The sequence below is a fragment of the Palaemon carinicauda genome, unplaced genomic scaffold (assembly GCF_036898095.1).
Source record: "Palaemon carinicauda isolate YSFRI2023 unplaced genomic scaffold, ASM3689809v2 scaffold17, whole genome shotgun sequence".
Classification (NCBI taxonomy): Eukaryota; Metazoa; Arthropoda; class Malacostraca; order Decapoda; family Palaemonidae; genus Palaemon; species Palaemon carinicauda.
In genome coordinates this window covers 568,474-637,500 of record NW_027169258.1, presented here as the reverse complement: position 1 = coordinate 637,500, position 69,027 = coordinate 568,474, and the positions used below count along the sequence as shown (strand labels likewise).

The 69,027-nt window shown below is 27.7% G+C and overlaps 1 protein-coding gene across 1 annotated transcript; it reads right to left on the bottom strand.

The window, feature by feature from the left end:
* Window positions 1-16,692: 16,692 nt before the first annotated feature.
* Window positions 16,693-41,402, bottom strand: LOC137635766 (DNA polymerase delta catalytic subunit-like; the record flags this gene model as incomplete). Its single annotated transcript, XM_068368219.1, is given in 7 exon segments — window positions 16,693-16,782; window positions 25,787-26,472; window positions 31,614-32,241; window positions 32,243-32,488; window positions 32,490-32,888; window positions 32,890-34,259; window positions 41,357-41,402. Coding segments are annotated over 7 exon segments (3,465 nt in total), but the record flags the coding sequence as incomplete, so codon positions are not given.
* Window positions 41,403-69,027: the final 27,625 nt, after the last annotated feature.

Genomic DNA, 69,027 nt, shown 5'->3' with positions numbered 1-69,027 from the left:
TATATATATATATATATATATATATATATATATATATATATATATATATATATATATATATATATATATATATATATATATATATATATATATATATATATATATATATATATATATAACAAAAACAAGAGATACATATATATTATACGTGTACATATTGATCGGTCAATTCTCTTGAATTAAACATTTAGTTATAAAGACCATGTTTTTATTAAGAGAAGAGAAACGTCGATGTTTACTATCGGGTTTCAGATGAATATAAAATTACTAGCAATGATCAAATTTTTGTTTATATGGTGTAGAACATGTAACAACAACAGTACGCGGTAGAAAATTGGAAGATTGTGTCTATACAACGATGATAATCCCCTACCCCATTCAATTTTCTTGTACTAAAAAAAATTATTGACATTTAAAGATGGTTGTTATTGTGAATGCCACGATAATCATAGTGCACTTGCTAATTTTATAAATAATAATTCATATGGACACTTGATGTATTTTTATAATAAAATTGATATAATTTCTTTAAAAGATAACCAGAAATTGAATGTTGTATTTTTACAGGCCTTTATATTACTTAATAAATATGATCGATATTTTGAGACTATTCATAAAGCTTTTGTGTTAAGTAATTTTAAAAATATAAAAGAATTTTTTCCAAATTTTAATATTAATTTATGTAGAACTACAAATTTAAATAAAAATTACCACAGAAAAGATATATTTGAATATATTTAAAAAAAAAAAGGATTTGATGTTTGTATTGTACGAAGGGATACAATGAAAAAATGTTTTAAACTTATTTGTGAATTCATTAAAAAAAAGGGAAATAAAAGATGCACCAGACGATTTCTTGGACAAATTTAAAATATTTTTAAATATAGGAGTCTCATATAATTACTTGGATGCGCGGAAAAATGATAAACCAAATCAATATGAAGATAAATTATTTATAACACCAAACACGGTGCCATTATTTTCTTATGATATGCACGCAAATTTGTGCCTGGAAATATATGATAAATTTGGCGCCCTTTGCGGAAAAGCAGTTAATACATATATTTCAGATATGTTTCATGTATTACTTGATGGGCTTCCAAATGTTATTATGTTCAACGAAAAAGATCACTTAAGATTTGATAAAAGTATATCTAAGGTAGCAACCAATCATTTAAAGCGGAGACAATTAAATATCCATAATATGCCAAACATCGACCCCCAAAGGTATCCAGTATATATATTTTCAATGCTCGATTTATATTATTGTTAACATTATACTTTCCACGACGACAACATGGTTGAATTATCTAAAAAGTTAAGAAAAAAACAAAATTGGATAGAATATATTTTAAAGGACAAAAAGATTATTAGTGAAATATATGTAGTTATATCTAAACCAGAACTTTTAACAATTGAAACATATATAAATACGTTATTTAATATAGATGTAAAGTTTGATTATATTATTTCAAATCACCACAAATCTTCTAATTATTTAAATGATAAAGTCTTCAACACTAGAACGGCCACTGATGGTTAACCTCCTAGAACGACCAAGCGGTCAATATGACCGCACATAAATTTCCATTGCAGTTATGCTATTTTTTTTTTAATTTATAATTCCTAATTTATTTTTGGTAACTTATGATTATTCTACGATAACGGAGAACTGTTCATGAAATAAACAAGCTGTGTTTTATTTAAACCAATGCCATTTACGAGTACATTTATTTTTGTTCAATAGGGAAACTCAATATTAAGGAATGAAATAATAAAGATTACAATTGCTATAATAACTAAACAGGCTGCTGGTATTGAAAGAGTATGTGGAAAAAATGTTAACATGGATACAGAAAAATACAGGTAGGTTCTATGAACAATATTCACATAAACCCTATTACACATACATAGAAAATGCACACATACACACACACAAACATACATATATATATATATATATATATATATATATATATATATATATATATATATATATATATATATATATATATATATACATATATATGTATATATATATATATATATATATATATATATATATATATATATATATATATATATATATATATATATATATATATATATATATATATATATATATATATATATATATATATATATATATATATATATATATATATATATATATATATATATATATATATATATATATATATATATATATATATATATATATATATATATATCTATATATGTGTGTATATATATATGTATATATATATATATATATATATATATATATATATATATATATATATATATATATATATATATATATATATATATATATATATATATATATATATATATATATATATATGTATGTATAAAATGTGTGATTGTTTGTATGTATAGCGCTACAATCCTTACAATGTAGGATTTACTTGTTACATTTTAGACAATTCTGTCCCAAACTTCTAAAATCATAGCAAATTTGTCAGTTTACATTCGAATGGATCGTGATGATCGAATGTCAAATATTAGGAATTTCATAATTTCCTTGACATTGTCTCCTGGAAAAAGAGAGGCTCCCATTTTACTGACCAAAGGTTTTCAACAGATTGTTCTTTTGCAAGAACTCCTCTGGCATACATAATGCCTATAGTAGCATAAATCTATTCAAATGATATGTTCCAATTCTTACCATTCAGTTTCATTCTCGCTTCAGTTTCTGTACACTTTTGTATGTGTTTGATAATGAATTCATCTATCAATAATGTGTAAGTGCTCAGAACTTGTCGAGGAAAAACTTAAGGTTTGGCAAGGGATGTTGGTCCCGGTATTTCTCGTGTTACGTTATGGGCGGTAATTCTCCCGGCATTGACAAGATCCTGTTCTATAACATCCCACCGTGTTCCGTCCTTGCCAGTCGGAATAGTAGTAGGAGTTGTTTGCACATCTACAATATCTTCTTGTTTCAAAGAGCAACAGTACTTTACAACTGTTAATTTTCATTATCACTATCGTCATAATAATCATCATATTCAAATGAACTTTCTTGATTGGGGATATACTCGTTTTCTTCATCTTCAGATATAGGATCTCCTTCGGACTTAGATTCAGATAGTGTCGACAAATATGTCACAATTTCATCATTCAACAAAGAGCGTTTGTACGATTTGTTTATCATTTAGGACTTCAGGGGAAACTGACTGAAACAATAAAACGCCGCCAGACTTACAGGTGCCGGGAATACATGCTGTAAAACGTTTTGACTGGCGCACCACCATAATTACCATTGTATTGCTCCCTAGCGGTCAAAATGACCGTTCGGTCGTTCTAGGTATTACCTAATATATCTCAAAGGATTATAGCATATTTTAAATTAAACTTATTATCAATATATATCATGAAAAGTTAGGAAAAGTCAATGAGTATCAAGTTTGTTGGGGAAAGATTATAATAGCTCTATGCATCCGAAAATCAAAATGCAGTCAAAATGACCGCTAGGTCGTTCTAGTGTTAATATGTGTGAAAATGTTATTACAAAATATTTTCCATATTCTCAAAATTTTTTTCGAGATCAACAATTACGATTATATAAGTTTAAAGACTATAGGCCCGCATTGGTAAAGTCTTACTTTCCTTGATCCGTTGATGATATGTACAATTATCACAAACACATATATAATTATATGATGAGTTATGAAAATCTAGAATTTTTGGGCAGTAATCATAATCACAATAATGACACATTGGATTTATACAGTTGTAACCTGGCCCCCAGTGATAGGGGGATCAACAAATATATAACCCTTTACAGAAAGGAAGAGGATGATAGTAATAATGAAAATAAAGATAATCATTGAATAAAAAAAGAAACAACAACAAAAGGAAAAGGATCCATATCTAATCATACTCGAAACAAAAGGAATGAAATAGTCCCACATTACTGATTAATTTTTTTCATTTTATTTGTTGTCATCTCATGGTATATAAGTCAACCAATCTTTGTGTATCGTAGTTTTTTATTGGTTTCAAATGTTTCGCTTTACCGTCTACGCTTCTGAAGAGCATTGGTATTATGAAATGAAGTCAAACTATTTTGATAATCTTGTAATAAAATTTGTTTAAAATTTTCTTGGTTGATTTCCATTTCCTTGTGACAATTATTTTCTTTATAGACATCTAATTGTTTTATAATTATAACATTATTTTTCGCCAATGTTTTTAGATCATTGGAAATATTATTCATATTCACACTTAACCCATTAGTTCCATGGTCAAAAGGATTTGAATCACCTAAACATATATTTAAAATATTACTTTTTACTCTGAACAATTTATCATTTGATAATGGTTTTTCAATGGTTTTGTTTTGTAATTCCTTTTTTGTTATTTTTGTACATACATAGGCACAATTAGATATATTTTCGTCTTTATTTAACACGCAAATCTTATTATCATCGGTTAAGCAAATTCTTTCGGGGACGTGTTTTTTATCATACAAATCAAATAAATCTGTAAATATTGATTTTTTTTATAGAGGTTAAAAGCGTCTTTGGGCGAAGGGTATTATTTTTTGTTCTTAATTCTATGATATTAATATCATTATTTATCAGAAAATTATAAACTGAAATATTTTCAGTTTTTATTTCCATAGGAGCTAAAGAATTCATAAAATCTCCAATAATAATTCGAATGCAGTTATGTATAGCAAATAAATCTATTTTCCCTTTATTTATTTCTTGTTCTGATGGAATTATACAATAACAATCATCATTATAACAAACCTTTCCCTTTTTTATTAAAAATATCCAAATTGTATCGAATAGCTTGATGTTTTGTATAGCATTTTCCCAATATTTTATTACATTAGATTGAAGTAAAAATACATAAATTGGATCCATACAACTGCTAAGACATCGTATAGTAGGATTTCGATCTCGATGGTTCTCAATTTCATATACATTTGGAAAACTATATACGTTTTCTTTGATATATTTGAGAATTTCTGTTTCTCTGACCCGAAATAAAGTATTTCTGGAAGGAAGATAATCTACTACTTTTCTCTCCTGAATTTCTTTCTGAGATGGAATTTTTATGAGGTATATAGTATCCTCGTCATTCATTTTATTGAATTTTGTATATTTTCCCATTAACCATACAACATTAATATTTCCACACATAATATCCTCAAAATTATAAATGGTTTCCTCAGTGTTATAAATATTTTCATGAATATTATACTCTATAGTTTTTGCTTTATTGTGGTCATGAATATTTTGCATAACATTTGTTAGAAGTTTCAAGACTTCACTTATTATATCTTCATTCAACACTACGCTACCGTTGTCTATTTTATAACTTACATTCATACACGAATTATTTTCACTATTTTCATTTAAATTCTCCTTCAGTTCTGATGCCTTTATTTGTTCAATTCTGTTTTTTGATAAGAGCTTTGAAATAGTTTTTTCTTGTATTTTATAACAAGTTGGGCGTTAAATATAAAAATATGTTTCATTGTTGTGAGTATCGTTATATCCTCCAATTATCCAAAACTGGTCTTGATTTTTATTAAGTATAAAACTGTTGTAAGCATCATTTTTATTTGGCAATATCACCATTTTTTATTTAACCAATGAAAACATGACATCATTATTATTATTATTAATGATAAAAATGGAAAATTATATATATATATATATATATATATATATATATATATATATATATATATATATATATATATATATATATATATATACATATATATATATGTATATATATATATATATATATATATATATATATATATATATATATATATATATATATATATATATATATATATATATATATATATATATATATATATATATATATATATATATATAGCAACAGCAATATATAAAGGGGCCAACTCCCTTGTTTGAAAGTAAAATAGACCATGACCTAGGATACTCTCCTACAACTATTACTTGCCTTACCTGCCCATTTTAATAGAAATTAACAATGGATAAATTTATTACACACGAGGATAAGAAATATATGAGTTTACAGTTAACTGATGCGAGGGAAAATCGAGGAGATGGTTATTTTGCAGTAGATAATTATATAAAGGGAATGAAATTGACCAGAAAAAATTATAAGCCTAATTTATCCAGTCCACAGGATTTACAGTTGTTTCTGCTTTATGAAAATACTCCTCAAAACAAATTTCTAAATTTTCATATTTACATAAATAACATCATGTCTAACAGAGATACAGCCATTCAGATTAAAGAATATGCTGGAGTAAATTGTGGCGACTCGTTTATAACTAGAAAACAAACATCGTATATGCTTTCCAGAATAATTTCCGATGATAATCAGTTCCAAATTAAAATTTGTGAAAATTCTCAGCCCAGGGAAATAATTAATAAGGACGATCTAATAGAAAGAGCGAATCCTACCGCTATATTGGTGTTTAATATATCGGCTGGTAATTGTACAACTCTGCACGTAGAAGCACTAGAAGTTTTAACAGATTCTTGTTTTGATGAGGTGGACCGAGGAAATAGTATTATTGCTTCAAAAACTGAATTAGCTTTGGGTGGAAAGACTGGACAAAAATTTAAACGTGTAAATTATAAACAAGACGATGATACAAATACTTTGTACAAAATACATATCTATGCTACGAGCGACGACGATGCTTTTGAAAAACTTAGGTGCATAAGATCTGTGTAAAAAAGAACTTTTAAAATAAAAAAAAAAAATCGAATTATTTTAATCGTCCTTATGTTTTAGTGTGATTATTCATGTTTTTTTCCTTGTTATATATTAAGACATTTAACTATACCCAAAAGGTAAAACCTTTTCAATCTCTCTTTCAACTTTTATATTATTAGTAGTAGGGGGAATGAATACCAGTGGTGGAGGAATATCCGTCGTGTCTAATAATTTATTAATTGATATCAACAAAGATTGTATCGTATCAGGATTGATAAATTTTATTCTATCAGTATTATTTTGAGTTGTTGGCTGGGATGAGGACAAAAAACTTTTATCAAAATTTATAAAATCATCAATCATAATATCTTGTTGCTGTTGCGTTTCTGATGTTGAATTTGGATTTGAAGGAATTTCATCATTAATTTCATAATTTAACGTAGGAATTGAAGTAGCTATTCTATATTGAAAACCGTTATTTATATCTCTAGAATCTATTTTATTCATATAGGGATAACCATCATTTTGAATATATGGATGAAATATTGGAATGATATCTATTTCATCTACTTATGATAAAGAAGATGGTGGGGTTGATAACCCCAATTGATCCTCCATTTTTTAATTACACATGTTTTTTTTCGTTTGAAATAATTTTCATATATTGCTATTGTATTATCATTATTATTAATTCTCCTCTTATTTATAACAGAAATCTTTTCATCGTTTATCATTATATCTTTTTCCTTGAGTCCGTGAAAAACGGCGGTTTTGTGAATTTCTAGGCCGTCTTTGTATATTTCATCACAAATTAATAATTCATCATCAATAAGAGATGTATGATAGTGTTTTGGTAAAAATATTATGGCATCAGATACGGATGTTATATTTATATATTTAAGTATATTATAATATAATAACAGATAAGATATACGTTTATGTGGTAATTATATATTCGGGGTCTTCTTCTAAATTACAAGAAGTGATTATGAAATGAACTATATCTGTCACGGGTGAATACATATATGTCGATTTTTGTATATTTTGAGTTATTTTCAATTCGCCAACAAATAAGGAGTCATATATATATAACAAAGAATTTATTGTACAGTGGCACATAGCGTGTAAAAATAATGCAGCCATTCCAACTTGGAATTTATTATCATAATCATTATACAATGAAAGTTTGCGGAAATGAGCTATTTTAAAATTCACGGGAAGAGTAGAATCAAATCGAGAACGAAAAGACATCAATCTTAATCTTGATAATAAAGCTGAACACTGCTCTGAGAATTGAGGTTTATTGTTACCAAATATTAATATGGTCATTGCGAGTTTAAAGTTATTACCTGATTCATAATTTGATCGAATAAATAAACGAGAACTACCAGTTATTTGATTAATCAATTGGTATGTGACGATAAAATTCCAGCATGATTACCAAGAACAGATAATACTTGGTTTAAAAATGTAGTTTTTCCTGAATTAGTTCCTCCTAGAAAAAAATGAAGGTGTTTATTTTTTAAACTAACATCATGACAAATAGCCCACAATATCAATTTTAATACGTATATCAAGGACGATATATCATAACTAAATGTTTGTAATAATGGAGTACAAGTAAAAGTTAGACAACAATTACATTCTACAATATTCATAGAATCTGTGGGAATATCTTTAAGAAAACTGGATCCACTTGGGTGTATTTTTGATATACGCTCATAACAAATAGCTAAGGTCTCTATACGATATTGCAGTGTTTTTTTTTTTTTTTTTTTTCTTGTGGGGGAGTTTTCAGATAAATATCTATCATTTTTGAAATATCATGGTTTTCGTTTTCAGGTAATAGTTTTACAACATCCATCATGTCACTATAACTATTAGCTATTTGTTTCAAAATAAAATATTTGGTTAGTTTAATTAACTCTATAGTTTCTTTTTTTTTACAAAATTCGTTTGTTAAATATAAATGCAATTCTCTTTTAGACATATTTGCAAATTTTCTTTTTTTGGCCATTCAAATTTTTAATGAACATAAAATATTTCCCCCATCACCCAAAAAATTACCATGGACCATGCTTTGTTTAATTTGATCTTGAATTGAAAAACATTCGGTCTGTGAATGATTATCGATGGATTTTCTTTCATCGTGTAAAATTTTTAGCCTTTCGTAATTTTCAATTTTTTCTTCTTCTGATATACTACTTATGACATTCTGAACAATGGGGAAAAAATGATTATGTGAAAATTTACATTTGGGAATATGTTCCATTACGTTATTTAAATTATCATCTATGATGCTATGCTCTTTCTCCCCATTTCCATAGCTATTTGAATTATTCTTCGGATAATTACTGTAACTGATTGAAAAATTATTTTTTTCGTCATCTATATAGTACGTAGGTATTGGTTTTAAGAGAACCAAAGAATCGCTCCCACTTAAACTTAATCGAATGAAAATGTATCTGTCTTCGAAAAGTTTGAGAAATGTTGGTGGCAAGCTGTGTATTTTACTTCCATTCCAAAAAGCTTCAATTTTGCTTATAATTTGATTATTTATAGATCCAGTATTTTTATTAGTTGTACAATGATTACGATTAGAAAATATTATACTTTCTTCTTTCGTCAATAATTCTATATTCAATTTATTATTATTATTATTATTATTATTATTATTATTATTATTATTATTATTAATATTATTATTATTATTATTATTATTATTATTATTATTATTATTATTATTATTATTATTATTATTGTTCTTTTTCTTCTTCTTCAAGTTTTCATTATATTTTTTCTTTTTGGTGACGATAAAATTTGATATATGACTTCGTATGTTAGCGATATAATATATTTCTGGTATATGGAGCGGTATAGAAGCCACAGAAAGAGACGATATCGAACATTTTTTCCATCTAAATTCGTCCAAAATTACCAATTTATAACTATTTATATTATTATTAATAGTTCCAGTTTTGTTATTTTGTTTGCTTCGATCATTTTTATTTTTGTTGGTTATATTTTTGTTATTATCCTTAACCCCCCCCCCCCCCTTCATTAAAGCTACTGTTATTGCCAAGTAATATTATCGGCCGATAAATTGCTAATAATTCATATAATATAGACTCATTCTTGACTAATATTATCGCAGCAATAATAATGTTGGGTATAACGATATTTCTTGATGCTCCTTGGATTGTAAAAGTTTGTGGTATATTAAAATGTTTGATTATTTGAGAATCTATTTCATCATTGAAACTACCTTTGTGGTTGTCATCACTATCAAATTCGTTTTCATCATAAGTTTGTGTTTGAGATATATTATAATTTTTAATTACACTTATTGCCTCCTCGATTTCCATAATGTTTTCAATTATCAATAGATGTTTGATACATAAGATAACCCAAGATTTCATGGAGTCATCTAAATTTAATAAGTATGGAAATTTGATATATTTGTAATTTAAATGGTAATAAATTTGTAAAAATTCTTCAATGATAATTTTACTATTTTGAGGATTTTAAGTTATAATCATTTTAATCCATTCTAATAATAACAATGAATGTGATTTCAAATCATCAGATTGTTTTAATAATAAAAAGTATATTGACACGAGGAAATGTATTGTGTGTCTCAGTTTTTCCCGATCATATAATTGCAAAACGTGTTCTAAATTATAAGGAAAGAGTAAGTCGTTTTCGAAAAGTGTTGCGTTTATAAAATTATTATTATACGGTTTTGTTTTTATTGTAATTAGAAAATCTTCGTCGGTTTTGTATTCATATATTTGAAAATCATCACCAATAATGGCATTTAAAAAACATGTATTGTAAGAATCTTTTAATATACTATAATTTGGTATTTCTAACATGAATATATTCCAATGGGTTTCTTTTTGATGATTATCATAATATGTAATGTCTTTGTCATTACATATACAATTCAAAACTATTAGATAGTTTGATATATTTAAATTTGGTATATCTTGAAATTTCACTACATTAGTATTAGGAAATATGCTCTTATATATTTTAAATCAAATATTAGAATTTGTTCTATCGGCGAGATATCCAACGTGGGTATACAAATGCATACTTGAGCTTGAACAATTTGGTAAAAACCAAGAATTTAAATTTTCTTTATTGTTGTACCACCTAATAAGGTTAAATGTCTTTTTCCATGCATTATTTTTATTATAGACATTAGTACTTTCTTCTCTCTTCCAATCCGGAATGCCATTATCAATTTCACGTGCACTAGATATATTTTCATTTTCTATAAAACTTTGTATGATTTCTTCTTCGTGCTCTAAGGAAAAATTCAAGTTATCATTTTGAAAAAATAAATTTAAGGAACAAATTTTTGTATGCTTTGATATGGGCTTAAGAATATTAAACAAATCAAAAGCACTATCCAAATCAGCAATTAAAGGACTCTCAGATATAAAGGCCCCGTCCTTGTAGCAACTATAAGGCAAATATGTACAATCTATTTCATTTACATTTAAATTAGAATCTCCATATTTTGCTGATCCGAAGGCACTATAATTGGCTGTTGGATAAAAAAAACTATGGTTTTCTATGGCTGCGTGTAACATATTATAAAGACAAATTAAATCATGATATCTCATTATCAATGAAGGCATTTCAATATGAAATCCATTACTAAAACTTTTACCCTTTCCTAGTATATATATAGAAAAGATAATTATACCTAAGCCTTCGGTTATTAAATATAGAACTTCATAGATTAGATTATTTTCGTTATATTTTTTACATTTATGTCGAATATTATGTATGAAAAAATATTCCGGTGTTCTAGTTCTATTTTTACAATATGAAATATATTCTTCCAAATTTAATAGTGTATTACTTTCAAATTTGAATTCAGAGCCCTTTAAATCACAATCCAAACAAAAATTTTGTAAATTAAGATATTTTCTTTGAATCGAAATAGACCTGTATAAACCACGAGGAACAAAATGATGATCCCGTATAAATTCATGTATTTTATTTCTTAGGTTATTTATACCTAAACAATAAACACTTCCGCACATATTTTGATATATTCCAAAAAAATTTAACGGAATATATGTTTCATTGCATTTTTGTGTGTTTTTGTTTTGAATGATAATTCCGTTATACAATAAATCTGATGAAGTCATGGATTCATATTAAGAATTAGAATCATTAACTCTTGCTTTGCGTTCATTAATTTGAATATTTTGTTGTCGGTTTTGATTATTGTTATCGTTACCATATTGCGAAATTAAAGTCTGGGTATACTTGATAAAGGTAACAATAAAATAATATTCTGGGGTTTACTATATATGTATATATATATATATATATATATATATATATATATATATATATATATATATATATATATATATATATATATATATATATATATATATATATATATATATATATATATACATATATATATATATATATATATATATATATATATATATATATATATATATATATATATATATATATATATATATATATATATATATATATATATATATATATATATATATATATATATATATATATATATATATATATATATATATATATATATATATATATATATATATATATATATATATATATATATATATATATATATATATGTATATATCATTTATTCATTTTATTTAGTTTTTTTAATATATATAAGGGATTTACCTGGTGTCCTTTGGTAATCAATGACTATATATGCACTAAAAAAGAATATACTCAGATTCATAACTAACTGTATACTGTGTAAAATATGAAATACGATTTTATCTATATAATTGTCATAAGAAGCAGCAAAAAAATGAATTATTGTTACAAAAATCAAATATATTGATAATATCATACACATTCGTATAAATGCATAAACAAATTCCATTTTTAAAATTTATAATTTATGATTCCTATTTTTTCATGGCTATAAATAACTATATATATTTATTTACTTAGTAATAGTTTATTTTGATTTAAGATTATGAAATCTTTGTATTTTGGCGATAATGACGAAGAAAGTATATGTTTGATAAATGTAAATAACGTAATAATAAATGATGACGAGGAAAATAATCTTTGTTTGAAAACAAGACTAAAAAAAATACTAAATTTTATACAAAATTCTTATTTTGATTTTATTTGTATCAAAGAAATCAATGATTCATTTCAGGCTTCAAAAAATATTTATTATAATAATCTAAAGCGTAAAATATTTCCCCGTAAATCTTAATTCGATAATTATATTTCTTCGTTTCAAAGAGGATAAAATATATTTTTTAAACAATTTTGTGGTTATATATACACCAACAATACAACAATTCAACAAAGTACGCTACTAGCTAACTTGCAATATAGAAATAAATAATCATGAGCGTTCCTTTTTCGGATAACGTTTCAACCCTTTCAGACAAAATTGAAGGTGATGAACTCGAGGAACAGGAAATTAGGATAATCGACGATGAAAGTAACAGCTATAAAGACAATAAAATTTATTATGACTGGCAAAATCACCCGTTAGATTATGATATACTTAATTTTTCATTTACACAATCATTAAACAATTCAAATGTGTATGTAAGAAAATCTATTTATTTGGATGATCAATCAAGTGATCCAGATGTCAACAATTCTCTTATTTTTGATTATTTAAAAGACATTTATGCAATGTTTAATAGAACCAATGAAATGAATGCGGAAAGGGCCTTTAAGCTTTTAGATGTACAATTATCTGAATATAATATAGTAGGAATAAATGTTCAAAGTTACAGGGCCGTATCACTCAATCAGGGGGGTGTTATCAAAATTTTTGATAATAATAATAATATTGAGGATAAGGTTTATACTTTACGTATCCCCGTTCCTATCCATTCTATACCATACAATAATATTGAACAACACGTTGAAAGATTTTAAAATGAATCGAATAACTTTTTATCACATAACGAGCATTTAGAAGAAGTGTTTGATGTATTACCTACTGAATATCCAAAAACGGAAGAAGATAAATCCCTTGGCTGAGAAAGTTATAACGAGGATTGTTACTTTGAATTTGTTTATGATAAATTATTGGGTATATATTATAGAAGATGTTTAAATTTTTATAGCAATTTATATCAATTTTTTTTATTCTCAATATACAGAACACCCAAAACTCATAATGAAATTGAATCGAGTTTTTGAAATGCTACAAAAATATAATCATCTCTATGTTTTACATAATGTGTTAATTGAACATAATATTATAAAAGTAAATTTCCCAAAAAATTAGGTTACACAGTTGTCTTTTGATTATAAAATAAAAACAAAATGTAATAACAGTATATGATATTACTAATGCAAATATAAAACTACAATATAACTTTAACCCAGTGATTGTTTCTTGTAGATACCGAGATTTATTTGATTAAATATTTTTTATTAGAATTAAAAAATCCAAACGATGCATATTCACCAATCATTTATAATTGTTTGTCTTATCCTTTCCATTATCCTCATTATGTACTATTTAGCTGAAATATTTATAACTCCAGTGGGAATAGGATTTATGGGACAAAAATATAATATAATTATTAAGGTCATCCAATTAATATGGATATCACCCCTTTTTATTGGTACAATTTACTATTTAATAAGAGATAGAAAAAATGTAGAAAAAGATTTTTATTCGTGATACTCTGATGAATAAAGAGCAATATTTCCAAAAAATCACAAATCCTTCCTATGAAAACACAGAAAACGAAGACACAATTGAATATATATCTCATAATGATCGAGCGTTATTAAGATAATAATTGATTAATTATAGTATGAGAATACAACGAATATTTCTAATACAACTTTTCAATATTGGAGAGAAAAATTAATTGAATAATTAATTCATCACACTTTTTATAAACCAATAATAAATATATTATATTACATACTGTAGTATTTCTCGTAACTATTGCTCTTATGTTCTATTTGGATTATCTTTTTAAGGTTAGAGGCAATACTAAAATTTTTGGAATGAAAAAATTAGATTTAATCATTTTTCTTTTTTTAATATTCTTTTGTGTTGTTGTTTTTATTTGTTTGGTGTTTTAAGAGAAAACTTGAAAATAATGATTCTTATCCTCATATTCAATTGTTTTTAGTTGATATAATAGAATTAACTTTTTTTTTCTTTTTAATTATTACAATATTATTATTAATTATTATTATATTCTAGTATTATTATTTTTTTCCAATTTTTTAAATGTTTATATACTGTATATTACAAATGGTTTAACTTTTATTATTATCAATATAGTTAAAAAATTCAAGTAACAAAAATATTAAATGAAAGAAATTATTTTTTTTGTATGATATTTTCCCGTGGTAAAATTTTTTTTAATAATTGAAACTATAGATTTGGCAATAACATTTACGTGATGCATATACAAATGGAAGGGCGGCAAAGTTGACCCGAGTATTATAGCACTGTTTTCTATCATAAACATACATCTTTGATTTGCTACTGCCGTTATACTTTTTTGTGGAGTAATTTACAGAAAAAAAAAATGAAGCCAGCCAACCAACCATGAACACCCACAACCACAACGAGTTAAAGGATTTGGGTCAAATCAATTTAAATGCAAAATTATGCATCTTAAAAGAAGACGAAGATAATCCTCAAATATTTTTTAAAGTTACCATCATTAGATTTAAATGATTTAGGAGACGTTTGCAATATAGCAATGATTGCTGTATCAGGTTCTATGTGCTCGTGTTGGAAAAATCTTATGGGTGGATGGAATAATCATATAGCTCCTAAACTTTTGGGAACTACTCACGTATACACCTTTGCGAGCAATGTAGAAAAAAGACCAGAATGTGAACTAAACAATAGTTATTTTGATAGGGGAATGACAAACCTTACAGACGCCCTTTCTACAATCCAAACTGAAATATATAAATGTAGAGAAAAGAATATAAATGTTTTATTAGTTACAGATGGACACATACCGTATTGTATACAAACACCCCTTAATCTATTATCAAAGGCATGAAACTTCCCAAAGAAAAAATGTGCAATGTTTTCATTCTTGGTATTGGTGGCAGTTTTCCGGTTCAATATAGCATAGACATACGTTCAAAATTACATAATGGTCACGATAATACACCTTCATTATTTTGGGCTAAAAACGGCCATGAGATACAGGAAGTGATAAAGAATATTGGTGATGAACTTTCTCGGAGCAATCATTCCTCCGTGGTAAGTTTAAATATACCAAGATTTTTGTTGCCGGGATCTTTAGCGCAACATGATTTCCACGCGGGTGATTGGATATACATGCCCCACGAAATAGAAAATCTTGATCAATTTCAAATAAGATATAAAAATTGTATTGGGACTTTATGTTTAAAGCCCATAGAAGGCACGGTAGAAATTATGGAAGAAATATTTTGTCAATGGTATTCAACTCTTATTAAACTACACACACTACATAAAACTACACCAAAAGATGCAATAGATTTAGAAAAGAAAATATTTGAATTTTACATAAAACAAAAACCCAAAGAAGAACATAAATTTTCTATTAAACAGAGGATAAAAAATAACCAAAAGAAGCACGAAGATAATATACCCTATGAAGATCGGTTTCATCAGCAAATACGTAAATTGGAAAATATTCTAATGCATGCAAAATATGAAAATGAAATACAATTAGCCAAAGATATACTGATTACATCTGTTGTTAAAAATAAACATCAAGAAAAATCTTTTCGACTTAAAGGACATACCGACGTGGATTATCATTCAGATGTTAAAGTATTTCTTCAAGTTCTCTCCCAAAATATGGAACAAATAAAGAATATTAGCGTATTACCGGACGAGTGCTGCCGCATTACAATGGGTTCTACAATAACTGATATTCAGGATGGAGACTTAAGAGAAATGATTGAAACATTTGATAAATTTGATTTTTCAAAATCATTTACTATTTCTGGAATTCCGGTATTTGCACCAACGAGAGTTTCTGTATCTTTAAACTCCTGGTCATACTCTGTTAAAAATATAGTAACATTGCCCTATAGTATAATGAGTCAAATAGCATTAGAATCTTATGGTTCCGCACGCATGCAGGAAGGGGATCATAAGAAGGTAAAAATTAAATATGATGACCAACAAACAGAATTTAATGCCAATATTCCAATATTTTATTCTGGACACACCAAAATTATACAACAAATTGTTAATACTAAAATATATGCAATGTGCTCAACATTTGCGATTACAAAAAATCCGTATATTATTGATTTCGACATACATATAGCCTCTTTGGCTGTAGTTTGGATAAGAAGTTTATTCGAAATTCAAACCTTTCCTATCCCAGAGCACGTAAAAAATCGTATGGAAAACATTGAGGCTACAGCAGAGTTGTATATGAATAACAGGAGATTTATCGTTTATTGTAATGCGTTATTAACCCTGGATAGGTACACTCCTCGGACACCCCTTTAAGGGTATACTCGGACGCGAACGACCCCGACGCCAAAAAAAATTCTTGAAAAATCAGTTTTTGCAGTAACCTCCTTTTTTCTTTTGCCAAAAAAAACTTCAATGAATGCTTAAAACAACTGTAAAGATAAATACTACTCATCTGCAGAAAAACTATTTATTATAAATATTTTAAAAAATTAAGTAGAAAAAAAAGACCTGACATAAAAATTCATAAAAAAAAGTTTATACATATATACACAATTCCTTTTAGGAATTGATTCTTGAATGTTTAGGACACATCTTGATGTATTTTGGATGAAGTCAGACCCATGGAGGTGAAGATCTGAAATGAGAAAAAAAGGGTAACTTTTTTGGGCCAAAAATTTTTTCAAAATTTCATGAATTTTTTTGGGTACCCAAATGAAATAGGAAGTGGCTAATTTTTTTAGGGAATAAACATATGTTATCCTAAAATAGAAATATGTAAAAAAATCTTCATTATTTTTAAATTACATTTATATCAGGGGCCATATCTAAAGGTAATTTTTTGAGTACTTAGAAATTTCGTAAAAAAATACATATATTTAATATATAATATGATATTTATGCAGGTACAAATATACCAAAATATCACAAATTCTATAGGGAACAAGAATATATATAGATAGGGCAGCTTACGCTTCGGATATGTCCACAAAATGGCCGCCAACCACACTGACTCAGACTCCCTAATCTGCCACTTGAAATGTAGGAAGGGTATGTCAATTTCAAGGTGTTATTTACTAATCTAATTATTATTGGATATGCATAAAAATTGTATGGTGGGTTGCTGGATAATTGACGATTATTTTACGACTATAAAATTAAAATTCTGACCCAAAAAAAATTTTTTGAAGGGAAATAAAATCGAAAAAAAAAATGTAAAACAATATAATATTTTAGCTAAAAAAATTTGATGATATTCAATCAAAAAAAAAAGTAAACAAAATTTTCCGACAAATAAACATCTAGAGGAATCATTACTCTGTGATAGTTCCTTAGTACGTAGTAATTTTGAAAGAATTGGGAAAAAACGAAAAAATGGCAATCACCGGAAAATCGAACACATACCTATATATAGCCATATCTGGCTAAAAAAAAGATAGGCATGGGTAGCCAGATCATCTAGAAACACTTTCCAACACTATAAAAATATAAGTTTTGCGACACTACTTGCCAATTCCTTACGGTAACATGACTAAGCAAAAAAATGCAAAACAAATAAAAAGGGGCACTCGCGGAAAAATGGCTAACATTCTAATATACGGCATTTCAGAAAAAAAAATTCAGCCACGTGCTAGGCAAACCATCAAGGCACATTTTCCGACAAATAAACATCTAAATGAATAATTACTCTGTGATAGTTCCTTAGTACGTAGTAATTTTGAAAGAAATGGGAAAAAACGAAAAAATGGCAATCACAGGAAAATCGAACACATACCTATATATACGCCATATCTGGCTAAAAAAAGAAGATAGGCATGGGTAGCCAGATCATCTAGAAACACTTTCCAACACTATAAAAATATAAGTTTTGCGACACTACTTGCCAATTCCTTACGGTAACATGACTAAGCAAAAAAATGCAAAACAAATAAAAAGGGGCACTCGTGGAAAAATGGCCATTCTAATATACGGCATTTCAGAAAAAAAAATTTCAGCCACATGCTAGGCAAACCATCAAGGCACATTTTCCGACAAATAAACATATAAATGAAATATTACTCTGTGATAGTTCCTTAGTACGTAGTAATTTTGAAAGAAATGGGAAAAAACGAAAAAATGGCAATCACAGGAAAATCGAACACATACTTATATATACGCCATATCTGGCTAAAAAAAAAAATAGGCATGGGTAGCCAGATCATCTAGAAACACTTTCCAACACTATAAAAATATAAGTTTTGCGACACTACTTGCCAATTCCTTACGGTAACATGACTAAGCAAAAAAATGCAAAACAAATAAAAAGGGGCACTCGCGGAAAAATGCCCAACATTCTAATATACGGCATCTCAGATAAAAAAAAAGACATGCACGTGTTAGCCCAACCATCAAGGCACACTTTCTAACACATATACATGAAAAAAAAATCAATAATATACGGCAATTCCTTACTACGTAGTAAAATTTTTACTAATATTGAAAAAAAACAGAAATTGGCAACCGCAGTTAAATACCCAATATACCAATAACTACGTCGTATCTGACAAAAACAAAATCACGCATGGGTAGCCAGATCATCTAGACACACTTTCCAACACTAAAAAAGCAAAAGTTTTACGACACTATTTCGCAATATCATACGGAAAAATGACTTGGCAAAAATATGAAAAAAATGAAAAAGGGACACTCGGGGTAAAATGCCCGACATTCTAATATACGGCATCTCAGATAAAAAAAAAGACATGCACGTGTTAGCCCAACCATCAAGGCACACTTTCTAACACATAAACATGAAAAAAAATGAATAATATACGGCAATTCCTTACTACGTAGTAATTTTTACAAATATTGAAAAAAAACAGAAATTGGTAACCGCAGTTAAATACCCAATATACCAATAACTACGTCGTATCTGACAAAAACAAAGTCATGCATGGGTAGCCAGATCATCTAGACACACTTTCCAATACTAAACAAGCAAAAGTTTTACGACCCTATTTGGCAATATCTTACGGAAAAATGACTTGGCAAAAAAATGAAAAAAAATGAAAAAGGGGCACTCGCGGTAAAATGGTCCTCATGGTGATGAACGACATTTTAACTAAAAAAAAAATCATGCACATGGTAGCCAAACAATCCAACAAGACTTTCCACAACTGATAACCTATACAAGTTGCACCATTCTACGACAATTTCATAATACGTAATAACTTTGATAATTATGCAAACTACCTTAGAAGGGTAAACTCGGTCGCGAACGACCCCGACGCGTCTCAGAAATCGGGGAAGGAGTACAGCTACAGCAATGCACATCTAGACACTACTAGAGCGTGTAGGGGAGACACCTCCTGCAGGTCGATCACCCACAAATTCAGTCACGGGGGTGAGTCACGTGAGAAAAACCTGTTTTTTTTCGACGCTCGGGGTCGCAAACGACCCATCGTACCTATCCAGGGTTAAATAATACCACACAAGCATTAATGACCGAAAGCACAGAGATAATTCCTTCATATAACAAAGCCATAAAATGCGAATCTCTCATTAAACCAGTATTTTTCCTTTTTATGGAAGCAAAAAAATCTATAATTTCAAATAACAATATAATTAGTTTAATGAAATTAATACTCATTGAATATATTGGACGTTGTATTACAACTGCAGATAGATCGTCAAATAAATATTACTGTAATTTCTATATAGAATCATTGAATGAGTTGATTACAGATTTGATTAAAAATAAAACATCAAATCTTTATAATGAATATAATTTTCAGAATATACTAGAAAAGTTTTATACTTTAGAAGAAGTTTCTAAGGCTGCTAAAAAAATTACGAACGAAAGCGGTGATTTATTGTACAACTTTGTACCAAAAGTATACATTGACAAAATTGAACAATTAAGAAATGTAGCATCTGCGGGTGATATCTTTTGGCAAACACTGAAATTTTTTTCGCGTTATATAGGACTATATGAACTTGAAGTTGATAATTTATTCAGTGAAGAGAATATTTCTATTTATACATGCCATGCCTTAAGACACACATCATCCCGTATTCGTATGCAGAGTCCAATAGAGGATTTTGATCGGAGCTATACGTTTGTTTATGAAAATATTAAAAATGAACTATATAAAATTATTAGTGATCAGTTTCAACTAAATTTAAAAAAAAAACTATGGAGGAAGCGTGGTTCAAGGCATATCTAACTGCACACACCGAAATAGTAGAACCAATGACGCGCCAACAAATTATATCCGATGCACAAAAAAGGGGTATTAATGTTACGAATGATTCGTTTGTGACCGTTTATAATATTTTTCGAGAATCAGGATTACTTTTAAATGCTTTTCAAACTCGAGCTTGTCCCTATTATTTGGTCCCACGCAAAAATTACAATAATCATGCTAGTGTAGAAAGGAAAATGAGTAAAAATTTCCTTCACGGCTTACATAAAATATGTTATACACATCTAAATGATATCGAGGATGAAATTATGACAAAATTTAATTCACCAGAAATAACTATGGATAATATGAATGCTGTACGATATTTACAGAAAAAAATATCAATGCTTATCGCTGAAAAGTTTGAATTAACTTACTTTAGTTTGCTTATTAGGGGCTTGAATATATAAAACCACACCCCGCAACACCCTATAAAGCTAAATGTAATAATAACCCCAACCAAAATCTTGAATTTATTTTGATGACAATAATTACACATTAATCCATACATAAAAATGCAAACAATAAGGGCAAATAAAGCCGTTAATTTTAATATATACAAATCATAATTTTTTCCTAAAATTTTGGACCTTAAATCTAAACTTGTAATATCATAAGTAAGCTTTTCAATTTCTTCCTTAATCTTATTTGTGCTATTTTCTAAAACAGATTTTGGTGATATTGTATTTAATTTGTTTTTACTGTTGTCGTTTTGAAAGATTGTGAACATTGTATCCGTTATTGATAAATCGTTATAATCTTGAATGTTGATGTATTGCCCCAAGCTGTTTACTTTTAGTAAAGAAATATATTAAAAAAGGAGCGCCATTTCTTCATTCGGATCTATACCCGTTCTTCCAATGTCATTAATATTTTCAAGAAATGTGGTATGAAAGTTGATGATACATATGATATAGATAAATTCTGGTGTTATGAGGAGAGATATTATATTCCTTGAATATTTTTCTTCGGCTTGCTGTTGATTGGTAATAGAAATATAAGAAAGTGGTGATAAAAATGATCCCTTTTTCTTTTCATTGTTTGATGCTAATTGTTTTAACCCTGGATAGGTACGGTCCTCGGACACCCCTTTAAGGGTATACTCGGACGCGAACGACCCCGACGCCAAAAAAAATTCTTGAAAAATCAGTTTTTGCAGTAACCTCCTTTTTTCTTTTGCCAAAAAAACCTCAATGAATGCTTAAAACAACTGTAAAGATAAATACTACTCATCTGCAGAAAAACTATTTATTATAAATATTTTAAAAAATTGAGTAGAAAAAAAAGACCTGACGTAGAAATTCATAAAAAAAAAGTTTATACATATATACACAAATCCTTTTAGGAATTGATTCTTGAATGTTTAGGACACATCTTGATGTATTTTGGATGAAGTCAGACCCATGGAGGTGAAGATCTGAAATGAGAAAAAAAGGGTAACTTTTTTTGGCCAAAAAAATTTGTCCAAATTTCATGAATTTTTTTGGGTACCCAAATGAAATAGGATGTGGCTATTTTTTTTAGGGAATTAACATATGTTATCCTAAAATAGAAATATGTAAAAAAATCTTCATTATTTTGTAAATTACATTTATATCAGGGGCCATATCTATAGGTCATTTTTTGAGTACTTAGAAATTTCGTAAAAAAATACATATATTTAATATATAATATGATATTTATGCAGGTAAAAATATACCAAAATATCACAAATTCTATAGGGAACAAGAATATATATAGATAGGGCAGCTTACGCTTCGGATATGTCCACAAAATGGCCGCCAACCACACTCACTCAGACTCCCTAATCTGCCACTTGAAATGTAGGAAGGGTATGTCAATTTCAAGGTGTTATTTACTAATCTAATTATTATTGGATATGCATAAAAATTGTATGGTGGGTTGCTGGATAATTGTCGATTATTTTACGACTATAAAATTAAAATTCTGACCCAAAAAAATTTTTTTGAAGGGAAATAAAATCGAAAAAAAAAGGTAAAACAATATTTTAGCTAAAAAAATTTGATGATATTCAATCAAAAAAAAAGTAAACAAAATTTTCCGACAAATAAACATCTAGAGGAATCATTACTCTGTGATAGTTCCTTAGTACGTAGTAATTTTGAAAGAATTGGGAAAAAACGAAAAAATGGCAATCACCGGAAAATCGAACACATACCTATATATACGCCATATCTGGCTAAAAAAAAGATAGGCATGGGTAGTCAGATCATCTAGAAACACTTTCCAACACTATAAAAATATAAGTTTTGCGACACTACTTGCCAATTCCTTACGGTAACATGACTAAGCAAAAAAATGCAAAACAAATAAAAAGGGGCACTCGCGGAAAAATGGCTAACATTCTAATATACGGCATTTCAGAAAAAAAAAAATCAGCCACGTGCTAGGCAAACCATCAAGGCACATTTTCCGACAAATAAACATCTAAATGAATAATTACTCTGTGATAGTTCCTTAGTACGTAGTAATTTTGAAAGAAATGGGAAAAAACGAAAAAATGGCAATCACAGGAAAATCGAACACATACCTATATATACGCCATATCTGGCTAAAAAAAGAAGATAGGCATGGGTAGCCAGATCATCTAGAAACACTTTCCAACACTATAAAATTATAAGTTTTGCGACACTACTTGCCAATTCCTTACGGTAACATGACTAAGCAAAAAAATGCAAAACAAATAAAAAGGGGCACTCGTGGAAAAATGGCCATTCTAATATACGGCATTTCAGAAAAAAAAAATTCAGCCACGTGCTAGGCAAACCATCAAGGCATATTTTCCGACAAATAAACATATAAATGAAATATTACTCTGTGATAGTTCCTTAGTACGTAGTAATTTTGAAAGAAATGGGAAAAAACGAAAAAATGGCAATCACAGGAAAATCGAACACATACTTATATATACGCCATATCTGGCTAAAAAAAAATAGGCATGGGTAGCCAGATCATCTAGAAACACTTTCCAACACTATAAAAATATAAGTTTTGCGACACTACTTGCCAATTCCTTACGGTAACATGACTAAACAAAAAAATGCAAAACAAATAAGAAGGGGCACTCGCGGAAAAATGTCCAACATTCTAATATACGGCATCTCAGATAAAAAAAAAGACATGCACGTGTTAGCCCAACCATCAAGGCACACTTTCTAACACATAAACATAAAAAAAAATCAATAATATACGGCAATTCCTTACTACGTAGTAAATTTTTACAAATATTGAAAAAAAAACAGAAATTGGCAACCGCAGTTAAATACCCAATATACCAATAACTACGTCGTATCTGACAAAAACAAAATCACGCATGGGTAGCCAGATCATCTAGACACACTTTCCAACATCAAAAAAGCAAAAGTTTTACGACACTATTTCGCAATATCTTACGGAAAAATGACTTGGCAAAAAAATGAAAAAAAAATGAAAAAGGGACACTCGCGGTAAAATGCCCGACATTCTAATATACGACATCTCAGATAAAAAAAAAGACATGCACGTGTTAGCCCAACCATCAAGGCATTCTTTCTAACACATAAACATGAAAAAAAAATGAATAATATACGGCAATTCCTTACTACGTAGTAATTTTTACAAATATTGAAAAAAAAACAGAAATTGGTAACCGCAGTTAAATACCCAATATACCAATAACTACGTCGTATCTGACAAAAACAAAGTCATGCATGGGTAGCCAGATCATCTAGACACACTTTCAAACACTAAACAAGCAAAAGTTTTACGACACTATTTGGCAATATCTTACGGAAAAATGACTTGGCAAAAAAATGAAAAAAAATGAAAAAGGGGCACTCGCGGTAAAATGGTCCTCGTGGTGATGAACGACCTTTTAACTAAAAAAAAAAACATGCACATGGTAGCCAAACAATCCACCAAGACTTTCCACAACTGATAACCTATACAAGTTGCACCATTCTACGACAATTTCATAATACGTAATAACTTTGATAATTATGCAAACTACCTTAGAAGGGTAAACTCGGACACGAACGACCCCGACGCGTCTCAGAAATCGGGGAAGGAGTACAGCTACAGCAATGCACATCTGGACACTACTAGAGCGTGTAGGGTAGACACCTCCTGCAGGTCGATCACCCACAAATTCAGTCACGGGGGTGAGTCACGTGAGAAAAACCTGTTTTTTTTTGAAGCTCGGGGTCGCGAACGACCCACCGTACCTATCCAGGGTTAAAATTGAATCTAGATTTTCCTGGTGGTAAAGTTCTAAGTGATTACGAGATAATTCGCGATTATACCCACCCACGTTATATTGTACGAGAAGAATTTCTGGAATGATTGTTAATACACCTAAAGACAAAAATGTATTAGCTGCTGAGCTTAACATTGTTAAGGATTTGATAGCTAATTGAATTCATTATTCTGAAATTATTGTTCTTAAAATAACAGCAGTTAAACGCATACCACATTCAATTAATCCTTTCATTCCAACTCCAATTGTGTTTATGTTTTTTGTAGTATTCATAACATAATTCTTGGTATAATATTTTAAAAGAATCGCCAATATAACGGGGGACGCAAGAATGCTTTCTTCGATCAAAATAGTCTCGCCCATTGAGCGTATTATTTCTAATGCAGCATTCCCAACATCTTCCCTCACCTTTGATGATATAATACCTTTATAATGGCCTACCATTAAACCACCTACATCTCTTTCGTTTTGGGGCTTTATGATGGTTACATTTTCGAGTCTTTTGATTATTTTATCTGCTTTTTTGGTAAAAAATCCCAGTTCAATCTTTTTTTGTTTGATCTTTTTTTCGGTGTAACCGGGGTTTAGGGAGAATTCGTTATCATTATCATCTGTTGTGGCAGATTTAATAATATATGTAATAGGTATTGTAGATAACTGAACTATATCTGAATCAGACAATTGATTCATAACTGCATTCCCAAATATGTATCCTAAAACTTTCCTATGCGCTGATTTTTCACAGGTATCCATTTCAGCATTATAATCTTTACGAAATCTTTGACAATATTCTTGTTTATATTTAATATTTTGGTATTGCACATCCCACGACAAAGGTGGAGCATCCACCAATCCAGATATATCATACACCTTTGCCGGATCATTGGCACGAAGCTTTAAATAACTTTCTTTGGTTAAAAAAGATGAAGAGGGGGATGATAAATTAGAAGATAACAAATCCTTCTCTTTTTTATCTGTATTATCATCATTTATTATCCACCTTGATGATGGTAATATAGCAAATCTTTTTAGATTTGTCAATTGCATACCACAATAACACTTTTCAATACCACTACCATCAGGGTAATGTTTCTCTATGGAAAATGTTTCAAAAATTATTTCTGGTCTTTTATTAATAGCTTCTAAAGAAGAATTCTTGATTGTTTTAGTCAATTTAAAGTTTTCTGCGAGAAAATCATTAAATTCCTCGTAAATTTTATAGCAGGCTTCACTACACGTTGGTATATTGTCATTAATAATATACGATTCGAGACATGTTTTTTTATAATCGTGTTTATAACACTTGAGCATATTATAGCCCAATGTAGTAAACTCTGCTACAAAATCAAAGGGATATTTTTTTCTGAATTCATCTGGAAAAATTAATGGTATTGGAGTAATATCTCCCCAAGGAACATTTCGAATAATTATGTTTTTAAAATATTTGGCACCTTTACGAGACCTTAATATTTCAAATATTTTACGCAAAAGAATTCTATCGGTGATTAATAAACCTTGTATGATATCATTGTGTGTGGGTAATGGATATTCAAATGATGGGGGGGATGTTGGTGAATTATGGAACTTTTTTTAATTACATTTATTATTTCTTATAGACAAACAAAGGTTACGACAGAATAAATATAAATAACCATTTACTTTTTATTCCACGAAATAAAAATTTAAAACAATTTTTCCTAATTTTCTTGTCCTTTTTGAAAATTATATAAAAATAAAACATATAGAAAATATTTCAAATTTTTGATGATATTTAAACTGGTTGGTTATTCCACTATCATATATCTTATTCTTTCTTTATAAAAAAAATGATAATTAACCATAAAACGAGAACAAAAACAACGACAATAATAATACATTTGATTATACTCTTGGTAATTATTATCATTCTTCATATCATATTTTCAAATTTTACTAATAATAATTAGATATCACTGCTTTATTTAGATAAAAACAATAGTCAACAAATATTACAAAAAGAAGATAAGGGAGTGGAAATATATAATGTATTACCATACACCGCAACAACAAACAATATGCCTTCTTGGGATATAGAAAATGAACACGAACACGTTAATGAAAAAGAAATTAATCCTCCTTTTTTCACTTTTCCCGAAAAAGAAAATATTTCAAAAAAATCATCATCATCATCACTTTTTCTTAATAATAATGAAGAATGTTTAGACATAAAATTTCCTATATATGATAAAACATCTCATAGTTTATTATTATTTCCTAAAATTAATCAAAAATATTTATTACCCAATAGTAAAGAAATACCTTATCATAATAAATTTGGTGGATTCGGTTACTGTGGTTTTGGGAAATTATTATTTGATATAAAAACTAGTAATAACTGGTCTTATTTTTGTTATGCTCCAGAATATTTTGGAGGAGAAATGTGCGATGAACCTCAACCAAACATGATTAAGGAAAATAAATGTATTAAAGTTGCACATAGAACTAATATTCTCAATGAAAATATACCATCCTTTAATCCTTTTATTGATGGCATCTGTACTCATTGTATTTCTCCGGAAACTCAAGTACCTGTTGTCAATGCAACATTTCCTTTGTGTAAAGAAATTAATAGTGAGGTAGAAGAAAATGAAATTATAGTAACAAAAAATGAAAATTATTTCAAAGATCCATGAAAATATGATGCATTAAATCCTCATTTATATAACAGCCCAAACTATAAATATGTACCAGGTTATGGTTGTGTTTGTGATTTTCATAATGGCTTTGTTGAAGGGATATTAGAAAACCGCAAGAGCTCAAAAAAAGGAAGAAAAAGAAGAAGAAGAAGTGTCAAATGTGTGCATTAAAATTGGAGAAAATAACACAACTTCATTTCATACAACAGATATTGCATATTATAAACTGAATAATAATTTTAGGCCCATACAAGTACATTTTTATAAAGAAATAGAAAGTCCATTTAATATTATTTTTCCCAACAAAAAAAAAATTTTAGTAAAACAACATTCTTTAAAAAAAGCCAACAATCATGATTGGTTAAATAGAGTTATCAAACCATCAAGAGAATTTCCAATTCGTCATATGCATCACCCATATAAAAAATGGCCGGTCGTTTATAAGAAATCTTTAGTTAATCAATATACTCAAAAAGAGTTAACCCATCCAATATCTGCCCTTAGATTAGCAATGGGAAGAGGATTTGAAACCAAACACTGTTATGAAACAAATAATAATCATTTTTTGAATAATGCAGTACTTGGGCGTCCTAAAGTTTATACATTTCATAATAACAACACAACCTGGACGGGAAAAGTCTTTTTAAATCCATTGGGAGCAATTTATCGTCAATATTACGGAGCTACTATTTTATCTAAACCAGGAGAAATTGTAAAATTACAGTTAAGGGGTTATAAACAAGAAGAGTATCCCGATAATTCTATTATCGCCTTACCGCCCAATTATAAAATAGAAATGATGGATAAAAATCAAATTGTATACGTTCCTTCGATTTTTCTTACTTACAAAGTAGAAGATTAAGTAATTAATCAACTAACGCTTTTATACATTATTAAAACCCCGCAAAACAATATAATGGTATTAATTTAACAAACAAGCATAGATGTTTATAATTACTACACTTTTTCTTATTTATAGCCAAATTACTTAAACACAACTACTTGGAAAATAATTTTATGTTGGTAACAATTATATATATATATATATATATATATATATATATATATATATATATATATATATATATATATATATATATATATATATATATATATATATATATATATATATATATATATATATATATATATATATATATATATATATATATATATATATATATATATATATATATATATATATACTAATAATTTCTATTAATATCAATAATATTATTGTTGATAACACTTACATAATGTATGAAATAAAAGAAATCCATGGAGATTTGTTTACGTGTCCAAAAAATGTATCATTGGAGCATTGCGTTTCCCGGGATTTTTACATGGGTGGTGGAATTGCTTTAGCTTTTAAGGAAAAATTCGATAATGTTCAAAAACTTAAAAATCAAAATTGTGGTGTGGGTAATGTAGCCATTTTAGATGAAAATTAACGATTCATTTACTATTTAGTAACCAAAGAAAAGTACTGGGAAAAACCTACATATACGAACTTGTCTCGTTCTTTGTTGTCCATGAAAAATCATGCATTTAAAAATAATATATCTAAAATAGCGATGCCCCGTATTGGGTGTGGAATAGATGGTTTAAGCTGCTCAAACGTTAAAATTATTCTTCGTGATATTTTTCAATTTACAGACATTGAAATAAATGTTTATTATTTATAAGATACCGAATAAAAGCATTTGCTTTATTATTGTTATTCTGATATTATGAGAGGAATAAATGGAGGGGGGTGCATGATTAATTTATCATTTCTCTCTAATATTTTTATGATTTTTTCATATATATTAAAAAGATTTTTAAAGTTTGATATTAAAATAATCCACGTTATGATAAGCATAATAATTATAAAGAATAAAACAATTTTATAATATTTCATATATCTAGTTTTTTATTTTACTTAAAAATATATAAGATAAAAGTAGCCTCCTTGTCTTGTTTATTAATTACGCATACTTCTTGTGGTTAATACAATTCTCATCATGCAAGTTTTTATAAAAACCTTAACAGGCAAAACTATAACAATAGACGCAAACCAGTCTGATACTATAGAAAATATAAAGTATAAAATTCAAGATAAAGAAGGCATTCCAGCAGACCAACAACGCCTTATATTTGCAGGCAAACAATTAGAAGACAATCGGAAATTTTCTGATTACAACATTCAAAAAGAGAGCACCATACATCTCGTCTTAAGACTAAGGGGGGGGGGGGGGCTGGGGGGGGGAAGCACCTCATAATAAAATAAAAGTTATTAAAACTTAATCCAAACAACATATTTTTGTACAAAATTTTCTCTATTTTATTATCATCCCCCCATTTGGGTAAAATCATTTGTATATAATTTTGCTTTGATAGTGATTCATTTTCTTCTTAACTAAATTTTTCGTTTAATAACTGGTACTCATATTCGGATAATCTTACCCCAATATTAATATCATTACCGTTAGCTTGATTTTTATTATAATCTTTCTCTGTAAGAATATCATTAATTTTTTTGATTCTTCATCTTCATTTTTGTTTTCATTTGTGATATCCATTACTTTTTATGTAAACTGATTCTTTAATATTGTTTTCTATTATTCTATGAATGCATGATTGAATAATGGAGGAAAGGCGTGAATTTTCATTAATACTTTTACACTCATTTGCAAAAATATGGGCAAAATCTTTTGGGGGTAATTGATAATTTATCAACATCAATAAGATTTTGATTCAGCAATTCACCTTCTAGATAATCTCTTAATTTATTTTCCAATGTTTTAGTTTTTATTTTGCCTAATTTTTTCATGATACTCATTGATAACTAATTTTATTTTGATGGTATATGTTTATAAAAAAAAGTTAAAGAATTCAGTTTAATACTTTTATTCATTATTACTTATATACTTAATTGATTGATTATATAAAATATAAAACTACCAGAAAATCATTATTTTTTTATTCATTTACCAGAAGATCCAAATCCTTTATTGCCCCTACAAGATTCTATCTCCCATTTTTCATTTTTGATGCTTTTAACTAAACAGATATCAATTCCCGAAAAAAAATTTATTTGGGCAATTCTATCCCCAATATTTTTTTCAAAAGAATTATTTGGATGAAAATTATGCAACACCACTTTTATAGGTCTAGTATAATCCGAATCTATCATTCCTGCAACAACATCTACATAATTATTCAGAGCTATGCCAGACCTAGATTTAATCTCTCCGTGTATTTTGGAAGGAATTTTCATACATATACCAGTATCAATGGCAATTCGTTGACCGACAGGAATATTTTCATTTTGAGTACTATATAAGTCATAACAAGCCGCCCCCATTGATCCTTTAGTAGGACATTTAGCATTGTCTGAAATTAACTTAAAGCTGACTTTTAGAATATTTTCCTCCATTATAATTATTTCTTCTAGGTATGTAGTAATATGACTATATAATACCAAGAGCATTACCATTTATATGGAATATTTTTGGGAAATAATAATAATATTTATAACCTATTGTGGCAAGCCAAAACGACCGATAATTTTTTTTTACCAAAAAAATCTATTTCTGTCTTTTTACGCATATAAAAAATAGGACAGTCACGATTACTGCATATAACTTCTTTAATTAATGATCCTTGACACCTTTGACATTCAGTCCAAAATTGATTGAATTTTTTTTCGAGTGTAGCTAATTTTTCAATGTGGTGTGTATACAAATCTGTTTCGTGTACTTTACAATTATTACATAAAGCGTTATATTCTACATCATCGGGTACTATTTTTCTTTTTAATAAGGGAATTTTACAATTTATACAAGTTGGATGTATTTGAAAAAATTGACTTAATGGTCCTACTCTACTTATTGGTAAACTCTTTTTTTGTGTATGCTCTCCTATTAATATATAAGATTCAGTTTTATCACCGAGAATAGGTTCAAATATTCTAATAAGTGGCTTACTTAATGGATGTTTTAAATAATAATCATAATCTAATGGAATATTATTTTCTAATACATATATTGGATCTTCAGCCCTTTCATAAATAGGACTTTTTTTTAATCCACATATAATAACATATGGAATTCTATCGCCAAGTTTTGGAGCACTACCGGCATCTCTTTTTCTTAATTTGATGGCAAGCTCATTATGAATTTGCTTTCCTTTATAATCTGCTTTTTTTTGTTAATTCCTTTGTAATAACTAATTGAGAGATGTCAATCTCATTACAAAGTAATTTTGATATGGTTTGTTTGACAAAATTAAGGGCTTCTATTGGGTTTTTATCAATTAAGATTTTTTTCAGACAAGTATTTATGACCTTAGCCACGAGTGGGCAATTGTCTCTACGAATTGTTTCTAGCCCCTTGCAATATATTTTATCATAAGTATTAGCATTTGTATAATAAAGACCTGCATATTTTTTTTTTATTGATAAGCAAGTAAGGGAAATATATTTTCTCAAAATCAAGTTTGATTGGCTTGATAAAAGACTGAGTCACATGATTCGCCGCCTCCTTGCCCAAATTTATGGCCTCTTCTAAAGTTTCAACTCCAAAATTAATCATAACAGAATCGGTATCACCATATATAACTATAGCATTGCTATATTTTTCTTCAATCTTGTTTTTGGTAAGAGAAATCATCGTTCTTGCAAACGCCGTAACACTTTGTGATATATCTAAACACGGCAATTTACCAATTTGTGCGCCCGTAAAACCATAAACAGAATTAGCCAATATTTTATATGCCAGTTGTCTACCATCAAAGACTTTCTTTTTCCATGGATCTTCTTCGTTTTTTAATGCAATTTTCGCCTTCTTACGAGCAATTAGAAAAGGATTCTAAAATTTCTGGAATTAATCCCTTGCGCTTATGACATTTTACAAAATAATTATTAGAAGGTGTAATGATATAATCGTCAGTTTCCAGAGTCATTTGATTAATATATCTTTTATCAATAAAGGTTGTATAACACAGATTATGTGCTATTATTATCGATGGATATAATGATACAAGGTCTAAAGTAACGATTGGAATGTTATAATACCCTCTTTTTGGTTCAATAACTGTAGCTCCTTCATATTCAAAACTCTCCTTTTTATCAAACACCGGTAATACTAAATTCTGTTCTTTGGCTTTTCTTAGTATTTGGGAAAAAATTTTAATCTGTTGTCCTCTATTTATAACATATGATAAAGGAATGCCCGTTACGCGTGCCATTTCTATATAATTGACTACACACATCAATTTATTCAATAATTTTAAAGGAAGAATAGAATCTTTTAAACAATATTCAGCCAGTCTTTTTCTAGTCTGATTATTACCATTTTGTAAATCAGAAATTATAGAATGATGAACATCTTCTTTTTGTTCGTTAAGAAAATGATAAGATACAGAATTTAAAGTATATGACCGAAGTTTGTGTTCTTTTAGTATTATTGTTAAAAGGTCCATTAAACACCGTTCATTTATGTTAATGATTTTGTTATTTCTTTTTCCTATTTGTTTGTTTTGGGTTATGGTATCTAATATTGAAGATTTTATTCCTTTTACCCTTCCTAAATGAGCAAATACTGGCAAGTTTAAATGCTTGACGCAGTTAAGTAAATATGGTAAATCAAAATTATTAATATTATATCCAGTAATGATATCGGGGTCAATAAACAATAGGAATTTTGACCAATTTTCTAGCATTTCTTGTTCTTCCTGGAATAAAAAAATTTTAGAGCCCACAATGGGAGCACAACTATTCAAAGTAAAAACAACACTTATGAATGGCTCAGTCTCTCCGTGCCGCGTAACAACATTTCCAATTTGTATGACCGGATCTATTTCGGGTTCTGGAAATATTCCCCGTCTTCCCCCACACTCAATATCAAAAGATAATATTCTGAGTGGGGCAATAGACGCCCATTCTCCTTCGGGTTCATAAATAATTATTTTTTCCCACTCAAAAACGTTAACCTCTAATTGACAAGTAGTATTTTCAAAATTTGTCTCAATATTTTTTATTTCCCACTCACCAATAGGTAACTCGATCCAACAACAACCAGGCATCTGAGCATCTGTCATAAATCTAAGTGTAAAATCAACATTTGATTCGTAAACCCGAAAGTGAGTGGGATGTTTATCTATCACTAACCTATTTTCAAGAATAATCTTAGCTATAGATATTAATTTAGGTAAAGCCACAGTAACTTTAAAAAAACACAATGATGACGATGATTTTTTTTTTCTTGATATCCATATATACTTTGTTTAAACACCCTATCTACACTTAATACGTATTCCTTTAATTTAATTTGATCTTTTTTTTTCATTCAAGTAGATTTTTCGATTCAATGCCCTTTTTATTTGGTCTGAATATGAAACTTGTTTTTGTGAATCTAATAAATTGACTGAAACATATATCTAAGGAAAAAATCCAAATACATTCCAACAAATAGTATTCCCTATATCATTTAATCCAAATAATCTTATTATGGGTACCTGCTTCTGCTGCTGCATATTATAACCACCACATTCCTTTTTTCTTACCGGATAACCAATATAATAATCAATATCCATCTGCTGAAAACACAATTTATTTGTATTGCGAGTTGATAATGGTGCTGCTGGCCTACTCCATTCTTGGAGGAACCTATTTTTATTATCACCATTCTCAAAAAATTGCCGCAATTTGCTTATTTTACAACTCATTTTGAATTATATCTTATGAAAAACTATTAGACGTAATACCAATTTCATGTAAAGCCATTTAAAAGTAAGTCTTATATATATATATATATATATATATATATATATATATATATATATATATATATATATATATATATATATATATATATATATATATATATATATATATATATATACATATATATATATATATATATATATATATATATATATATATATATATATATATATATATATATATATATATATATATATATATATATATATATATATATATATATATATATATATATATATATATATATATATATATATATATATATATATATATATATATATATATATATATATATATATATATATATATATATATATATATATATATATATATATATATATATATATATATATATATATATATATATATATATATATCTTTTAAATTACCAGGAAAATAAATTTATATTAAATTTGTAAATTTGGTACCTTTTTTATACTAAAAAAAGGCAATATATTATGCATTCCTTTTTAATAAAATTTTTTTACAAGAACAACAAAACAAAGATGATTATGATAGTATTACCTATTATATGTTAAAACCCAAAGACTTGGCCTCGCGGATGACATATAATATAAAAAAACATGGCCATAAATTTGAAAGTATTATTATTTATTGTATAACTGATGTGATAAATTTGAAAGAATACGCTATTTTTCCTGAAGTTGGCTCATCTGGCAATTATTTCATGATGAGTGTTTATGGATTTATTAATATACTTTTAAAAGAAATTTATAAAAAAGATATTTACCAAGACGTAAAAAGTATAATTAGTGTTTTCATCACCACAGAAGAAATTTATGATAAGGGTAAAATACCTCCACTTTATAATGCGGTTAATTTAGACGATGAAAAAGACGAATTAAAAAACAAATTTGAACGTGGATCGTTCGGGTCGTGTTCCGAGATTACAATTTACCAATATTTGTTAAAAAAACATCCAATAGCGACAAAAGAATTGAATGGTTTCAAAGAGGTGAAAAAGTTGATAATACAAAATAAAAATGATTTTGTTATACTGGTGGATCACAAAGTTATACCTTATATTAATAATCAAATGTTTGATGAAAAAAAAGTATCTCCTAAAAAATAATCTATTCGGTAGATATTTCATGATTTTCATTAAAACATAATAAAATATTATCATTGTCGATATAATTAATATCATCATTAACACGCGTAAACATTAAATTAGAAAAATTAATACGCCCGAATGATAGGAAAGTATTAAATTGAATATTAATATTATTTATTATTTCATCTATTAAATTTGCGTTAAAACAACATTTTGCATAAGAAATGTTAGAATAAGTATCCGAATTTAGACGACTTAACTCAAATATCCTCTGCCTATTGTTGTTCGGTTACAGAATATTTAGAATGAGGAGAATTATTACAAATGATAAAGGACAGGAAAAAAAACTTCGAATTAGTATTATTTTCTTGTTGTTATCTAAAAACTTCTAAAAGGGACACAAATAACATAAAAATCCAACCACGTTTTAGGATCTAGAAAAATTATAACAATGAAATTATTAATATAGTTACAATTCAGGTATTTTTCCAAGTTGTATAATTCGTCCTCTAGAAATAATTGTTTATTATTTTTTTTTTTATAAATTTTTATATATAAACCAAGATTTTCATCTATGTCCTTTAAAGTCTTTCTTTTCTTTATTACTTTTTGGTTATTTATTATTAATATCAATGTTTTTTTGGTTTTTATAAGAAGGATTATTATTATTTCGGGGTGTGGTATGAAAATAATGATTATATGTTGTAGTGTTGATATCATTATTGTTATTTTTTGGATAACAATAACAACAAAAGGAAAAAAAAGATTTTAATGTTTAAAAAAAACAAAGTATGATTATTTTCTAAATATTATTGTGGGTTATATTTATAATCTATGTAGGAATTTTCTGTAATTTATTACAAAGACACTTATTTAAAAACCTTTTTGATGAATTATATCCTCCTATTGGTTTTTATTTTGCATCGCCTATATCAAATCAATATTCTGATCATTCATATTATAATGTACCGGTGTTTTCTAACGAAAATGAATTTACTCTTGATTTCATGATTCATATTATGCCACAATATTTGTATATCTTTTTGAATGATAATAAATTAATTTATCATCCCAAAGAAGGAGTTATCTGAAATGTGTGATCACGAATTTCGAAAAGCCTTTCTCATTTTATTAGACAAAAAGGACGATGATTCAACCAATGTCATATAAACTCAAAATATATGTCACAGAAAATTAGATTACTTAAAAAATTTATACAAAAACAAAATTTTTTGTAAAACATTTGATAAACTACAGAATCCGGAAACGATAATAAATTTAATTTTGAATTTGGTAGACAAGGGAAAAAGTTTCAGAAAAATTCTTAAACATGCCAACAGATAATAACTATTCACGGGAAAAAGAAACAAAATTGTTAACTGAGCTGAAATATTCACCTTCACATGATATGTCAAAAATAATAACCAAAAATGGAGAAACTTTTATGCAATTAGATTCTATATACGAGTATTATGACTACAACAGTGGAACGAAAAAACCAATTGTTGATTTTGAAAGGACGTCGAAATCATAAATTACTCTAATATTAAAATTGCTGACATTGATCATAATTCAAAGAGCAAACTACCGATTTCACCTTGTTTATGAAAATTATATTCAGGAAAAATAGTAGTTTTCATTCCTTATTGTGAATTAATTGATATTAGTCAAATTTAATTTGGAATATAATTCTAAAAATTCTATTGTAGATATAACACAATTTCCGTTTTTATTTTTAGGTAAAATACAATTGTTGGAGAAACATATGTACAAGTGGTTTTTTTCGTATAATTTTCCTGATTTTGAATTAGAAGTCTTAAAATGTTCTTGAAAAGGACAATATACATTTCTAGTATCATTACTAATATTATTATTATCATTTTTTGTGTTGCTGTGCATATGTAAAATATTTTTACATTTCTGGGTAGCCAACGAAAAATCATTTGTTTTGTTGTTCTTGTAATGATTATTTATCTTCTTATTATTATTATTATTATTTCTTGGAAACTGTTTTATTTTAAGTCTATAGATTTTTTCATCGTCGACATATATTTCTTCTAATGAATAATTTCCCATTATTATTATGATGATGATGACAACAAAGAAGAAGAAGAGTATAATAAGTATTTATTCCAGTTTGCAAAACCCTTCATTCTTAATCCTCAAATAACTTTTAATAACTTTTTTAAAATTTTCTGATAAATTTGAAATTATTTCATCATATTTTATATTTTCCAAATCAATGTGGGTTTTATTTGTTAGAGTATTAACAATTTTGTCGTGATAGAACTCTATTTCTTTAGGATGATATACAAATTCAACGCTCATGACTACTGATGTATAAATTGAATCTTTGGTGTCTGGTATATTGTAAGTTGATAAAACGAAAGGCACAAAAACACTTGGATTGATTATTATATATAAATTTATAAGACTATTGGCGTCATCATAATTTAATATAAAATAATAATAACGTGGGGAATTATTATCCTTGTTTTCTTGGTTGATTCTCAATTGTCCTATTATATCGAATTGTTTACCTTCTTTGTGATTGAAATATATTTCATTTATATTATTCAAAGAAAAACTATCTTTTTATATCTTTTTTCTTATTGTTTAATAAACTTTTCTCTTCTTCTATTATGAGGATATTTTTTTCGTTTTGGTTCATAAATTCATTTATTTTATCAACAACACCCATATTAGATCTCGTTGAGGAATAAAATATCCCATCAATATACGTTGACATTTTTTAAATTTAATTAAAAAATGGCAGAAAAATCATATGTATACAAATTCAATACAACACTACATCATATTACTGAAAGTTTTAAAAAAATATTTGAAGAAAAAACCTTCGATACTGTAATATTAGGTATAAACCGATTTTACATGTGTCCTATACATATACCAAAAGATATGTTAGAAAACAAAAACAAAGAGGATTTTTTAAATTATGGTAATATTAACAAAATCTATTATATATTAGAGGAAAACGAACGAGACACGAGTATTATAACTGTCATGTTTAAAACCGACCAACATTTTATAAATTTATATTTAGTGTTTAATTATAACAGCATTGATTATAAAATAAGTTACATAATCATGGGGCAAGACCCCTCCTTAAATATATCTCTAATGATTCCTTCCCTTTTCTCAAAAGATGATGATTGGAAAACGTTATTTTATGGTGTTTTTTTTGGAGGATGGGATTCATATAATGTCTCCTTATTTATTCCAAGAATTTTTCGGAGAATATACAAATAAAGAAAATAAGAATATATTGTATTTTAATGTAAGAAATACAAGAGGAATAATGAAAATGTTATATTCTGACATAGTACCTATTCCATACATCCCTTATTTTTATCACCTGGTTTGTCACGCAGAAATGGAATATATTTTACAAAAAGATGAACCAGAAGAAGATCACCCATAAATTAATATTGTTAATAATACTCATAAAAATGGTAGAAACTGAAACCAATATATATATATATATATATATATATATATATATATATATATATATATATATATATATATATATATATATACATATATATATATATATATATATATATATATATATATATATATATATATATATATATATATATATATATATATATATATATATATATATATATATATATATATATATATATATATATATATATATATATATATATAGTGGATACATAAAACACTTGGGTCAGTTGGCCAACTATTTTAATAATCAACCAAAAAAGAAAATATGTCAAATAAAACTCAATTATATGGATTATGGGATTCGCGTTTGTACCCATCAACAGAATACCATCGTCTTGTTTTATATTCTAAATTTTGTGATAATATTATGAACGCTTCAAGTGGATGTTCTGAATGTATCGAAAATTTGAGTTCAGTACAAATTTTATCTCTTATTGAACAAATTGCAACGTGGGCAGTAACTGATGGAGGTAAATTTACAAATGGGGAACAATATCTAGAATCAATAGACACTAACACGAAAGATACAGAAGGAAAACCAATATTTCTGTTATTTATTTTTATCGCTAAAATCATGCCACATGAAATGGCAAATATATTCATGCCCGCAGTAATTGATCATTTTTGTCAACAAATTGGTAAAGAACAAATAGATACAAATTCCTTGAACCAAAAAATTAATTTTCAGATATTATTTGATACATTTTCCCCTTTGGTTATTGCTAAAACATTAGACAACCTTTCTCTTAATTATCAAGGTTTATTATACAATTATTTTTTTAGACACTCGTGGGAGGTTAGGTTTCGTATAAGCAAACTTAACATAACAGAATCGTATATTAATCCCCATCGCGTATTTTATGATGTCAATTTATGTTATGAGCTAATAGAGCGATTAATGTATAAAATACATAAATTAAAATTACCCGCTATTATCGGATGTTTTGAGCCAATTTTAAATCCAATAGCATTTTGTTTAGAGTGGATGATTGATGGATTTTTTCATGTTATAGGGCCTTGTATTTTAGCTGGAACTCGTGATTGTAATTTTTGAAAGTAAATGGGGCATTAATGCGTGGCTTTATAGATGTTACTACACAGATAGATATTGATCCAAAAACAAAGACATCCTTTTTAGCCTTTTTGGGACATTTATCCGATGCAAACTTTGATCAGGTTATTACTAACTGGTTACCAATATTTTCGCAAACAAATCAAAATAATTTTGATCATTGCTCTGCTGTGTTAGAAATGTTGGTCGAAAATGTTATTCATGAAGGAGATTTGGCACCTCTTATTTGTGAAAACAAAGAAGATATAGTTGATAGTTTTGAATATTTTTCTGAAAATAAGCGGTTGTGTATGTATTTAAATTCGAACAAAATGTCAACCACCACCCTTGAAATGGCTAAGGTGGCCATATGGAACGAGCATTGGAGATTATTCAGCCACGTATTAGAAGTTGGGAATTTTAGTCCAGGAATTATAAAACATTTAGCAGTATTTTCAAGTAATAAAGTTATTGGAATTGAGAAACTATTGAATAAATATCATACGTGGTTACCAAAAACGCCAGTGATACCGGAAGGCTTAACTTTATTGCAATATTGTATTAAAAATGAGGTTCGTAATTTTTATCAAATATTAAAACTAAGTCATATAAAAAATAATTTGCATGTTCCTGGTTTAGATGGCCTAACTCCCATTATGACTGCCTATTGTGTTAAAAAAATGAATTATTTTCAACTTTTATTAAAATCAAACAATATTTCATAGGATTGCTACAGCAAAGGGTAATAAAAAGTTACTATTAATATTGAAAGATCGGCAAGATAGAAATCCGCTTATGTTGCTTCCAGATAAAGAAATTCGACAACGCGATGGAAATTTGATGGCACTGCAACTAGCATTACTCTTAAAACGTAACAATGTTGCCAGACTTTTAATGTCTTTGTTTCATAGCTCACCTACGAGTTTATTTGGTAATTCCAGCATATTTAATACGGCCGACATGATGTTTCTTTATAATAATGCTACAGGATTACAAATAATTAAATCATTATCATCATCGTTCATTCCCAATTTAACACGAATATATGGTTCATAATTGGATGGGACAATAGAACGCCCAACCAATATGGAAACGTGGCCATTGTTTATAATTCCATGTGAATACATTTTGACAACATATGATTTTCTAATGTCACCAAACGAAGAATCAATCTGTCATGCTTTGTAGATTTTAAGTAATAAACGAGATAGTGAATGGGTAACCAATGGGGAAATAAAAGGAAAAATAAAAAGTTGTCCAATTTGTTTAGATGACATGAAAAAGTATTTTATAACAGAGTGTGGTCACAAGTTTCATCCATTTCGTTTATCTCGTTACTTTTCTTATAATAAAATTTGTCCAGTATGTATATATGATAAAATAATAAATCTTCCTGTTGTTTGCAATCAGAATAAATATCCCGCCACTGTTAACCGAAAGACTATTAGTTAACCCCCCTTAACTAACACAATAATACCTTATAGAATTCTTTATAATACAGTTCATTTTTGTAATAGTTATAAATTTATCCCACCTTTTATTTGTGGAAATATTTTTGAATGCTATTTCCTTGTATATCAAGAATGGGTATCTGAAACTAGATACTTTGAATAAAAAATATATATTTGTGGTACATGTATATACATACCTTGTTATATTTCAAACAAAAATATAACAATGAAGAAAGAATATGTTTACAACTTTAGCTTGGTAACTCCAGAGATTTTGGGGTTTGTTTTATTTAGTAATAATAATACCTTAACGGACCTGGGAATAAAAATATTGTCTGCGTATGCGGCGCATAAATTTTCCATGAAATATGATAATGGATATTTTTATAAAGTATCAAAATTAGAAAATGAAAAACTATTGACTGAAAGAAAATTATTAAAACAGGTAATTTTAACCTTTGATGTTATATTGGTAGAGATGAATGAAGAAGATAAAATGAATTTGATTGTTAGAGAAAATGAACAAATCATGATGGTATCACAAGAACAGGAATATAGAAGGTATGTAAACGAAAACCACCCATTATTAATAAAAAAAATTTAAGGGGTCTTGTAATGATCTTTCGTGTATGACGTTCTATAGCCGAGAAATAGAAATCCTATTTGATAATTATCGTTTGTGTATCAATCCAATAAAAAAAACGTATAATATTCAATATAAGAAAATGAGAGAAAAACAGGAAACTTTTGTACGAAATATATTGACTCGTGAAATGTTATATATAAACGATGAGGGTCCCGTGTATAAACCTTATTTCATTATATTGGCAAATAGTAACAGTATCATAGGTTTAGCTTCTCTTTAGAATGTAATAACTTTGCTGTAAAGACAGTTTATATTGAACAAGGCCCCATGAAATTATATCAGCGAATACAACCCGATAATTTTACACAATCCTATCCATTTATTTTAGAGTACGAAGAAAATTATGTGAATAAACAAACTTCTGATATATTGACTTATTTTGCTATGTGTTGGAGATTAAATGCTTCTGTTTCTAAAAATGTAAACAAAATTAATAATTTATTAGATAACTACATATCTGCATCGAGTAAACCGCACCATGTAATTAATGAAACCACAATAAAAAAATCTAATATATTCATGAAATTTAATGGTATTCCCGCTACATTAAAATTTTACACTTATCATTTTGTTATAAACAATGCAATGATGAGTGAATCTTATGACCACTGTATACCCGATAATATAGTTTATATATTAAAAGATTACATATTTTTAGTTGAATGTAATTTATAAAAAACTAAAAATCGTTGCGCCATCCCAAAACCCAAACCTATGGTTATTATTGATATTCAAACAAATGCATTTATAGCAAAAGATAGAATGAAAATTATTCAAGACTTAAGAAATTCCATAGCTTCTTATTTACATGATTACTTTATATTTATTCAGGGAGAGACGTGTGAAGGGATTTCTTTATGTAGTTCTTTACAACCAAAAAATCAGGCCATAAAGATGATCGATAAGAATATTTACAAATTAAAATTAGATGCTTCTTCATCATCAAACGAAATTTCTGATATTATTGGGGAACGCCCAGATAAATATCAACCAAACAGTAGTTATATGATTAACATTATACGGGCACTCAAAAAATGAATTGAAGTGTGTTAATTAATAAATATATGAAGAATAACTATAAAATGATGTATAATAAAACACACACACACACACACACACACACACACACACACACACACATATATATATATATATATATATATATATATATATATATATATATATATATATATATATATATATATATATATATATATATATATATATATATATATATATATATATATATATATGTAAATATCACCCACGAATGGCATTTAATACCGAATTCTATCTTGGGAAAATATATCCACTTGGAATTCATTTTATGGTAACAGCTTCTGGCCGGGTGGGGATTCGAACCACCACCAGTTCGGCTTGAGACTATGCCTGCAGTGACCATGCCGACTGAGCTCAGTCGGCATGGTCACTGCAGGCATAGTCTCAAGCCGAACTGGTGGTGGTTCGAATCCCCACCCGGCCAGAAGCTGTTACCATAAAATGAATTCCAAGTGGATATATTTTCCCAAGATAGAATTCGGTATTAAATGCCATTCGTGGGTGATATTTACATTAATTAAAATCACGTGTGCTTGTGATATATATATATATATATATATATATATATATATATATATATATATATATATATATATATATATATATATATATATATATATATATATATATATATATATATATATATATATATATATATATATATATATATATATATATATATATATATATATATATGACATAAATGACATATATTTTAGATACTAAATGGTAATAAATATCATTATTAAAATACAACAAAATCCATCGTGTTTTTACATTTGCTAGTATTAAAATTTTTAACTATATGGTTAATTTGAATTAATCTTTTGATATTTTTTTTTTTTATTTTTCGGTAAAAGCCAAATATTTTCATGTGACAATTGAAGAAGACATAGATATTCTAACGTTTAGGGCCTTTTAAACAACTCTCGTTCATTTTCATCCAGGAATTCATAAATTGTATCTGTATTATGGTGAATTTCCAAATTCTAACAATAACTATCATTATTTGACGAAAAAAGATTAGCAAATGTATTAAAGTGGGGTGTTATAAACATTTTACCACATATAAGCGGATAATCATGTCTTAAAACTTTTTAAATAGTATTAATATTCAAATTTATATAAAGGCTTATATTATCAATATATTTTGACCAGAAAGACAATATGTAATTAGTCTCTTTGTACTGTACGTCATTATTGTCGTTTAGGTAGTTTAGATCGAAATCAATAAAGTATAATCGATCAATTTGACTAGTTGTTAATTTTGATAAATTTATATTACTCTTCATTTCCCAAGGAATGACTATTTCATCAAAATAAACTATATAATCAAAGATTTGAAGATTCATATAATTTGATAGATCTCTAATTTCTATTATATCCGTATACAAACTTTTGAATTCGTTACAATAAGTATTATCGATATTCATTATTTATATATATTTAGATTTTAAATAGATAACAGAAACTAATCTTAAGTTATTGAATAAATACCAAAAATTGTAAAATAAAATAAATTTTTTTTTAGATTATTTTGGTTGTTCATTATAAATTGTAACAACACAAAATACAACAGAACAGAAAACTATAAAGGATATAAATACAATATATATATATATATATATATATATATATATATATATATATATATATATATATATATATATATATATATATATATATATATATATATATATATGAGAAAATGCAATAATAACAAGACTATCCAAAGAAACAGCTCTCCTATTTTGACTTGTAAAGTCAAGTTTTGTTTATGTTTATAGCCATTTTTATATCACTTAATATATATATGGAAAAAAATTCCAACCTAAAATTAAAAAACGTCATGATGGCCCAAAATATTAATAATAATAATAATAATAATAATATTAATAATAATAATAATAATAATAATAATAATAATAATAATAATAATAATAATAATAATAATAATAATAATGATAATATGATTCAGGCCTCATTTAACCAAACAGGAAAAAAATTATATAGTATACTTATATACTACCAAAATTTCTTAATATACTATAAGAAATTTTATGAGACAATAATGAAGCCGGTCAAACATATATCATATAGTATAAATTATTCTCCTTACTATAAAACTCCTATACTCCCTATAAAAAATATGTAATTTTTCAAAGCTTTTAATCGATCTATATATCCCCCAAATACCTTAATTGTATTAGGAAATTTTTATCCTCATCTTCGAGCGGTAAAATTAATAATTGAATCTATTATTGATTATGAAAGTAGATTATCTAAATATAGAAAACATTTACAACATAAAACTACACGCGCAATTCAAATTCAAAATAATTTCAGGCAATTATACCAATATTTTTTAAATATAATTCATTCAAACGGAAACGAGTATGATAAAAATTATCAAAAGGTATTATATAGTTTCATTTCTCAAGTTGAAATATAAGCAGTAAATATGTTATTTTATTATATCTAAAAAATATGAATACAACAACATATAATAGTAAAGATAATTATGTAATAAATAATCAAAGTCCATATCAATATACTCAACTTCAACAACCACCACAACATCAAATATCACCATTTAACAACAACACCACCACCACCGTCGATAACAATCCGGTTCTGATACCACAATCATCTATTCCTTCTGCTGCTACTGTAATTCCGCAAGCACAAGCACAAGCTCAAGCACAAGGTTATACTAATAATTATTACCAACAACAACAACAACAACAACAACAACAACCTTTTCTAAATCCTAAAATTCTACCTACAAATTTTTGTGATGGAAAAAATCCACAAAAAGAAAAAAATGAACGAAGAAGTTTTGAATACATTAATAGAGAATTTATCTACTCCCGAATTAAAAAGTTTAACACAAGACTTGGAAAAAACAATAGATTCGCTTAGCGAAGAGTGTATATTTAGTCATTTACTATATGAAATTTTTGATAATGGTATAGATTTTGATATAACAAGTCAAATTATACAAGTATATACAGATCATTTAAATAGAAAATTAAATAGGCGTCATGAAATGGTATTTGAAAGCTTTTGTGCGCCTTGTACTTATCTAAAACTTGGTTTGCTATATGAAAATATTGAAAAACCACTTCAACATACATCCAGTAATATGAATCCAACGAGGCATGGGTATGAAAAGTTTAATATGGGTCCATTTATCCATGGTTGATCCATTTTTCGAATAAACTCTAAATTGTATCCATCAGAGAATACTGGTTTTTCTGAAACCATTGCATTTCCTCCCGGGGTTTTAATATTTCCAAATAGTAAAATCTTAATGCAAATATTAGCAATGAATCATAAGAGAATTTGTAATGGAGTTAAAGTCTGTATGATAAATTCTATAGAAGAACAAATATCAAATGGGAAAGTTCTTTCAAGGTTTTTAGCCAGAAATAATACATTAGGATGTGGATATTATGTAAGAGATAAAAACATTAATATAAGAGATTTAAATAAAAGAAAAAATACCCACCAAAATAAAAAGAGTGAAATAGAGAATAACAATATTGGAATAATACCAGAATTAAAAAAGTTTTTAGATGAATACAACAACAAATCTGATGCCGAAAGTGATGTTGATAATACCAGTAGTAGTAGTAGTAGTAGTAGTAGTAGTAGTTCTAAACGCAAACATAAAAGGAAAACAAATTTTGGACCATTTAAAACTAATTCTTATAGTAGCAGTAGTAGTGATGATGATAATGATGAAGATGATAATAACAATCCTTATAATTTATATATAAAATCAGTTGATAGTGATGATAATTTTGATATTGATAATATTTTCCAGAACGGAGAACCCTTGAAATATGTTTTACCGGGAGATAATCCTCAAGATCTTAGAGATATTTGTATGAGAGTATTCGATTTAAATCCCATACTTATTTCGTTCATTCAAACTATGATGAATATTCAAGGACAGTCAGATAAATACCACGAAAGGAGTATAATGACCATTAATGAGGATAAAAGCAACAACACCTTAAAATATTTAGACAAAAAGCCACACATTCTTTCTAATAACAGGTTATTGTGCCACATATTACATGATATTGTAAGTTTAGCTTTTCTTAATGAAGTACACCAAGAAAATTTAATGGAAATTCCTCCCTTCAATGGGCAGTGCCTTTTAGCTCCATCGAATATTTTGTTTGTAAACAAGCATGGAAATGCAATTATGGTTTCTAATTCTTTGAATCAACCTAGTGATTGTTCTGCATATAATTTTCTCATGAAGCTTATGGATGAATCACATATAAATGTTAAATTAATTTCTACTGCTTCAAATACAAATTGGACACACAATGGAAATGTTCCTAGGGCTAAATTAACACCAAGTACTATTGGTAATATATATAATAATATGAAAATTGTAGATGAACAAGTTAGTAGTAATAAGTACCACAAAAGTAAAATTTTTGAAAAAGAAAAAGAAAAATATATCGAATTTATAAATAAACATTCTGATATGTTTAATGATATACACAATAAATTGAAAAATTCAGCTGATATATTTGTTAATTACTTTTGTGAATTTAATGATGACTTCAATGAAAAGGTTGAGTTTAAGGATCATGAATTTGCCTTTGACGTTGCTAGGAAATTTGATCCACAATTAATATTAAATGCAAAAAATAATAAAAAACAATATACATTAGATTTTTCAGTAAAAAATGGGGAAAGACCAATAATAGACCATTCTATTCCAAACATAGTTTACGTAGAAAACCTAGGTTTTGTTACGTTAACAAATATATGCAATGGAGCGCCCCTAGTTCTAAAAAACTCTGTAGTTTATATTCAAAATTTGTAAAACTGATTCACCCAAAATAAAAATGCTCTATATTTAGAAACACCTGGTATGTGTTCTAAAAAGAGGACCAAGGGAATGATAACACACGGTCAAAATGATGATGAGGATGATGATGATGATAATTTTACAATGCATACTAGAGAAGAAATGGTGACTAATATGTCCCTAAAAAATAAACCGTACTATGATGTAATTAATATGTTTGGAGAAGAATCTGATTTTGATTACCTGGGACATATTCGACGCAAAGATTGTACAGGACCTAGTATCCATGATTACATATCAAAGTGTTCTACTGATAATTCGAATAGTTTACGGCCATTTTAATGATATTTTGGTTATTTTCAAAACAATAGCACATATAAAGTACATATATATTTATATATATTAAAGTTTATGTTAGATAACTAAAATACTGATTACCTGGTTATTGTGGGTTTCCTCTTTAAATTTTATCATTATTATATAAAAATTTAATTAACAACTTATAATAATTTTTTGTCACATCTTAAACATAAATTAGCAAAATCTTTTAAACGTTTAAATACAATTATATATATTATCGTTAATTTTTTTTTTATTTATTATTGTCGGCGACAAAGGAAAGTACTGAGTTATAACATATTTTCTAAACAAATTAAAAAATAAAACTATGGAAAAATATAATCTATTCAATAATAGTTTAGAAGGTGGTGTTGAATCTGAAGCAAAACAAACTCATATCATATTTCAAGAATTATTGAAAAAAATTTTAAACGATGAATCTACAGAAAATTCTACTTTGAAAAATATAAAAAACCTATTTTTGATTGCAATAACAGATTCTTTATCAAATGTTGATATTTTCAACAATACAAAGAAAATAATTTTACTGAAAAAATATATTGCCGATGATGATTTTAATATAACAACATTTGTTCTTCAGACTTTACGGGAAGTTTTTGATAAGGTTCAGAATGTTCCAATATCAAACTCAAAATACCCACAAATGATTCAAGCAATTGGACATATAAACCGCAATATGAAAGCTATGTTGCATAAAGTATCAGTTTTGAGGGACCAAAATTTGAATAAATTAACTAAACTTGCTGAATTATTAAATAATAAGAAATCTATAAAACACTTTAACAGACGAATTAACATCCATAGATAATAAAGATTTGATTATTCATATGGTATTTTGTTCGTTGTTGAATATAGGTTTTCATTTTATTACCGATATGTTATTTAAGCAAATGGCTATATCTAATAAAGATAACCACCGAGATTCTATGATACTTGATTTTTTAAGCGAAAAATACTCGGATAATAATGTTATCTTTACAGGACACCCCCAAATGAAAGTTGATAATAATGTTAATTATCTTTCGGAAAATTCTAAGAATGCTAATATTATTACAATTAATGATAATTGTAATAAAAACAAAGATTTCCTCTCTGATAAGGAAATAATAAGAAATCTAGAAAAAATAACAACAATAATAACAAAATGGGATATAATAATATCATTAATGATAATGATGATCAATTTGAAATTAAGAATAAAACAAAAATTAGTAAGGAAAATTATAACCTTAAATTAACAAATGGTTTTTTACTGAACTCGGTCATCCAAAATAGTAATGATAACTATACCAAAGAAAAAAAAGAAGAAGAAGAAGAAGAAGGAATTGTTCAAGAAAAGGAGGAACTTCATGATGATAAGATGGACGATTAAATATTTATCAATGAAAATTCCAGTGATGACCAAAAAACGAAAAAAATATTTTGATAAAGAAATTTGTTGCAGAGACAACGAAAAAAATAACAACGACAATAATACTAGTTATAAAATAGAAAATAGAAAAACTTTTATTCCATATAAGCGGGGAGGAGAAGCTACATATAATGACTTTAGTAATGATATAGAGAAGAAAGAAAACGTAAAAGAGTTTAATGATCATGCACCACAATGATGATATTATCCCCATCACCAAAGATTTTGATCATGATAATGCTAACTTTATTATAAAGTATAATTATACATCACGGGAAACTCATTTTTCTGAGGATAATACTACCACTATCAATAATAAGGAAGATGAAGATGATGAAATAAAAAAAGACTCTGACGACGACGAAGTATTTGTCGACGATGATAGTGATAATGCTAACTTTATTATAAAGGATAATTATACATCACGGGAAACTCATTTTTCTGAGGATAATACTACCACTATCTATAATAAGGAAGACGAAGATGATGAAAGAAAAAAAGACTCTGACGACGAAGTATTTGTCGACGATGATAGTGATAATGCTAACTTTATTATAAAGGATAATTATACATCACGGGAAACTTATTTTTCTGAGGATAATACTACCACTATCAATAATAAGGAAGATGAAGGCAAGAAAGAATACTCGGATGATGATAATGATGATGATGATGACGATGACGATGACAATGATGATGATAATGATGATGAATTGGGTGATGATGAAGTATTTATCAACGAAAACAATAGACACAATAAGAAGAGAAAAGGTAGTTTTGAAATATTTCAATATAAAAGAATCCGTTTAGGAGCCAACAATGAAAATAGTGATAATGATAATAATAATACTAGTATTTTTAAAGAAAAAGATCATTTTAATATACATGAAAATAAATACATGCCAATTGACAATGATAACGAAAATGAATATAAGGAATATCACGATGAAAATGAAAAATTAATCGTTAACAAATAAGGAAATATCGATATTGAAATAAAAAAAGATAAACCCATATTATCTATAAATCGAAACTAATTTAATTTATCCCCAGAAATATTAACACCTCATAATCAAAGTAATATATTATTTAGATAAAATATATATAAACCAATCCTCAACATAAATTACACCAAGGAATTTGTAAACCACCTGTCTGTTGGTTCATTTGTGTTTGGGGTAATATATTTGAGTCCTATATAAATTAAAATAGCAACAAACAAAACGAGAAATATTGCTAACATTATTTTATTGAAAGACTTTATGCAAAATAAAAAATTTATGTAGGCTATCCATTTTAGTAATTATGTAACCCACTCGTCTGATGGTTTATTTATGTTTTTATGGTTTATTTTAAATAAATAATTTAATACAAAAATATTCGTTATCATTATTAATTTAGTTAAAATTACTTTAAATAAATTAAAATATATTTATTAATAAATATATGATTAAAAAACTTTATGTATATATGATATATCATTTTCGCATATTTAATTATTTCCAATCTAACGGACCAATGTATAGAAAACTTTCTATATTATTATTGTTACTTTTATTTTTTTTAAATTCAAGTAGAGCACAAGTTGAATTTGAAACACAAAATAATATATCCCCGTTTCGTGTATATTTTGGAGATTATATCAATGAAAATGAAAGGCGGTTTATATATTATAAAATAAACTTTAATAAGATATACATGGATATTTTATATGTTAAAGAAATGTAATGATGAAAAACTAACTAATTATATATTACCAATAATTCACAAATTTGAAAAAATTTTTGAGGTTGTTCATCGACACAAACCTCTTGGTTTATATTACAATAATTTTACTTGTTATACTTATTTTTCCTCGTGGGTTTATAGTTTACCAGATTTATATAATGAGTGGGAAAGATTTAGGAAAAGCGCATTAATATTGGATATAGATTTGAATTTAATCTATAAAATGAACAATACTTTAACCCTGGAACGGTACGGTGGGTCGTCCGCGACCCACAGCGTAAAAAAAAGAGGTTTTTCTCATGTGACTCACCCCCGTGACTGAATTTGTGGGTGATCGACCTGCAATAGGTGTCTCGCCTACACGCTCTAGTAGTGTCTAGATGTGCATTGCTGTAGCTGTACTCCTTCCCCGATTTCTGAGACGCGTCGGGGTCGAGCGCAACCGAGTTTACCCTTCTAAGTTAATTTGCATAATTATCAAAGTTATTACGTATTATGAAATTGTCGTAGAATGGTGCAACTTGTATAGGTTATCAGTTGTGGAAAGTCTTGGTGGATTTTTTGGCTACCATGTGCATGATTTTTTTTTTAGTTAAAATGTCGTTCATCACCACGAGGACCATTTTACCGCGAGCCCCCCTTTTTAATTTTTTTTCATTTTTTTGCCAAGTCATTTTTCCGTAAGATATTGCCAAATAGTGTCGTAAAACCTTTGCTTTGTTAGTGTTGGAAAGTGTGTCTAGATGATCTGGCTACCCATGCGTGACTTTGTTTTTGTCTGATACAACGTAGTTATTGGTATATTGGGTATTTAACTGCGGTTGCCAATTTCTGTTTTTTTTTCAATATTTGTAAAAATTTACTACGTAGTAAGGAATTGCCGTATATTATTGATTTTTTTTTCATGTTTATGTGTTAGAAAGTGTGCCTTGATTGTTGGGCTAACACGTGCATGTCTTTTTTTTATCTGAGATGCCGTATATTAGAATGTTGGGCATTTTACCGCGAGTGCCCCTTTTTCATTTTTTTGCCAAGTAATTTTTCCGTAAGATATTGCTTGATAGTGTCGTAAAACTTTTGCTTTTTTAGTGTTGGAAAGTGTGTCTAGATGATCTGGCTACCCATGCTTGACTTGGTTTTTGTCAGATACGACGTAGTTATTGGTATATTGAGTATTTAACTGCGGTTGCCAATTTCTGTTTTTTTCAATATTTGTAAAAATTTACTACGTAGTAAGGAATTGCCGTATATTATTGATTTTTTTTCATGTTTATGTGTTAGAAAGTGTGCCTTGATGGTTGGGCTAACACGTGCATGTCTTTTTTTTTATCTGAGAAGCTGTATATTAGAATGTTGGGTATTTTTCCTCGAGTGCCCCTTTTTATTTGTTTTGCATTTTTTTGCTTAGTCATGTTACCGTAAGGAATTGGCAAGTAGTGTCACAAAACTTATATCTTTATAGTGTTGGTAAGTGTTTCTAGATGATCTGGCTACCCATGCCTATTTTTTTTAGCTAGATATAGCGTGGTGGCCGGACAGTTGCGTCCCAGACATTTGCGTACCGGACATTTGCGTCCCGGACATTTGCGTGCCTAGACGTTTGCGTCCCCGGACATTTGCGTACCTGGACATTTGCGTACTGGGACAATTGTGTCCCTGGACATTTGTGTACCTGGACATATAAGTATCCGAAATATTTTGAATTTACCATATTTTAAATCTCTCTCTCTCTCTCTCTCTCTCTCTCTCTCTCTCTCTCTCTCTCTCTCTCTCTCTCTCTCCCCCCCCTCAGTTACACCATACCTTTATTCTAAACAAGCAATAATAAGCTTAAAGATAGTTACCATATATAAAAACATATATATAAACCCATGAATTGTTTGGTATAGAAATTCACTCATTAATAACTTGAGTAACTTTAAACAAGCTGAAAGGTAGTTTACCAGAAATAAAACAAAAATCTTTTCTAAAGCAGGAGAAAAATAAGCTAGCAATTCTAGTTCTCGCCAGCAGTGTGTAACAAAAACAGCTATTGGTATTAGGATTTTATATATTTCGAAATTCGGAACCTATGGCTAAGTTCCGGAAATCTAACACTGGTGGAAAAATATTTGTGGACAATGAAAATTATAGTTATAACTATCATAAGAAAAACTCTGATGAAACAAAAACATACAGGAGGTGTCTAGTGCGATCTTGCAAAGAAAGAATTCATACAGTGAACGACCTAGTTACGACATGCCATAATGAGCATAGTCATGGCTCCTCAGCTGCAGAAGTCAAAGCACAAGAAGCTATGTCCCAGTTGAAAAATACTTCAGTGTTAACGTATGAACCAACAAGAAGTCTTATCGGAGAAACGATCGCTAATGAAGATGAGTATTCCATTTCAAAACTGCCAGTTTTTTCATCACGGGGAAGAAATATAAGTCGATGGAGACAAAAGGCACATAATGTACCCCCAATCCCACGGCAAATAAATAATTTTGAGATTCCGGAATTCTACTTTTTTTTTCTTGACTGGGGGAAAGTTCCTTGCGTTTGATTCTGGCATGATTTACCTCAAGAATTTATCGCGTATTTTGAGATGACGTATATTGGCCAAGTAAGAGGGCGAAGAGGAATAGGGATGGAACCAATTTTTGCTATAGCTTCATGGAGTGTTCGAGAAAGTGTTATTAACCAGTTGCCTAGGTCTATTAATAGTTTTGAGAGATTGCATAATGCTCTGCAATATTCGTTATCCTGTCAACACTCCTCTATCTGGAAGTTAAGTGAAATATTGAAAAAGGAGGAGGAAATTGCCCCTAAGTAAAAAAGCGACTTTCAACGAAGAGTTCTTCCACGGCTAAAAAATATAACTGCTAATAAGAGAATCCTAGCAATCTTGGATACATATTCTCCTGAAGACAAGATAAATTTCTTAAGAGGGATAGCTCACAATATCCATACATTTTGAATTATTTGTTTAAACTATAATTTCCTTTTTTTAATCTTTTGATTACTATTACTTTAAAAATAAAATTGCAATTCCACTATTGGAAAAATATTCTCCTGAAAACAAGAATAATTTCTTAAAATGTATATTCATACATTCTGAATTATTTTTAAACTTTCAATACCCCTCTTAAACAAAAATATAATTACAATTCCATCAAATTTATTTGAAAATAATCTAGGTACACAAATGTCCAGGGACACAGATGTCCGGGTACACAAATGTCCAGAGACGCAAATGTCCAGGTACGCAATTGTCCGGGACGCAAATGTCCGGTACGCAAATGTCCGGGACGCAAATGTCCTAAAACCATATAGCGTATATATAGGTATGTGTTCGATTTTCCTGTGATTGCCATTTTTTCATTTTTTCCCATTTCTTTCAAAATTACTACGTACTAAGGAACTATCACAGAGTAATGATTCATTTAGATGTTTATTTGTCGGAAAATGTCCCTTGATGGTTTGCCTAGCACATAGCTGAATTTTTTTTTCTGAAATGCGCATAATAAAATGTTAGCCATTTTTCTGCGAGTGCCCCTTTTTATTTGTTTTTCATTTTTTTACTTAGTCATGTTACCGTAAGGAATTGGCAAGAAGTGTCGCAAAACTCATATTTTTATAGTGTTGGAAAGTGTTTCCAGATGATCTGGCTACCCATGCCTATCTTTTTTTTTAGCCAGATATGGCGTATATATAGATATGTGTTCGATTTTCCTGTGATTGCCATTTTTTCGTTTTTTCCCTTTTCTTTCAAAATTACTACGTACTAAGGAACTATCACAGAGTAAGGATTCATTTATATGTTTGTTTGTCGGAAAATGTGCCTTGATGGTTTGCCTAGCACGTGGCTGAAAATTTTTTTTTCTGAAATGCCGTTTATCAGAATGGCCATTTTTCCGCGAGTGCCCCTTTTTAGTTGTTTTGCATTTTTTTGCTTATTCATGTTACCGTAAGGAATTGGCAAGTAGTGTCGCAAAACTTATAATTTTATAGTATTGGAAAGTGTTTCTAGATGATCTGGCTACCCATGCCTATCTTTTTTTTAGCCAGATATGGCGTATATATAGGTATGTGTTCGATTTTCCTGTGATTGCCATTTTTTCGTTTTTTCCCATTTCTTTCAAAATTACTACGTACTAAGGAACTATCACAGAGTAATGATTCATTTAGATGTTTATTTGTCGGAAAATGTGCCTTGATGGTTTGCCTAGCACGTGGCTGATTTTTTTTTCTGAAATGCCGTATATTAGAATGTTAGCCATTTTTCCACGAGTGCCCCTTTTTATTTGTTTTGCATTTTTTTTGCTTAGTCATGTTACTGTAAGGATTTGGCAAGTAGTGTCGAAAAACTTATATTTTTATAGTGTTGGAAAGTGTTTCTAGATGATCTGGTTACCCATGCCTATCTTTATTTTTAGCCAGATATGGCGTATATATAGGTATGTGTTCGATTTTCCTGCGATTGCCACTTTTTCGTTTTTTCTCAGTTCTTTTAAAATTACTACCTACTAAGGAACTATCACAGAGTAATGATTCCTCTAGATGTTTATTTGTCGGAAAATTTTGTTTACTTCTTTTTTGATTGAATGTCATCAATTTTTTTTAGCTAAAATACTATATTGTTTTACATTTTTTTTCAATTTTATTTCCCTTCAAAAAAATTTTTTTGGGTCAGAATTTTAATTTTATAGTCGTAAAAAAATCAACAATTATCCAACAACCCACCATACAATTTTTATGCATATCCACGAATAATTAGATTAGTAAATAACACCTTGAAATTGACATATCCTTCCTATATTTCAAGTGGCAGATTAGGGAGTCTGAGTCAGTGTGATTGGCGGCCATTTTGGGGACATATCGGAAGCGTAAGTTGCCCTATCTATATATATTCTTGTTCCCTATAGAATTTGTGATATTTTGGTATATTTTTACCTGCATAAATATCATATCATCCATTAAATATATGTATTTTTTTACGAAATTTCTAAGTACTCAAAAAATGACCTATAGATATGGCCCCTGATATAAATGTAATTTAAAAAATAATGAAGATTTTTTTACATATTTCTATTTTAGAATAACATATGTTTATTCCCTAAAAAAATTAGCCACTTCCTATTTCATTTGGGTACCCAAAAAAATTCATGAAATTTGGACAAATTTTTTTGGCCAAAAAAAGTTACCCTTTTTTTCTCATTTCAGATCTTCACCTCCATGGGTCTGACTTCATCCAAAATACATCAAGATGTGTCCTAAACATTCAAGAATCAATTCCTAAAAGGATTTGTGTATATATGTATAAACTTTTTTTTATGAATTTTTATGTAAGGTTTTTTTTTCTACTTAATTTTTTAAAATATTTATAATAAATAGTTTTTTCGGCAGATGAGTAGTATTTATCTTTACAGTTGTTTTAAGCATTTATTGAAGTGTTTTTTGGCAAAAGAAAAAAGGAGGTTACTGCAAAAACTGATTTTTCAAGAATTTTTTTCGGCGTTGGGGTCGCGCGCGTCCAAGTATACCCTTAAAGGGGTGTCCGTGGAGCGTACCTATCCAGGGTTAAATGCCATCAAGAAAATAATTACTCGTTCAGAGCCTAATCCATTATCCTACCCCGAGCATCTGCCTTATAAATTGAAACTTCCTACAAACGCCATGCCTTTTCCTATATGGGTAAATGCTTTAAAAAAAGGAAAATATTTTGTAGAGTATGAATTATATAGTTATTACCCACTTTTGATGCCATTATTATTTCCGTTGCCATTACAAAATCCTCCGCCGTATAATACTATGTTCGCTTTACAAAAAAGTATCGCCTACTTTCATTTTTTCAACTATTATAGATTTGGTGGACATAGAAAATTGTAATATAACTAACGGTATATATTTTTTATGTAGACCCAATAATGTTATCATCAAAGAAAATCAGACGGGTAATTTTACAAATTCTTTTAATGATTTACTTATTCTACACACGTACTCAAATTTAAAGAATAAAACATTAAATAGTAACTGCAATAATAATTGGTGTTCGGTTATATCTGAAAACATTGAATTGTTTTTCTATAATAAATCCACAACGTGTTCAGTATTTTCATATGAAGATAATTCATCCCAAAAATCTACAACAGAACACGATGTTGTATATAACAAAGATGTAATTAATACTAAATGTTTTTTTACACAAAACCAAAATATATGTTTAATTGTATTAAATGTCCTTTTACTTTCATCAATTCTTACTTTCACTATATATTATCAATATTCTAAAAACATGAATAAAAGTTTTAAATATTATACAACCGAATATACAAACAAAGTTGACAGAGAAAGTATTTTTACTTTGGCCAATATTCAACAGATAAATGATTTTTCAGAAAAAAAATTAGACTTTATATCATTATTTTAATAAATTTCACTGTTCATTATAACATGTTTTCTATTTTTATAAGAAAATCATTTTACAGGGTGCTAGTTAATCCAATATTAAATATTTTTTGTGGGTTATTCTTATGAAAACTAGGCCTTTTTTATAAAAAATACTTGTTTATCTAAATATTTTTTAAATTCATTCATATAAACCCTTATTTTTTTGTAATTAAAAAGTAGTATTTGATGAAACAAAAATATTTATATTTTCTCTTTTTTCAACAAAAGCCTAATTTTTTGGTCCTATTAGGTTTTATTTTTTATTTTTTCCCCATGTTCAATGTCCATTTTATCTAATAAAACTACATTCATATTAAGAAATACATATATTTAAATTTTTTTGTGTGTCTTTTGTGGTTTTTCTCTAGAAAAATATTAATTTTTTTTGTACTAGAGAATGTTTTTATTTTTTTATTTTTGACTATTTTTCTTCAATTTTTAATTTTTCTGTGGGTTATTCTTATGAAAACTAGGTTTTTTTTATAAGAAATACTTGTTTATCTAAATATATTTTAAATTTATTCTCAAAACCTTATTTTTGTAATTAAAAAGTAGTATTTGATGAAACAAAAATATTCATATTTTCTACTTTTTCAACAAAAGCCTAATTTTTTGGTCCTATTAGGTATTATTTTTCATTTTTTTTTCCCATGTTCAATGTCCATTTTATCTAATAAAACTATATTTATATTGTGAATTTTCTGTAAAACAATTTTATTTTTTTGTACTAAAGAATGTTTTTTTTTAGACTATTTTTCTTCAATTTTTTATATTTTTGAGGGTTATTCTCATGAAAAATAGGCTTTTTTATAAAAAATACTTGTTTATCTAAATATTTTTTAAATTTATTCATATAAACCCTCATTTTTCTAATTAAAAAGTAGTATTTGATGAAACAAAAACATTTATATTTTCTATTTTTCTACAAAAGCCTAATTTTTTTGTCCTATTAGGTGGTATTTTTTTATTTTTTCCCCATGTTCAATGTCCATTTTATCTAATAAAACTATATTTATATTAAAAAATACATATATTTTAATTTTCTTTGTGTGTCTTTTGTGGTTTTTCTGTAAAAAAATATGATTTTTTTTTACTAAAGAATGTTTTTTTTTTTTTTTTTTTTTTTTTTTTTAGACTATTTTTCTTCAATTTTTTTTTATATTTTTAGTGGGTTATTCTTATAAAAACTAAGTTTTTATATAAAAAATACTTGTTTATCTAAATATTTTAAAAGTTATTCATATAATCCCTCATTTTTGTAATTAAAAAGTAGTATTTGATGAAACAAAAAAATTTATATTTTCTATTTTTTCAACAAAAACCTAATTTATTTGTCATAACAAATGCTATTCTTTATTTTTTTCCTGTTAAATGTCCATTTTACCCAATAAAACTACATTTATATCATAAAATACACATATTTTGATTTTTTAAATATTTTTTCTTATTTTTCAATATTTTTCTGTCATATTATTTACTAGAATTCAATATTATGAACCCAAACTGTAATATTATTAACTAAAATATAATTTTATGAAAAAAATATAATACAAATGTTAACCACAAAAAATGAGGTTAACTGAAATGGTAATATTATTAACCAAAAAAAGCATGTTATGAACTTCGTTATTAATATTATGAACATTTTTTATTGGTTTTCCAAAGTTTTATTAATTGATTTTGTTGAGATTTTATTGAAATTTACGCATTTTTTCAATTAAAAAATAATTGTCGGGAATTTGAAAAATTATGAGCAGGTTAATAAAAAAAATAGATTGATAATGCCCATGAATATATATTTAAAACAAATAATAATCGTTTTCTATGACAAATAAAAGATTTTTTGCGGTAACTAATGTATTTATTAACAGTATTACAAAAAATAATTTAAGAGTGTTACACAAAAAAAATAACCACGCAAAATATTATCTTAACTTTTTGGAATTTTGTTAAATTTTATTAACTTTTAAGTAATTATTTTATTGTTACTGTTATTCAGTTATATGTAATAGTAGCTGTACTGTACATCTGTATATGTATATAAACCCCAGAATATGAACTGCAATACATCATTAGACTTCTAATTTACGACCAGGTTACATATAGTTGATAGCTAAATATTTTAGTAATGGAGGATAATAATTCTCCGGTTATTGGTATTGACCTGGGAACTACTTATTCGTGTGTTGCTGTTTTTCAAAATGAAAAACTTGAAATTATTGCTAATGACCAAGGAAATAGAACCACTCCTTCTTATGTTGCATTCAATTACACCGTAAGACTTATTGGTGAAGCTGCAAAATATCACTGTGCTTTGAATCCAAAAAATACCATTTTTGATGTAAAAAGGTTAATGGGCAGAAATTATATACATGATTGCGTTCAACGAGTAATTAAAATCTTACCCTATGAAATTATTGACGAAGAGAATAAACCAAAAATACAAGTCGAACATAAAAAAGAGAAAAAAGGTGTTAACCCCAGAAGAAGTATCTTCTGTGATATTATCAAAAATGAAAAAAATTGCAGAAAACTATTTGGGACGAAATATAAATAAAGCTGTTATTACAGTTCCGGCTTATTTTAACGATTCTCAGAGGCAGACTACCAAAAATGCTGGGACCATCGTCGGACTTGATGTTATTCGAATAATTAATGAACCCACGGCCGCCGCCATCGCTTATAGATTAAATAATGATACAAAAGAACAAAATGTTTTAATATTTATTTGGGTGGGGGGACTTTTGATGTATCTATATTGAATATTAGTAATGATGGCATTTTTGAAGTTAAATCAACAGCAGGAGATACTCATCTTGGGGGAGAAGATTTTGATAGTATTTTATTAGATTATTTTACGCAAGAATTCAACAAAAAATATAAAAAAGATTTAAGCAATAATAAAAGATCATTAAGGCATCTTCGTTCTGCCTGTGAAACTGCTAAACAAACTTTATCTTCATCTACACAGGCGACAATCAAAATTGATTCGTTATATGAGGGAATTGATTTTCATACTACCATTACTCGCGCTAAATTTAAAAATTTGTGTGGGAGTTTATTCAAAAACACTCTAGTGCCAGTTGAAAGGGCGTTAATTGATGCTAAGCTTGACAAGAGTGACATCGATGAAATTGTTTTGGTTGGAGGTTCTACGCGTATTCCAAAAATACAAAACCTCCTTCAAACTTTTTTTAATGAAAAGAATTTGAATAAGTCGATTAATCCAGATGAGGCTGTAGCCTATGGTGCTGCCATTCAAGCTGCCATTCTCAGTGGAGATAAATCTGATAAGATCAAAGATTTATTATTACTGGATGTGACTCCCCTTTCATTGGGTATTGAAACTGCCGGTAATATTATGACTACCTTGATTAAAAGGAACGCGACAATTCCTACTAGCATATTTGAAAACTTCACTACGTATAGTGATAACCAAGAATGTGTTAATATTAAAATATATGAAGGAGAAAGAACTAAAACTAAAGAAAATAATTTTTTGGGGGGGGTGGTTTCAATTAAATAATATACCCCAGGCACCCAAGGGTATACCTAAAATTAAGGTTACATTTGATATTGATGCTAATGGGATATTACATGTGTCAGCAACCGAAGAATCTTCCGGAAAATCAGAAAAAAATTTCTATAACTAATGACTCGGGAAGATTAAACAAAGAAGAGGTATATCGAATGATCAAAGAAGCTGAAATGTATGCTGCTCAAGACCGGGAATTAAGAAACGATAAAAAAGCTAAATGTAAATTAGAATCATATTACTTAGAAGTACAAAATAATATTATAAATAATAACAGTAGTAATATAGATATATTTAAATCAAAATCAGAAAGTACTCTCAAGTAGATTGATGAAACCCCCTCTGCTAAACAAAAAGATTATGAATATAAATTAAAAGAAATAAAAAACATTATGAACATATACTTGGGGCGAATGAATCAAATTTACATAATAATCAATTCCACCCAACCATTGAAGAAGTTGACTAATAAACAGAGAAGGGTTTTCATAATTTATTAATATAAAATTTTATATATTAAAAAATGAATAATTTCAAAAGTTACCAAGAAGGAATAAATACCCCAACAGATCTTTTAAAATGTAGTTTCCCGTTCTGGATACACCAACAATATTTATTTTCTCATTATTATTTAGATGTCGATAAAGCAGATGTCCCTTTTGATTTAAAATATATAAATGTATATGCCACTGATCGACTATATTATTTACACCACAAAGAATCGCCCTTTTATAAAGATGTAAATGAGTGTGTAATAGTTGGAAGAATGAATGATTTAAAAAATAAGAAGTTGGTATTGTATTTTTATATGCACAGAGCTACGTGGAATGATGGACTTGAAAACGAAGGGTATATTTTTTGGTCAAGAGACCCTAATTTATTGCTTCAAGTTATTTACATTGAAAATGAGCTTAGGCAAACTGTTTATAATAACCTGAAATTAGATAACACTAGGGTAATGACGCTAAAGCCATATCCTAGAGCAATCCATTATAGATATAGAAGTAACTGCAATCACATTGCCTATCCAGATGAATTTGAAAATGCTATAAAGGGTATTGATTTCAATGTTGAGTTTGATTACATATATAATCCTATTGAAGGTGATGATCTAACTCAATTTAAATTTGATGTAGGAAACATTGATAGAGTATATAACTTGAAGAAAGGCGGAAAAGGGGAAGTTGTCATGTATGCGAGACTAGACCCGCGTTTATTTGTCTATATATATATATATATATATATATATATATATATATATATATATATATATATATATATATATATATATATATATATATATATATATATATATATATATATATATATATATATATATATATATATATATATATATATATATATATATATATATATATATAATCAAACCACGAAGACGATGTTTATTTCAAAATTTCGAGAGGCATTTATCAATACTATTGTAAAAATGAATCCTGATAATGAAATAAAACAAACCATTGTAGAAGCAGTAAACAGCGATACTATTTTAGTATAAATAATTTTCATAACAAAAAAAGATGGAGCCCAAAACAGTTAATTTTCCTATTGATTTCATATCATCACAAGGGGAAATGCAGTTATTATTTAATTGGAAAATGTTCTATAAATTAAAATCTTGTAAAGAATACCCAGCCATTTTATGTTTCCCCGAATTTTATACCAATTCTATATTTTCTATTTTAAGATGGTACTCACATGAAAACAATGATAACCTATTATTATTATTAGGAATTAAAATTCAAATTAAAAGATTTTTTGAAATGTTATAGGTTTTAGTAAACACAATAAATAATAACGAAAGCTATAAAGTCTAGGTCAAGAGTCCCCAACAAATTGAAAAACAGTTACGGGAAATTGTTTTCTTGACTAAGAAGAATAATAATAACAACAACAATCCCCAGGATATAGAAAATAAAAATAAAACAGAAATTGAACACCTTTTCTTGGAATGGTATCTAGAAAATAAAAGTAGTCAACATAATTACCAAAAAATTTTATTCACAAAAAAATCTCGAATGCAATAAAGTGAACACACTCAAAGAATGATCCGAAACTTTATATAACACAGGATGCTGTGATACAATAAAAGAGGTTTCATTAATTTCTCCACATTCAATTCACTATGTTAATCAAACGTTTTTTTCTATCTATTCAAGGTTGCCCTCTGAATTATATGGACCGGCAAGTTGGGGACCAATATATTGGAATATTTTTCCTGCCTTTTCAATAAATGCTGCAAACAGTAAAAATTCTAAAACTAAAGTTTACCAGAGCATTTATATGCATTTATTCACATACTTCCACTTTGGATTCCTTGTCCTATTTGTATAAAACATTATTATACCATTATTCAACCTAGTAAAATTAAGCCGGCGATATCTATATCACAATATGAAAATTTATATGAAAAAATTCATACAAGTATATGTAATGGAAAGTTAATGTGAATTTTTTAAAATAGACAATTATTTGTATAATGTGTACAGTATATTAACTATATATACACACAAAAGGTTTTATTATTAATTGGAAAAATTCAGGGCGTATGCAATAGTATTCAAAATTTTTATGTGGGTATTCAGTACGTTGAGTTTACAGAGACTCATTATAATTATTTGATTTTCTGAAGAATATTTATCAGGTATATCAAGAATAACATATTTTTTTCTTAAATTATTAATTTTTTTTTCACGTTTACCAATGATCAATTTATAATAATCTGAATAGCCATAAATTAAGCTTTGATGTATTTGTTTTGGGTCGCAATTTTCATTTATGGGCATGATATATGAAGAAAAGGATGAGGTAGATAAAAAGGATGGTGAAGGTGTATTATATGAAAATAAAGGATTATTATAAAAAATATCAATTGTATTATCATTATTATTATTAATATTATTTTCAGATGAACAAATATTATCAATTTTTTCAATTAGATTAGTAATCTTGATTTTCAGTTCTCGTATGTGAAAATGTATGTTATTCAGTTCATTTATATTATATTTTATATGTTGTCTATGATCACAATTTAATTTTCTAAAACAATTATTATTATTATTATTATTATTATTATTACTATTATTATTATTATAATTGTTGTCGTTCTTGTCGTTTTCCTCTCCTATTTTATCATCATCTTTGAGATAATTAGTTATGTTTTAAATTTTCATTTTGGTATTCAACATTAATATAATTATCACCATTAATACTACTACTACTACTACTACTACTACTACTACTACTACTACTACTATTATCATTTACAAAATTTAATTTTGATTTAGTAGTCATGCTTTTTTTTTTAGAATGTGTGACTTATCTAAAAAGATTTGCTCTTAGGATTTGAAAAAGAATATATAACAAGGTATATATGTGTGTGTGCTTGACATACACACACATACACACACACACACATATATATATATATATATATATATATATATATATATATATATATATATATATATATATATATATATATATATATATATATATATATATATATATATATATATTCAAATAAGCCATATATATTAATACATTAAAGTCTGGATTCTCTTAACGACCTTGGGATCAGAGCCCAAGGCGGAACCGCCTAAAGACTATGATATCGGACCAGCGGGGATTTGAACCCTCGCCAGGATATCTGTATGCCAGTGACCATACCACTCCGCCACGAAGGAAGATAAAAGTCAATGACAATTCTTCTATACATATACCTGTCAAATTCAGGTTTTCTGTAATAAGAATTGAAATCAACCCATCTTCACCATCATAGCTAATTGGTAGGTTTGGGACTTGGCATTCGATTAATGATAAGTTTTTTTGCACATTTAAACGTGTTTCTTTCATATCTCAAATAGGCCATATATATTAATACATTAAAGTCTGGATTCTCTTAACGACCTTGGGATCAGAGCCCAAGGCGGAACCGCATAAAAGACTATGATATCGGACCAGCGGGGATTTGAACCCTCGCCAGGATATCTGTATGCCAGTGACCATACCACTCCGCCACGAAGGAAGATAAAAGTCAATGACAATTCTTCTATACATATACCTGTCAAATTCAGGTTTTCTGTATTAAGAATTGAAATCAACTCATCTTCACCATCATAGCTAATTGGTAGGTTTGGGACTTGGCATTCGATTAATGATAAATTTTTTTGCACATTTAAACGTGTTTCTTTCATATTTCAAATAAGCCATATATATTAATACATTAAAGTCTGGATTCTCTTAACGACCTTGGGATCAGAGCCCAAGGCGGAACCGCCTAAAGACTATGATATCGGACCAGCGGGGATTTGAACCCTCGCCAGGATATCTGTATGCCAGTGACCATACCACTCCGCCACGAAGGAAGATAAAAGTCAATGACAATTCTTCTATACATATACCTGTCAAATTCAGGTTTTCTGTATTAAGAATTGAAATCAACTCATCTTCACCATCATAGCTAATTGGTAGGTTTGGGACTTGGCATTCGATTAATGATAAATTTTTTTGCACATTTAAACGTGTTTCTTTCATATTTCAAATAAGCCATATATATTAATACATTAAAGTCTGGATTCTCTTAACGACCTTGGGATCAGAGCCCAAGGCGGAACCGCCTAAAGACTATGATATCGGACCAGCGGGGATTTGAACCCTCGCCAGGATATCTGTATGCCAGTGACCATACCACTCCGCCACGAAGGAAGATAAAAGTCAATGACAATTCTTCTATACATATACCTGTCAAATAATAACATTGAACTACAACTGAAAAATAAATCTTTGTTTCCAGGATTATCTACATCAAATAGCATTGTATATCAAATTGAAAATGAAGCAATTTATATCCATTTATCAGAAAAAAATAAATTGATTAATTCTGATCACCGTTTTGTTGTTTTGGGTGCCGAGAGACCCCTATTCAATACTACAGTAAATATTTCGTGTTTAAAAGCATTGAATGATACTTTATATAAAATAGGACCTACTGTATTGAATATAACTATAGTTATATTTCATGTCATGTTACACTTGAAATGTTTCGCCGAGGAAAATGATTATTGTTATGGACATGATATAAAATTTTTACAACAATTTATTAATTGCACCCCCTCAGTATTATTTGGACATCCCTTTTTCCCTCCAGTTACTACTATTATAGACAGAAAAGATGTAATTTCTAAATAAATTTCAACTTTGATAACATGATTCATTTTAAGTCTCATAATATCAATAGCAGCTACTAAAGTTTTCAACTCTTTTATATTGAATTCTGCATATAATAATGGCGAAAATTTTGTTAAAAAAATACTTGATTTGCCCATTGACGCATAATATAATATAGAACATATACTTTCAATCAATAATAATTATTTCAGGGGAGTAGCCCATTGCGATACTGTATTATTGTTATCTGTATTTTTTTTAGAAAATCTGACACAACAATTTCCAATAGATCTAATCATGGAAGAAAAGTCGTTGTTTTATGCATGGAATTTAGCAGTTAATTCGTGTATTATTTTTTTTTTTTTTTTTTTTGCTTTCTGATGGGTGTATCATAAAACGAAAATTGTAATCACTACCAAAAAATATAAAATGTAATATAACGTATAATATCATTTGATCAATATCAAATTTAAGGCCACATAATAAACTATATAGATTTGATATAAAAGGCCCACTATATGTGTCACTGTTTTTATTTTTACTTAATGTGGGGGTTACTAAAGATGAATTTTTATTTGTCTTAAAACGAGCATGGCCATTACATCCAAGTCAGATGAAAGTATAACATTTGTTTCATTCCCACAGAATTTCTGAGTAAATTTGATTAGCTCCACTTCCCCTTCTCCTCTTTTAAAATATTCAATATGATAGTTACTTTCTAATGAAAAATGATAGGGATACGATAAAGAAATAAGTTTTTCCTTTAATAAATAAAAAATATTTTCATGGAGTTCATTCTTTTCAGATAAAGTCAACAAACTATAATCATCCATTTTTTCTCTTTTTTTCTGTTTTTGATGATTGGAGATGATCCATCCACGGCAAGAAAACAATAAACAGTATTGTTAATGATTTCTTCTTTCCTAAAAGATTCATAAAATGAGCGAATCTGTTCTATATAATATATGATGCTATTAACTACACCAGTTGCATTACATTTTTTTCTATCAATTTTATTATCATCTAACAACGCATTTTTGTCTGGTTTTTTAACGTGTGTATGTAAAAATATGGCTCCATCGACACCAATACTATTTAGTTTCCCCCATTTCTGATATTATCATATATATCATTAAGATGTTGCGATTGATAATGATCATCATTATTATTTTTGTATTTTGTTAGTAAAGGTAGCCGAGCATTATTATCTTGAATTTTATTTGTAAGAAACGGAACTCCCATTATCTAACTAGTGAAAATGATATAATATATATATATATATATATATATATATATATATATATATATATATATATATATATATATATATATATATATATATATATATATATATATATATATATATATATATATATATATATATATATATATATATATATATATATATATGCAATTTAAAGTTTGTAAAGTTTAATATAAAATATAAAAAATGAGAACTGTATCCAAAATGGTCCTATCTGATGTATTATTCGTGTCAATCATATTCTTATCATTAGTGTTATTGGTTATATCTATATTAAAGATTTTGAAAAAAAAATTATAATATTTACATAAGTGACCAACAAATGTTATTTATCGAAATTATAGTGTTAATTGGACTAATACTATTAGAAATAGCTAGTGTATATTCAAAATATTATAATTATAATGATAAATTGAATCAAACAACCTATATTAGAAATAATCTTAATATTGATGATGATATCACTTAATTATGTTTCTACATATTGTACTTTTATCAATTTTTTATCAGAGTTCTTCTTCATCATCATCATCATCATCATCATCATCATCATCGTTATTATTATAGTTTTCCTTTTCTTCGAGTAGGGCAATGTTGGTTCTATCATTTTTTCCTTCTAAAGACGCATTTGCCTTTTCTAATTTAAATTGGTTTTCTTGTTGATCTTTTTATTGATT